The sequence below is a fragment of the Populus alba genome, chromosome 10 (assembly GCF_005239225.2).
Source record: "Populus alba chromosome 10, ASM523922v2, whole genome shotgun sequence".
Taxonomy (NCBI): domain Eukaryota; kingdom Viridiplantae; phylum Streptophyta; class Magnoliopsida; order Malpighiales; family Salicaceae; genus Populus; species Populus alba.
In genome coordinates this window covers 11,334,147-11,404,490 of record NC_133293.1, presented here as the reverse complement: position 1 = coordinate 11,404,490, position 70,344 = coordinate 11,334,147, and the positions used below count along the sequence as shown (strand labels likewise).

The 70,344-nt window shown below is 34.6% G+C and overlaps 6 protein-coding genes, 3 long non-coding RNA genes and 1 pseudogene across 12 annotated transcripts in view; 7 read left to right on the top strand and 3 right to left on the bottom strand.

Moving 5' to 3' along the window:
* Positions 1-688, top strand: part of LOC118046523 (uncharacterized) — a 7,012-nt gene extending 6,324 nt beyond the window's left edge. For both annotated transcript variants that reach the window (XM_035055463.2, XM_035055464.2), the window contains one exon: positions 151-688. In XM_035055463.2, the coding sequence (XP_034911354.1) occupies positions 151-207 (57 nt within the window). In that variant the 3' untranslated portion in view covers positions 208-688. The remainder of the gene's footprint in view (positions 1-150) is intronic.
* Positions 689-2,370: 1,682 nt separating this feature from the next.
* On the top strand, positions 2,371-7,302 carry LOC118046524 (uncharacterized). Of its 2 annotated transcripts, XR_004687181.2 has the most exons (6): positions 2,378-2,720; positions 2,810-2,857; positions 3,550-3,605; positions 3,696-3,797; positions 5,307-6,327; positions 6,728-7,302. It is a non-coding gene; the product is annotated as an uncharacterized lncRNA (long non-coding RNA). The 2 variants fall into 2 exon arrangements; XR_012170898.1 differs by lacking the exon at positions 6,728-7,302 and having other exon boundaries at positions 2,371-2,720; positions 3,696-5,209; positions 5,307-5,876.
* An 8,066-nt stretch (positions 7,303-15,368) lies between these two features.
* On the top strand, positions 15,369-17,942 carry LOC118046525 (gibberellin 2-beta-dioxygenase 6). Its single transcript, XM_035055466.2, has 3 exons — positions 15,369-16,072; positions 16,509-16,830; positions 17,178-17,942. Exons 1-3 carry the CDS (start codon positions 15,579-15,581, stop codon positions 17,406-17,408), a joined length of 1,047 nt encoding a protein of 348 aa, XP_034911357.1. The 5' UTR covers positions 15,369-15,578; the 3' UTR covers positions 17,409-17,942.
* A 1,209-nt stretch (positions 17,943-19,151) lies between these two features.
* On the bottom strand, positions 19,152-21,608 carry LOC118046526 (uncharacterized). Of its 2 annotated transcripts, none has more exons than XR_004687183.2 (3): positions 20,739-21,608; positions 20,071-20,647; positions 19,152-19,344 (listed from the first exon to the last, which is right to left on the bottom strand). It is a non-coding gene; the product is annotated as an uncharacterized lncRNA (long non-coding RNA). The 2 variants fall into 2 exon arrangements; XR_004687186.2 differs by having other exon boundaries at positions 20,743-21,608.
* Positions 21,609-25,085: 3,477 nt separating this feature from the next.
* Positions 25,086-28,418, top strand: LOC118046528 (ATP-dependent Clp protease adapter protein CLPS2, chloroplastic-like; annotated as a pseudogene).
* Positions 28,419-30,790: 2,372 nt separating this feature from the next.
* LOC118046529 (threonine--tRNA ligase, mitochondrial 1) lies at positions 30,791-40,087 on the top strand. Its single transcript, XM_035055467.2, has 20 exons — positions 30,791-31,174; positions 31,248-31,485; positions 31,580-31,639; positions 32,682-32,771; positions 33,530-33,604; positions 33,739-33,867; positions 33,962-34,051; positions 35,049-35,137; positions 35,222-35,318; positions 35,399-35,485; positions 35,822-35,906; positions 36,214-36,308; positions 36,637-36,669; positions 36,760-36,846; positions 37,495-37,587; positions 38,167-38,259; positions 38,355-38,576; positions 39,206-39,277; positions 39,509-39,580; positions 39,764-40,087. The coding sequence occupies exons 1-20, from the start codon at positions 30,927-30,929 to the stop codon at positions 39,857-39,859; spliced, it is 2,151 nt and encodes a 716-aa protein (XP_034911358.1). The 5' UTR covers positions 30,791-30,926; the 3' UTR covers positions 39,860-40,087.
* A 749-nt stretch (positions 40,088-40,836) lies between these two features.
* Positions 40,837-43,720, bottom strand: LOC118046530 (protein RICE SALT SENSITIVE 3). Its single transcript, XM_035055469.2, has 7 exons — positions 42,833-43,720; positions 42,671-42,721; positions 42,384-42,557; positions 42,128-42,233; positions 41,965-42,006; positions 41,798-41,854; positions 40,837-41,667 (listed from the first exon to the last, which is right to left on the bottom strand). The coding sequence occupies exons 1-7, from the start codon at positions 42,967-42,969 to the stop codon at positions 41,131-41,133; spliced, it is 1,104 nt and encodes a 367-aa protein (XP_034911360.1). The 5' UTR covers positions 42,970-43,720; the 3' UTR covers positions 40,837-41,130.
* An 11,140-nt stretch (positions 43,721-54,860) lies between these two features.
* Positions 54,861-56,546, top strand: LOC140956057 (uncharacterized). Its single transcript, XR_012171079.1, has 3 exons — positions 54,861-55,220; positions 55,308-55,370; positions 55,555-56,546. It is a non-coding gene; the product is annotated as an uncharacterized lncRNA (long non-coding RNA).
* A 5,412-nt stretch (positions 56,547-61,958) lies between these two features.
* On the top strand, positions 61,959-66,014 carry LOC118046531 (WAT1-related protein At1g70260). The gene is made up of 7 exons (XM_035055470.2): positions 61,959-62,317; positions 62,485-62,547; positions 64,395-64,511; positions 64,693-64,942; positions 65,071-65,229; positions 65,359-65,510; positions 65,607-66,014. The coding sequence occupies exons 1-7, from the start codon at positions 62,121-62,123 to the stop codon at positions 65,746-65,748; spliced, it is 1,080 nt and encodes a 359-aa protein (XP_034911361.1). The 5' UTR covers positions 61,959-62,120; the 3' UTR covers positions 65,749-66,014.
* Positions 66,015-68,260: 2,246 nt separating this feature from the next.
* LOC118046532 (MLP-like protein 423) lies at positions 68,261-69,167 on the bottom strand. The gene is made up of 2 exons (XM_035055471.2): positions 68,885-69,167; positions 68,261-68,752 (listed from the first exon to the last, which is right to left on the bottom strand). Exons 1-2 carry the CDS (start codon positions 69,069-69,071, stop codon positions 68,481-68,483), a joined length of 459 nt encoding a protein of 152 aa, XP_034911362.1. The 5' UTR covers positions 69,072-69,167; the 3' UTR covers positions 68,261-68,480.
* Positions 69,168-70,344: the final 1,177 nt, after the last annotated feature.

Below are 70,344 nucleotides of genomic sequence, written 5' to 3'. Positions count from 1 at the left end.
CAGTCTGGCCTGGAACATTTATCAGACATTAGACCTATGATTGTGCTTGTGCTTGTGCTGGTGCTGGTGAAATATCTTCGCTAGATAAGAAAGCTTTTGATCAGCTGTTTTTCTTAATTTTGGTTTGTTTTGTTTCCCTTGTATCTCTAGTCAATGATGTTTGGCTCGCCCTCTGGAATCCAACGGAAGCAGGAGCCAAGGTGCTGATGGAGAATTCTTGAGGTCGATTTGGATTTTATCTGGTCTGTGCAAGTACAGAAATTTTACTACTGTATATGTTAAGCAGCTGGTAGGAGGCCATTCTTCCTTTTGTGTACACACTACACAGTCATCACACTTATGGGTCCCCACAATGGAGAAATTTGTAGAGATCCCATTTTTGGAACCTGAAATGTTTACCTCACCAGATATGAAGCCCAGGCACCGGATAATAAGAAACACCAAGTGCCCGTTGCTCCTTGGCTCCAGGGAGAGAATCTCTAACCTGATCACTGTTTTTTAGATGAATTTTGAGTTAAAAGTTTCCTGTGTACAAATTCACGAGACAAGTGAACCTTGGAGTGGAATATCCGGTGCTTAAATTATAACTATAACTACTTTTTAGCATTTTATCTTGTTGCCACCCTTCATGTACCCTATTAGATCGATAAATGATGCTTGATCCCGTTGATCTTTCCTTTTTCTCTAACGAGATGCGGAGTAATTCTTCTCAATGCTATGTTTAATCCTTTCTATTTCTCAGTTATTCTGTTGACATTACTAGTGAAAACACCAGGAGAGCTGAAACAGGCCGGAGAATTTCCCAAGAAGGATAGCTCCGAGTAATTTTATGCTGTTCGGTGAGTAAGGGGAGTAATTAGTAAAGTTTTATTAATTAGTTTCTGAATTTACTTTTTAAAATTATCTTAAACCGATTTAGTATTATTTTATACATTGTGAAGCAATCCTCGGGAAGCTAGCTCAATGAGACTTGAGTAGTACTATCTAATAAAAGTCATCTTATCCTAGGTAAACTCCATTAAGGTCCTTCAACAATTGCTTAAAATAGTTAGCCCCGCAACTATTTTGATCTTGTTAGTATAGTCCCTCGTCATTTAATTTGTGCTGAGAGAATTACAGCGAGGGTTAGTTTGGTTGTTTTTATTTTTTTCATTTTATATATAATTTTAAAAATTACACTTCAAACAATCATAGCCATCTTTAGAATAGTAAGGAATTAATTGAAATGATTGGTCACAGTCATCCACTACAGCAAACTAGAGAGGATTTGGCAGAAATTGAAAACGGGAGGATTTGGTCGACTCAACTCTCTCCAAGTCAACTGATGGCTACACTCCAAACCACACCCAGTCCACACTCACTAAGAATTTGGTGGCGTTGAGAGTCCGTTTGACAGTGATGGGTTTAGAGATTTGACTAGAAATCCCCCCAAAAAAATTCCAAATTGATTTTCATTTGTTATTGTAATCTAATGGAGAGAAAGGGAGGAGCCCGGAAAAACAATTGTCTTGGAATCTGATAATTTTGTTTTTTTAATTTTTATTTATTTATTTATTAATATAGTTGTCTAGATTAGTTTTTACGTACCTCGATTAATCTTATAAACCCTAAAATTAATGACTATATAAGTTTCCAGTGATCTTAAAATTTATAAGATTTAAACTGGTGAGCTCTTAGAAATAAATCTAAAACTTCAATAATTGAATTATATCTCTTAAAGTTTATTTGAAATTTATTTTAAATTTTAAGATATAACATGAAAGCAAAATAAAAATGATCAAACTAAAAGCTGATGTAATTTTTCAAATAAAAAAAATAGGGAAGGGAGGGAAACAAAGATTTTTGAAAATTAGTTTTTATTTTTAAGTTTTTTTAACATTAACTTGGGGTTGGGTGGTGTTTTTTTCCAAAAAGTGTAAAATAAATATTATAAGAGAAAATATGAATATAAAGGAAAATTAACTTAATTTGTCTTTACAAATTTAATTGTTGTCATTTGTATCTAAATATAGGATATTTTTAATCTATTTTTTTTGAGATGTCTTCATCCAAATTGAAGAAAATATAAATGAATTTTATTTTATTTAAGAAGTAATTATTAATAATTATTTCACTAATCGAGAAAGACAGGTACAAACACAAAAGAAAAAAAATCATGTATTTTAACTAAATTTATATATATTATGTGTTTATACCTCTCTTATAAAAAGCAACTATTGGTATATATATTGAGTACTCTAATAACGATGGTAAAACCCAACTTAATTTATTAGAATAATAAACATGGTTTTTTTTTTAATATCAAATAATGATAAAAACAGAAACATCTGGCTTCAAGGACCCGTTTAAAGAAACCCATATACTTATTTGAAAAAAAATAAAATAAATTCGCATACTGAATTGAGAAAACCCTAAAGTCAATCCAGTACATGGATCAGGACATCAAGAAAATATTAGAACTGTCCCCCATTTTTAAATATAATCTCTTGCGGCTATAAATAAATGGTTTTAATCTCATAAATTTATTTATTTAAATATAAGGAATGAAAACATGGCATGCTGATCTTGGGTGAAAGACAATCAATAAATGCAATGAAAACCAACTTTATTAGTATTATTATCCTTAACAGCAGTAAGAAATATGGTGGAGAGACGGCGGGAGCTGACGTTTCACACTTCCCGCTGTTTAGTTGGAGGATCAGTTATCCATTTCTTCAAAGGTGATGAAGGTCTTTTCTTTTCTTTTGCAACAGTTTCACATTTTCTTTTCTTTCCCTTATTGATTTATTTTTTATCTTTTGGTGTGTAGCTCTCGCTGCAATAAACTGTGCAAGCGAAATTAAATGGTGGTCGAAAGGTGAGATTAAATGTCCTTTTGTTTTATTCATATCGTCTTCTCTTTTTTGTGTGTGGGTTTTCTTTCTTGCTTCGATTACCTTAATTAATTTCCACTGAATTGAATAAGTTGATGTTGGTCGGCAATTTATTGTTTAATAATGTTAACACCTACTCAATGAATTAGTTAATGTTGGCATTTTTTTGTTGAAGTTTAATTCCACTTCTCGTAGATTTTTTTGGATTCTGTAGTGGAGCTTGCAGGAAGAAAAACAAGAAAGGAAAGGAAAGGAAAGAAAAGAAAAGGAAGAAGATCTATAATTATAAGAAAAAAATTGAGAAATTCGAAGAATTGTCTTGGTTTAGGGAATGACTCAAGATTTCGGATTTTTCTTATGGAGTTTGTGTTTTATGGTTGCTAATTACTTAAGAAAAAATTACTAGAAACTTTGCTGTAAATCAATGTAAATGAAAAGCAATTATGTTATATTTGCTATATAATTCTAGAAATGTTGTTATGGAATTGCTAGCACATGGGGATTGAGAAATTCAACCTCTGGCATTTTTTTATCCAATGATTACCAATTACATAAAAAAGAAAGTCTTTACATCTGGTTTAATACGTGGTCTGAATTACAAATTCAGAAGGGTTGCATTGTTTTTACTGATAGTCATACAAAATCAGAAGGTTTATTGTATGTTTTTCTTGTGCAGATGACTTGTTGATTACTGGGAGTTATTCTTGAAGAAAGCAGTCCTGATGACTTCAGGTCTATTCCTGTGTTTTGTTGGTGACTAAATTAGTTGTTGAGTGTTGTCTGAAGGAGCTGAAACTGATGCCAGATGATATGCTTTTGTAGGATCATGTAACTGTCAGGGAATCTGTGGTGGATGTGCTGTCGGAAATAAGTAAATATTGTGATATCTATCTTATGGAAAGAACTCTTGATGATGAAAGTGGGGTAAGTAGTAAATCATGGTCATCTTGAAATCCATCTGGTATCATTTCATCAAATAACCAGTTGATGTATGCTGATTGTTGCATTAGCTTTGTGTTTTGCATTTCTATAGCAGAATCTGGAACTTATTAATTACATTGATTTCCTTGAAATCTAACATGGTTAAAATAGTTTCTAGTAGTGTCAATTGGAAATGCAGGAGTAACTGGCTAACTGCCTTTCGGACTTATATTACCCTAGCAGAGGAATGTGAAAGAGACTGCATCCTTTTCATTTTCTTTTTTATGAAGTTTTCAAACTTACATACTCTCTTCTGACCAAGGAGACTTGGAGAATGGAAAACTGCAAAAGTTCCAAGTTGGTCAATGGATTTCGTATATCTATTATCAAAATTATATATAACAATGCACTGTCAGTACAGACTATGAAAATCAAACTCCTTAATTATTGCTGTAATGGGCACAGAATAGAAGAACATTGACTATTGTAAGGGTTTAGCGATCTAGTGAGAATAATTGAAATTTTCATGTATTCATTCTCTATCCACCTTTTGGTTTAATTTTAGTTGCTGGTGGCCAAGGTTCATTCTCTGAAAATGGAATTGTTTAAGATATGAAACTGGATTTTGATTTTCTTCCAGGACATAAGTTGATAAATTGGCTATAAGATATTTCTCATTATTGTCCCTCTTTTATTTGTACTTATTTCCAACACCTTTATATTATCCTTGTTCTACCTTGTTGATAGTCTTTTACCTTCTATTGCCCTTCCTCGCTTTTAGTTTAAGTCCAATGCGCGACTTGCTGATTTGTGATGTTGATATAATGTATAACATTTGAGCTGCTTTTGCATGAATAATTGCATACCTTTGAACATCATATGCAAATCAGGAATGTTGTAACTTACATGAATGGTTAAAGATCAGGCAAATTATTTGGTTCTCCTTATAAATAACTCAAGGAAAAAGAAGCTGATTTGGAAAAGGCTTGGCCTGGACCGTGCTCATGTTTAAGCATGGATGGGCGCACTTTGGACCATGGTGTAGTTTGATTTCTCTTACCCTAGTACATACCAATTTCTTGCATCCTTCAAATCTAGAAACCCCTTCTCTTTGTTAACATGCAGAAAGTTTAGGACCTCTAAATTGAATTCTAAAAAGTTTTAAGTTTCAAAGTGTTTGTTATTTGAGTTTTAATCAAAAATACTGAAGCACCTCTCTTCGCTCATCAAAAACCTAAAATGTCTTTCTGACCTTACACCACCAAAAAAAGGATCAAAGGGCAGATTTCCAGTGGTAGCCTATGCCAAGTCAAACTAAGGTTGAAGCTGACCTGCTCTTTAGCCTGTTCAAGCTTGGTTATAGCTGTTGAGTTCAAACTGAACTGAACTCAAGCTTCTTTGGGCTGGTCCTGCATGTAATTTAACTGAACCATGTATGATTTATTAGTTTTTTTTATTTTTTCCAAAGTATGACTATATGAACCTGACTCGAAGTCTTTATTGTTTTTGCAGGTCCTATTTTATAGCATGGACAACACATATCTTCTTTTGTGCGTCAATTGGAGCCAGATTGGCATTTGGAAACAAATCTAGATATTCTTTTTCAGTTAGCTTTAAGTTTTTCATTGCATTAATCATTTCCAGGATACGAACTTGGCTTGTGCTTCCAGTTATGTGCTTTCTTATATTTTCTGATTTGTCTTTTTTTCATGTTGTAGAAACTTGCTGACATTGGCTTTACATTTCAGCCATTGGATCAGGTATTGCCTCAGGATCCAACATAATTACCTCAACAAGTATCGAATCCTACTTTCTGATGACTTTGCTTAGATTGTAGATCTTCAAATACTAACTCCTATGTAAGGAAAAAAAACATCGAGAAAAGAAGGGAAATGAATGAGAGATTGGAATATTTTTTTTTCAGTTTCCGGCTAGTTTGAATTCAGAGGTATGCACATCATCCATTAACGCTTAGTTGTTTGCTCCATTTTGCTCTTTTCTTCCCCAGATTTTATGGTGCATGTATGATTTAAACATTTCCTTCTCAATGAGTCTTATGATTGGACTCCTAGTTTTTGTTTTCATGGGTATGGATCTTAAAAGTATCTATTTATAGAGCCAACACTCATGTTTAGGGTTTAGTTTTTGAGACACAATGGATAGTGAATTTGTTCTATGTCGAAGGTGGAGAGGATCAACTTCAAGAAGTATGAGCTTGAGGCTCTATTTTCTTTGAAAGGTGGCAAGATGGAGTGGAGATTCCGAGAGTTGCTGCGAGGTGTTGGGAGTTGGGACTTCTTTTTTTTAGTCTCTTTCACTTTGGTTTTACCACGGAGGAGTTATGTCCAACAGTGGAGAAATTTTGTTATTTGCTCAATGTTCCTAATTCAAGTGAGGTTATTTGCCCACCTCCTCTGGACGACGTCAACGACTCAGCTGAGCTCTTTGGGTTAAACCGCCGGAAAGTTTTGGCTATGATACAAGGTTGTAAGATTAGGCCTGTGGGCCTAGTGAGAACAACCATGGATACCAGGTGTCTCGTGAGCACGCATTTATCCTTTTAATCTGTTTTCTATTGGCATGGTTTTCAAAGCTTGTCCGGGTTTTTTTTTTTTAAAAATCATTTTAAATTGTTGTTATTAAAAATGAATTTTAAATTTTTTTTAATGTATTTTCAAGTTTGAAAAGTAATATTTATCATACTTTCAAATGTCAAGTATTATTTTTTAATATTATAAATATCTATATAATAGCATTAAAAAAATAACTAAAAAAGTTCATTTAATTTATTATAAAATAAAAATTCACATTTATAAACACTTAAAAAAAAGTGTTTCTTTTCAGTTTTCAATATAAAATATACATCCTTTACTTTTTCATTTATTTACAAACTACACATTGTTTCTCTTTCTCTGTTCCCCCTCTAAATTTAGGTCGATTTCTCTTCAAGTTAGGTTGTATTTTTCTCCTCTCTTGCTTCGTCATTGGCGATTAATGGTGTTGCTTCAGTTGGGCTTGGTCCATAGGTGTGGTGGGCTCGGTTTTGGTGTTGCTAGTGAGTTTAATGGGGTTGTCTTGGTGGTACGTGGTGGTTACTGGACACTGGAAGTGGGTTTTGTGCTCGTGGCAATATTCCTGGTTTGAGCGTGGTTGCAGATGGGTTTGGTTGGGGCGTGGTTGGTGCTTCGGGTGGGCTGTGAGGTCAGTAGTGTTGGATCTGGCGGTGCCGTATAAGTCAGGTGAATCTCGAGAAAAGGAGAGGATATGAGGTTCAATGGTTGTTGTGGTAGTGTGGAGGAGAAGGTTGATTCGGTGATAATAGGTCATGGAGATGGTGGTGGTTGTGTTGTATGATGGATTATGAATACCGGGTTGTGGATGATTTTTTGTTCGGTATTGGTGGTGAGGATGAGGGAGGGGGTTGCTGACAGGTGATGGCGGACTAGTGATGGTGATGATGGTTGGTTTTGTTGGGTCAGTGGTGTGCTGGTGGTGGCGTAAAGAGTGGTGCGGTCGGGGAAGTTTTCAAATCGGAAATTAGAAGTTGAAAAATAGCAGTGGCACTAACCACTCAAACTTTTGGACTAGCCAACGTAATATATTCAGATTTTTTTTCTCTTCTAAAAGCCATTGCTCTCGAATTGATTATTGAAAAAAAATGCTACGTACTAGAACTTTTTAATTTACTAAATCCGTGCGCTCTACAAGTAGTATGTAAATATTTATCAATTATATCAACGGTAACATGCAAGGTATAATTTCTTAAAAGTGAGAGACATAAAACCGAAAGAAAAAAAAAATGATCGTGGGATTTGCATGAATTTCATGTAAAAAACTCAAAACCTTAATTTTAGAGCTTTTCAATCTTTTTTCATTAAATTATTCATAACTTCTATGCCAACAGCTCATTTAACGAAATATCTTTGATTGCTAATTAAGAACCACTGCGATCACAAAAAGCTAGAGTTACAGCCGCAGGACAGCCTCTAAACCAGACATAAAAACTCGTTTTCCTTTGCCTCATGCTTCAACATGTCTCCGGTGCATGCAGTGCACAGAGTTGGCAAGCCTCCACGGGATCTCCTGCCGGTAGGTGCAAAATGTGAGATTTGAACAGGTGTTACCGTATTCCAACTAAACTACAAGTTTTTTTTCTACTAATTATCTAAAATGTAAACAGGAATTGTGCTTTTCACCTTCCAAAGAACTCCATGCATCCCGATTAGACAAACAAATCACAGGCATATATGAAGCACAGGTTTTTTTTTTGGAGAATCTCCTTTTTAAGACCTTTTTTTTCCTTTCCAACCTTGAGCACATCAGTAGAGCTGCTTGCAATCACTTTTTGTCACACACAAGAAAACACAAATTGGAAATCATTAATTTGTAGCCTTTTCTTTTCGCGCACAAGAGTACTGAAATCATCATGTCAATCATAAATGATACGGCGTCGACTCTTTTGACCCCGAAAAGGTTCCTACGCTGCGTGGTGGGAGGCATGCATGCACAATAACAATGGGACATCAATTATTTTCAGAAATTCGCTTCTCGTGAAAAAGGAATAAATGCACGTCCGGAAGGTAGCAATCAGTGACAAAAAAACGAGGCTTTTTTTATACTAACATATGCTAAAAAGATATTTGACAAACTATTACAATTTTCATAATAATTTTTTTAAAAATAATAACACAGTTAATGAGTTGTGTTATTGAAAATGATGTAACCTATTTTTTTCTTAAATATATATAAAAGCTTCGTTGTTCGAGAAAGCGTAACCATTTACATTAATTTTTTGATACTATATTATTCCCAACAACATATAAATTAAAAAACTTTTTTAAAAAAAAATCAAAAGGTTATATTATTTCTAATAGCATAACTTTTTGAAAATATATAAAAAAATGAAGTAGTTAAGTTGTTTCGAATAACACAATCTTTATATTTAAGAAATAATAACTTGTGGTTACACTGTTTTGAGAATATATAGGTTGCATTGCCATGTTTTGAACAGTGCAAACCATAGATTGTGTTGTTTCTAGTAGTGCAATTAATCTTATACAGGTTGTACTCCTTCCAACAATGCAACTCAGGATCTATGCTGGTTTTTTCAAATGTTTTTGAGATTATGCCAACAATAATGTCATGCACATGATGGGCCACACTTACAGTTGCTCCTATGGCTTCGAGGGCTGCCATTCCTTGCCGATGCGCATGCATGGTTCAAGAGATCGTTTGGCATCTTCCCGCCGTAAACTTTGTTCCCCAATAATTTGTTCGAAAACAATCTAACCTCACAAACCATCCCCTCTCTACCTCCTTTCTCCCACTTTCTCTGCGAACCAACTTTGTCAAAGAAAAGTTGACAGGAGAAACTAGGCTTTGCCTTCTTGTTGGGAGGGGGGGAACGTATCCTGAGAGGGGTTTTCTTGATTCTGACACCCCCACTTGGGAAATCCTAATTCCACCCCTACGTCACAAGAGCTATATCTATAGTGACATTAAATTTAATATAGCATTTTGGGTTGACTTTGATCTCTGCTGTGAAATAGACTACATATATATTCCTTACTGAGAAAGCAACTTGTTTGGCTGATGTTAATTAGGAGATCGATAAAATTAATAAAGAAGGGTATAACTAATAAGCTTTGAGTTAGTGAATCTTAATAGGCTTAGTTTGTCTCAAATGATCGACGAATACACACACACACACACACACACACACACACACAACTAAGAAATTATATAACAAGAATTATTGGTTTCAAAACGGCCAGGAGCAAGCTCTCCAAACAGAAAAGGTTCACGTCCAATGTGTATATATTTTGCAATTTTATCGTATGAACTTTATATGCACATGCAAACAATATTTAAACGTGAGCATCATATTATAATGACCGAATGCTTCTGAATGCCACAAGCAGACAGCCCCTCACCCACTCGGTCAAACGAACGACCACCCATTTTGTTTAGTTAATTTTGATGCCTTGTCGAACAGTTTAGTCGAGTTCGAAACTGTGATGTTCTTATTTGATATGAAGTGGCATATTTATAGCACTTAATCACGAACAGGGAATGGTTTAATTATGGCGTAATCACAGTTAGGTTAGGACGAAAATGCTATTAGTCTAAAGTAATTGGATTGGCAGAGACACGGTACTGCGCCCGCGTCGTCAGGAAAAGAAAACATATATATATATATATGGTCGGCAGCACACCACGTCAAAACACAGTTAAAGTGTCCAAAATTCAAGTCTCGGGACTCTTCTGGGCGGCACGATGTCGATCACTTGTCACTTTTAACTTGGAAAAAATCGTACGTGTAGCTAATATTGCTGATTCTGGGCACCCAATAGCAGCTAGCTGCTGTAGTACTCGAGGGAAAACCGTAATATTTTCGTCCTAACCTAAATTTTAAAGAAAAAAAACATTAAAAGCAATAAAACTAAAATAAAATGACTAAAATTTTATTACTAATTTAAAAAATATTAGTTTGAATACAATTTATCTAGATGATAAAAGTTCTAGAGGGATGAGGATCTTCACTAGAACTAGGCTGGAGACAAGGTTGACCAAATAGACCATTGAGGTTTGACAACAACTTTTTATGCAATTGCTCAAGTCTGATCATTTTGGACTGAAGTTGAGTCATCTCAACATTAAATCGAGTCGTCTAAGCCTCAACTTGTTCTTATACAATCGCCTGGATGCTCGAAGATTGGGAGCTTAAACCTGATTATGTGGAATCAGCAGTCAATACACTATGGTTTGTCTGTATATCCTTGGTCGTAGTGTTTGAGATATCATAAATCTGATTTTTATTAGATCCACCGAACGATCCAGCCTTTAACAAAAAATCCAGATCGAGTTCTGGATGGTTCGAAGAATCGTTCTTATATCTCTCTAGCAATCGTGCGTTAAATCTTTCTTGAAAAAAAAAATTATCATCAAGTTTTTTAAAAAAATTATCTTAAAGAAAAACTCTTTAGTCATTAGTAAAAACATAAATTAGATATGTTCAAAGCATATCCATATAGGAAACACAAACTCTTAAGTCATTAGTAGAAAAGTAATTATGCATTCTTATTTGTGGTGAAGCTAGCTTTGAGCTTTATGACGTATGACCTATCATAAACTCTATATTCTTACAGTGAAAAAAAATATTTATCCATTATATCTTTCATGTTGTTCTTTGTGTTTTCTTTTACATCCATCATCGTGTTAAAAATATCTTTAAACATGTTCTTTTCAATATGTAAGGCGTCTAAATTATGGTGGAGGAGATTAGTCTTCTGATAAGGAAGCTTTCAAAAAATACTTTGTTTAACCTAGTTGTGGGTCACACTAAAACTAGAAAACTTGTGCTTAGAGAATTGAAAATCAAACATAGCGTCTCGTACTGTGAGACAACATCATATAATTATTCACCCAACGGTACCGGTAGTTCAACATTCCTTCAACTTTTTGTTCTTCATGTACTTGTGATCAGTTGGCAAGAATCTCCGGCGGCAATCAAAAAATTCATTTTACCACCATTTATTAAGGTGAAGGCTTTGTTATTTTTCACACAGTATGGATATATTAGTTTTTCATGCATGCTCCAACCAAAAACCATCACATACACAACAATTGATAGTCTACATTAAAATTGCCTTCATCTGAAATTTTTATTTCCTCGAGACACCATACGTCAAAATCCCGGAAGACTACAATTGCTTCGACTCATCAATCAATGATCAAAGACAAACATCTATATTCCTACTTGGATTATTAAAACCGAATATGACTGTAGATAAGAATATGAACTTTGGCCTCATACATATCCATAGTGTTAATTTGTAAGCTGTGAGTATCACCAATAATAAGAATATAGTGCAACAAATGGATTGAATTTGTTTATACATAACCCAACATATACGTTTCGTGGTTCCATTGAAAGTTGATGATGTGCCTTATTAAATTGTTTCTAAATTTCACCATTAAAAGGGTGCATCATGACTCCATCAACCGCTTCATATAAATGATGTCATGTTATATGCTCAATAGTTTTTGGAGACATGAATAAACTTTGCAGTTTAAGAGTGATTGGAAAGTATCTCATTTTTTTATGAGCGATAAGAGACTTTCCCTTGCCAGTTTTGGGTTTATACAAAGTATGCCTACAAGTTCTACACTCGGTTAAATCTATATTTTCTAAGTAGTATAATATATAGAAGTTTAAATATATGTCATTTTTTTGGTATTCCAGGCTAAAGGATTTCATCATGAATTTGGTAGCATAGAAATTCTTTTTCAGTCTAATCCCTTCAGGTAAAATTATTCTCGTCTATTTGATGATTTTATCGTAATCAGCCTAACTCGGCCTATGATTTGACTTGATGGTGAACATATGTACAATGACTGATAATTTACTATGATTTGTGCATCCATCTCATAATGATATCTCAAAATCTTTAAAAAGACCAAAAAAATGATTGTGTTTGCATTTGGTTCCTCAACTACGATTGAACATTTACTTATATCACCTTGATTCATTCTCATTATATTCATAACCATATTCCTATAACGATTACTATTATCATATATAACTTCATACACATTGCTAAAATTAGAAGTTAACATAACCATCTTTTCTATCATGATCTTTTAAGGAACATATGATTCTTCATGTGCAAACCAACACAAATATTTTTCCATGAAACTTTTTTTTATAGAAAATGCATCATGACAACATCAGGATCAATTTTTTTTATATATACTTTTTACATAGATATCTAATATTGCATCCACTAATATTTTTTTGGATTAAATTACATGTAATTAATAAAATTATCAATTCCATTACAATAATTCATCTTGCGCAACCTTCCGAGTGAAACCCAATACATCCAAGAATGATCATTTATTGCTTATATGAAACCTATATAGAAATATTGATAAAAACATGTATTAATTAGTAATGTGAACTAAACAAATTATTAGTGTCTACCTAATTAGCTATCATTGGTTTAGTTCAAACATATTCAATCTATTTTAATAGTACCCTTAAATCATTATTAATTTTTAATTTTCTTAAAAAATTCAAATTCCTTCAAATTTACCTAAATTTTCAACTTAACATAAAATTGACAAAATATGAAATGTATTCATTAAATAAGCCATTATTTATTTTATTATAAAACACTTAAGTTACAAAATCAAACTCAATTTCATCAAATGAGAAACAAATATAATTTTTTAAAATCTCAAAGAAACTTTAAACATGTACAAATCATACATTCATACAACAAATCTCTATAGGAAAAAAGCTATAAAACAAGTAAACACATAAACAAACTACATATATTACATCAAAATGCTAAAAAAAATAACATTTTAAAAATGAATTTCAACAAAAAAAAGATAGTTTTCCTTACTTGATATGGTGAATCTTCAAAAAAAAAAAAAAACTTAACCTGAACAAGAATGCTAACAGATTAAGTGTTAAAATGTCCGGATTTGTGAGCATAAGAGCTTGATTTGTGAAAAAATAAGAGGGTGTTGTGTGTGTTTTTTTTTTTTTTTTGCTGAAATAGAAATGAAGAATAAGAAGAAATGAAAGAGTGGGAAAGGGGGGTCATCTATCAAGTTATAATTCAAATATTATCAATGGATTCACCGACAAGTATTAGCGACGGGCATATTTTCTCGATAATTCCATCTATAATAATGATACATTATTTTTTTTATTCCTTAATTTTCAAATATTGTAATTTTCTCGGTAGTCACCAATAAAAAAAATTTTCATCAGTGACTGCCAAGGGAAATGGTGAGATAATATTTTATTGGTAAATATCATTGTAGTTTAATGATAGAATTGTTTTTGTCAATATTTTTATTTGTATTTAATAGTTTTTCGGTAGTGTAATTAAAAATCAGGTTAGAAATATTTTTTTAATTTTCAAATAATCAAATGTATATGTCTGGTCAACTCGGTAATTTCATAATGCAATGTTACAGCGATGATTTAAGATTATTGTTGCCTTTCCCCGGATTATATCCAAAGACACCGGGGGACATTATCATGACCCGGTGATCAGACATACCTAAAAAGACGTTTGAAGTTTAAGGAACATTGGTTGTTGTTTTTTAACCACTTTTGATTTTGTTGAAAAACGAGGTGGAAAGATTCTAATAATCATCTCTTTTAATTTGCAGATACCGCGACACTCCTCTGTTGCTTCTTGGAGTTTACTTAAGAAATAGAGACATGATGAGGCATGCATGCCACCATTTTTATATAAAAAAAGAAAATATTGAGATGCTCTTACAAGCTTTCAGCTATTAACATTACAGTTCATCTCTCAAAGTCCTGTTAAAGTGGATCATTCACGTCATAGCTATGGAATTTACTTGATCTAGAATTTGAACTCCTATGATTAAGGAGACTTTTGGTGATATTCTCTTATTAAGCTTTTCACCACTGACATTAAAGTTCATATCTCAATTCTATCCAAAATAGATCATCCATATCAAAACTAGGAGATAAACGAATATCTTATCATTCATATCAAAACCATGAGATTCTGAAGATTTAACTCCACATAATCTAATTTAAAATCTGAATCCAAGTGATGAAGGAGACCATAAACGAAAGATCACATAGAAATATTTTATATGGGGTGCAATAGAATAGTTTAGCAATAATGAGGGAGAGGACTGAGAGGAATATAGTATCTGCCAAAGGCTTTAAGGTTTAGCCAATTAGCAAAAGGAATTGTGAGTTTAGCAGCTATTCAATCAAATCAATATGGTCTTGATGCGATATCACTAGTTTTATCTGCTTGCTTTGCTCTTCTTCTTTTTTATTGTTTCGTGGGTGTATTTTGAAGGATATTGTCTGAGTTGATTTTTCGATTGCCATGCCTCATCTTAAAATAAGTGAGGAGAGGAGCATGGCTAGATAATTTTTTTGCTAGTTGAGTTGCTATGTCCATTCACGGCTCTGGTCCTATTTCAACTGTTAAACGGTAAACTGACGTGTGGGAGAAACTCATTAAGGACTTACTGTGCACGCACCATGCTCCATGAGCCACGAGCCAGGCGCGCAATCGCTAAATAGTTGAGGCATGAGCAATGCAAAAGACCTGCTCTCTCTTATACTTGCTTCGAATTCAAGGCCTGCTGCCTCTTCTACTTTGCGAATTGTTGGAGCAAAAATAAATAGCTAGATTTGAAAAGCTTGTTTTCTCCTTGGAAATGACTAATTGGGAATACTTTTCTACACACTTCTGAAGTTCCCTCTTTTACTAATGGACTTGAATTTATGAACAGTGCAACTGTTTGATTTGAAAAAAAAAAAAAAGAAGGTAAAATGTATGTGAAGGATTGTTTTTTTACTTTCGAAAAGTCCAAAGTAACTCCTTGTTGTCATTTGGAAAGGCAAAAACATGGAAAATCTTACAGGAAAGGCCCCTACCAATTAAGTAAAGCACTTTTCAACAAAGTCAAAAAAAAAAAACAGAAAAGAAGGAAAGAAGACAGGTTAGGTTTGGTTTCCATTCATTTTGTCACTTCCTAGTCCCTCGCTGTTAAGCTTTCTCATTTCCACCTTAGTTTTACTGTATCTTTGTTAAGACTCAGTCTCTCCCTCTCTTTGACAATTCCAGAGTGAAATCCTCTATTTGTGACAACTGTCACGATTTAGGAGCTCTCTCTTGTTCTCTTCTCTTTGTGTTCCTTGTCCTCGCCAATTCCTCCCCCTTGGACTCTCTATATAAGACGCACTTGCCACCTTCGAATCCCATCATGCACGATCTTACAAGCCAACCAATAACTATGATTGATTCAAGCCCACCTCTTCAACACCATTATGGAGAGCTTACACGCCTCCCACCCCAAATTCCTACACTTGAATGCAATGACCTCCCAAGTGGTGGTGCTGTCATGGAGGAATATTGCCAACTCCCATTGATAGACCTCAGCTGTCTAAATAGCACCAACGAAAGGGAACGGCTAGCTTGTGCTGAGGCTATATGCAGAGCTTCGTCGGAGTGGGGATTCTTCCAAGTAGTGAACCACGGTATAAGCCCCGAGCTAGTTCGGAATATGAGGAGGGAACAAGTGAAGTTGTTTCAGACACCTTTTGATAAGAAGGCTACTTGTGGGGTTTTGAACAACTCTTATAGATGGGGAACCCCAACAGCTACTTGTCCAAAGCAATTCTCTTGGTGTGAAGCTTTCCACATTCCTCTCTCGAGAGTTTCTGAGCAAGCTTGCTATGGGGAGTTTAGCTCTTTAAGGTACTACTCTATTTTCGCTATGTTCTAATTTGGTCTCTCCACCAGTTTGCCTCTAGAAATAAACTTCAACAGTACAGCTCTTGACTTGCAAAGCCTACGTCCTTGACTAGCTCTGTCATCTTTTTCTCATAGACAGTCACCAAAACTTTTACGGTTGGTTTCAATTCATTCTCAAGTCTAAAAGAGTTTCATGCGCTCTTTTCCCTACATGGTCAGGAAAAAAACTTCATTTTCCCAAGTGTACAACCCCAAGCACCATGTTCTAGTCCCCGTGTTCTGTTACCACCCACAACGTAACCAGGCAATTAAAATATAAAGTATCTTGATTAGCTTCAGAAGCCTTCCTAACAGTCATTGAAATCACCGTTTCTTCTAAGATGCCTATGTTATTATCTGGTAGCTCGTTTCTAAGTAACTTGATGGCTTGTATCAACAGGGAAGTGATGATGGAATTTGCAGCAGCAATGTCAAAGCTATCAAGGGTGCTGGCAGGGGTCCTAGCAGAAAATCTAGGCCACCCAAGAGGAGTGTTTGAAAACATTTGTCAAGAAATCAATTGCTTTCTTCGGTTGAATCGCTACCCAGCCTGCCCTATATCCTCAGAGATTTTTGGCTTAGTGCCCCACACTGATAGCGATTTTCTAACAATCCTTTCTCAAGATGAAGTTGGAGGGCTGCAACTTATGAAAGATTCCAAATGGGTTGCTGTAAATCCGAATCAAGATGCTCTTATAGTCAACATTGGAGATCTTTTCCAGGTAAAATTCAAATTCTATATTCAGTTCTCTTTAGCCTGCATTTCAAAGCTAAGATTAGACAAAGTGTCCCATGTAACTGATTAAAAAATGCCGAATTGCCTGCTTTTGTTCGTGGACGTGGACATGAAGACTCACAGCAACGATAATATTCTGATGATTGCTATTATAATTGTACATCAACCCAACCCTTGTGCTACCAGCCTAGTACATCGTATTTTGACATTTAATTTTTGTCCGACCTGCCTAAGCCAACCTAGTTAATGAATTTGAATTCCTAGAATACTATAAAGTCTGCATCTGATGTTGTATATGATTGTTAATTTGTCTACTGTAAATGCGAATATCAGGTATGGAGCAATGATGTCTACAAGAGCGTGGAGCATAAAGTCGTGGCTAATGGAAAAACGGAGAGATATTCAATCGCCTACTTTCTGTGCCCCTCTTTTGACTCATTGGTAGGCAGCTGCATGGAGCCTTCTATATACAGAAAATTCACTTTCGGAGAGTATAGGAGCCAAGTCCAAGAAGACGTCAAAAGAACGGGCCGTAAGATAGGCCTTCCAAGATTTCTACTTTAACACATATCGTCGATAAAAAAAGATGTTCAGCATTTAGGTATCAAAACACAACATTCGAAGCAGCTGAATAGAGAGGCAGGAAAGAACTAAACCAAGGCAGTTTGATAAAAAAGACCGAAGTCCACCAATTGTCACATATGTTCATATTGACTTGTCTTTGACTCAAACAAGAAAAGGAGAAATATATATATATATATATATGTATGTAACATGTATGTATATGTATTATGCATGTTGAAGTCGAGTCTGATTCCGCTAGTTTGTGCATGGATGTAGTTAAGCCCTTGAGTTTATACTTCAGTTTGTTAAGCAGAGGCTCAGACCCGAGTAGACCATTCCAGAAATAGTTCTATAAATGGTTCAAGATCTTGTAACCAAGTGGCCCATCAACGGCCCACTCTTATAAGTGATTTTATTGCTTGGATTGACGAGCCTCCCCTAGAGGTTTGCTCTCTCCTAGTTAAGATTGTACCAATTTGTAGTAGCTACCTTACGAATCTATATATATATGGCTGCATCTGTAGAATAGAAAAATATCGTGTTCCCTTTTCTTTTTCCTATGTTATATCCTTTTTCCTGTGTGCTCCAAGGCTTAGATTATGAAAGAAAATCTAGGAGTAGTGTTGTGGTAGTGGTAGAGCCGTAGAGGCTTGGACAACTGAAATTGAGATTTGAGTAGTGTTGTGGTAGTGGTAGAGCCGTAGAGGCTTGGACAACTGAAATTGAGATTTGCCAAGATCGCATATGCAATATGGAATATTTAGGCGTGAGGTTACCATTTCAAGTTAACAAACACCATCATTACAGTGGAAAATTGGGTCTGCAGGGGGGGGCAATTCAAGAAAGGGGAAAGCCGCCTCCAATGAATTTGACTAGAACACTTTCTAGTGGCAAACAACCATGTCTAAAGTGGAAATCACAAGTGTTTCAAACCACTATCTGAAAACATGAACCACATTCCCATATACAGCAGTAACAGCTGTGCTCGTGCTAGCATTGTCCTGACCATGCTTCCATATCGCACTTTCTTTCAGAGTGGGAAACTTTTACCTAAAAAATTAGTTTCAGGCTCTGCCAATCTAAAATTGAGCATCTTCATATGGCGTTTTCAAACGACCCTGATTTGCACCTGTTAACTAACAATAACGCTCTCTCAAAGCTTTTCATGTATGACTTATATAGAACGTCGTGGCTTTAACTTCACAAGAAGCCACTACACCCTTTCTCTCTCAGCAGCAGGCAAAAACCAATTCTCCATGCTTGTCCTTGAATCATGCCACCCGTTATTATTTACGTACTGCGAAGGCCTAAATTAATCATAGCCTTTTAGGTGTCAATGATCGAACTACAACTAGGTGCCGTTCACAACTTTTGTGATGAATAGAACCTCTGAAAACCCTGTCCCTGAGCTTTATCAACAACCAATCATTTAGAGTGCACTCAAATCCAAACTGCCTATAGCCCTCAAAAAAATCCTACAAATATGCTTCATCTCAGGAGCACCATCCCACTTTTACTCTTCTCAGACTCAGGCCATCACTTTGTTTCAAAGGTGCTGATTATAGCAGCAAAAAATTGTTGAATTATCCTTTTAGAGATTGTTTTCTAAAAGAAAAGGAGGCAGATCTGAATAGGATTAAGAGGCAAGCTTTGTTGTCTAACCTTAACGAGGGAAGAAGAAATCAATTCAGTACGGTGACCATCTAAAGAATAACCTACTCACAGGTTCATACCAGACTGCAGTGAAAATCAAGAAGTTGTTCTTGCACCAATAAAGAGTCAATCAAGCAGCATAAATAATCGCAAAAGAAAAGATCATGGCCAGTTACATTAATAGTATATTAATAATTTACCTCTAAAATCAGGCAATTCACCATCATCTGAGATCCCTTGTGCATGCACCATCTCTCACTGTTCCTCCAGGGCCCCAAATGCCCTAATAAAAGCTTCACTGATTAAAATATATAGTTTGTGATCTACATGTCAAGGTCCTAATGACATGGATAGAAGTGTGTGTGCGCATGAATGAGGTCCAGATAAGATTGCCACCAAAGTAAATGATCGTAGGCGAATCCTATACTAATCAACTTGACATACATGCATTATTTTTCAGCTATCTTGCCATGCAACAAGCCTGGAATTTAAGATTGCAAGCAATCCTGTGTTTTTCATGGAATCTCATATTCCCAGGAATGTTATTGTGATGAATATTTCTAGACAATCTTCATCCAATGTTCTTTTACAGGCTTGAGAAGGAATATTTGGATTACAAGATAGTAATACCATAGTTAATCAGAATCATATCACATCCTGACAGATCAAAAAACAGTATAAATTAGACAATAACTTCATTGAGCATTCAAAGGCTTTGGGATTCCTAAGATGGTGGCATAAATGCAAGTTACCGCTGCCAAATCATATTGGTATGTATGAACAAAGCTGTGGTCTAGCTGAAAAAAGAAGTTAATTCTACAGTTGAAGACAGAAAACTTCATAACAAGTCAATAACCAAGTACCAGCTCTAGTAGAAATACAATCCTTTTATAATGATAATTCACAAAATACAGACAGGACTGTTATACGCATTCTTCAGTAGTTTCTACCATTTTTCATGTAAACATTCAGACTACTGAATAAAAAAAATGCCAGCAGAAAAACAAACCTGGCGAAATATCATCTGTAGTGAAGAGGTGATGGAAGTTTCCAGAGATTGCTTGCTTGATGGAAACAATTTGAGAGTATCACAGTGGCATCTCAATATTTTGGCTTCCGTATAATTGATGGCTCCCCGTTAAGAAATTTGGATCTTTCAATCAGTCAAGCGGCAAGGTAACCTTGTCTTTGAGAATGCTCTTCTTCATCGGGGGCGCCATTCCTCCTCCAACATCATTCTGACTTTTCTTTTTCCGCTCATATGCAAAAAAATCCATATCCTTTGTTACAAATTCTGTCCTCTTCCATCATCTTCTTAAGCAAGGGACCCAAAAACAGATCCAACATGTCATGTGCAGTATCCCCTGTCCTACTTGTGGAAATGAGATTTTGTTCTCTTAATAAATTCAGAGTTGAACTATAAGAAGCAGTGTTTCACAGCTAGCTGATATATGTTCGTCGTCAGGAACAATGAGAGACTCTTCTAAATCATGCTTAGAGGAAGTTGCTGTTGTAAGTTGTCTTTGTAATTTACGTTCTCTACTTGATGTTTGCTTTTTCCTTGAATCCTCATCAACTTTGACATGCTGCATATAGATCATACCGTCTTGAGATCTTTTCACTCAAGAATATTAAAAATAAATAAAAACAGAAATTACTTTGTAAGAATCTTCGTACCTACCCTATGATCAATCACCAAACACACCGCTTAAGCCGAGAAAAGAGTTTTTCTTTAACGACAATTCTGTTTCTTAATTGTGATTAAATATGATGAAATGGCAATTCAAGTTCACAAGTCTCTGTTGGCATGAACAATCACGCTATCCATCATCAGAATGGCTTCCGTTTTAAATGAAATTCTTCAACAATTCTTTAATTTGTAAAACATGGCATGCCACATTGCATTACATCCATCTTGAGCAGTAAATGAATCACCTCACCTCTTCGGCAATGCTGACTAAATCTTCATTAGACAGCTCCTCCTCTGCCTTACCTTTTGCTTTTCGCTTTCTCTTAAACTGATTGCTCGTTTTCTTGTTTATGACACTGTCAGTATCATCATTCAACTCTTTATTATCTGTATCTTGATTTCCTTTCCTCCTCTTGACTTCAAATTTTGAATTCTTCGCCACAGTCTTCTTCTTCTTCTTCTTCTTCTTCTTCTTCTTCTTCTTCTTCAGGCTCGGCAGTGTCATCACTGTGCCTCTTCTTATTCTTCTTCTTCTTATAATTATCATTGTTAGCAATAACACAAACACTAAGCATCCAATAAGTAAACGCCGTGTACTTTCCTCAACCATTATCTGGTTCTTTAGCCCTGGAAAAAAAAACAAAGAGATTCCGATTTCAAAATATTACTTGATTGGTATCCTCGGATTCAAAGAAAATTCAAAGAGATTCAATCAGAAAAATCACATGCCAGTGATTTGATGTATTGCCCCAAAAAAGAAATGAGCTGTGGAGGGAAAATAATATTCCACCAAGGAAATCCCACGATCCAATCAAAATCTTGCCTCGGTTTCCTTCCGTTTTCTATTGTCAGTTGGATACTCGGATGTCTTTTGAAAAAGTTACGCTTTAACGATAGAGTTTGAAATGGGGGTAATTGTGGTATTTTATAGCGATTTTTACTAAAATATATTGAAATAATAATTTTTTTCTTTTAAAAAATTATTCTTTTATATCATTAATCATCTGTATTAAAATGTTTAAAAAATATTAAAAAATTAATTTTAAATAAAACAAAAAAATTTTAAAACACCTAGCTGAATTTGAAACTCATTAATATATATATATTTTATATTCCTAAAAACTAAGCTATTTTTTTTAATGTGAGATTTTAAACCTATTAGTATATATATATTATATGTTCATAATAAAAAAACAATGTTTTTTCAATGTGAAATTTAAAATCTATTAGTATATATATTCTATGTTTTCAAGAAAAAAAACTATTTTTTTTTAATGTGGGATAAAAAAAATTAGTTTAAATATTTTAACTTAAAAGCTCAATATAATATCTTTTTAATGTGGGATAAAAAAATTTTAAAAGTATTCTTTTAAACTTTATTATTTACAATATGTATAACCTATATTTACATAAAGTTTTTTTTTAAAAAAATTCATATAAAATATTAAAAATTTAATTTTTTTTTAAATTGCTAGGTTGATTTCGGTTGATCCGAGTTGACTTATGAAACTCAGGACCCCGCCTCTTAGCCAGATCAACTCCTGGGCCAGGTTTAATAACTATAGTCCAACTATGAAAACAAATTGGACATGTTTTTGTGGTTGCTTTTTTTTTTAAAGCAAACCATAATAATAAAAAATAAAAAAAAACATTTGATAAATTATAAAACATAATTTATTGTTTATGGAATCTAGTATAATTTGTGTTTAAAACGCAAGTTAACTGAAAGAAGATTCAAGGTGGAAAGTGAATTAATTCACTTTACATTCTTCACATAAATAATAGAGAACATCTTTGTTGTTCATGGCTGATCCGAGTTCGGCCTAAACCTATAAAAGAATCAAAAAATTATTAGAGAATAAAATATATAGAAAAAATTAAAATTTTAATGAAAAAAAAAAAGATGAAAAAAAGGATAGCTTATTCATTGTTCATAACCCCTTCGTTCCTTCGTTGTTAGCCAGGGTTTTACCCCTGTTCTTTTAATATAATAAATAATTTAAACACTATATTGAAGATTGGGGGCTTAAATTCATTTTTTTTACATCATTTAAAACAAATGTAAGTGGATAATAAATCAGTATATCTGGTTTTGAAAAACTGGTTAGATAGTTTTTTTAGTTTTAAAAACTATTTAACTAACCTTGTTCATTCAATTCATGTTCTGTTTTTTCATTTTTTAAATAGAAAAGGGAAAACCAAAGTAAATATACGAAACGATTAATGAAATAAAAAAAAATCCTCAGAGTAAAATAATATTAATTTAACCATGATTGAAATTAGTTAAAATTTTGATTAATTAATTTTTTAAACTAGAAGTATCATCTAATTTACTTAACTAAACTAAACGGGATAATTTATAATCTACTAACCAAATGCTTGGAATAGAGCATCTAAGTATAAACTCCTGATAGACACCACTACCAATGCAAGTACAGTAAGACAGTATAGATTGTAAGATTTTGTTTGTTTAATAGAAAATAGTTTTTTATAAATTATTTTTAAAATTTGTTTGTGTTTATTTAATCTTATGAAAATTAATCAATAAAAAAATTAATTTAATTTCTAGAAAAGTATTTTATTTTTATTTGAAAGCTGTGAAAATTTCAGAAATATCTTGATATTTGTTAATTATATCAAATTTAATATTCAATCTTTTGCTTGCTATATATTTTTTGTTATAAATATTTTTTTTATTCAATTTTATTATGTGTTTTGTTGATGATTTTGAATTTAATTTAATTTGATTTTTATATAAAATTTATTTTTTATTTTTTATTATTATTTGCTTTTCTCTTATCATTTCAATAATTAAAAATTTTTATATTTTATATTTAGTCCATATTTTTTTGATTGCTATTTATTTATATTTGAAATAATTTATGAAATATTTGTTATATTTATAATCTATTTAGCACAACTTTTTTATCCTGTTAAATTTGGTTTTTATTATTTTAATTTTTATTTATTTTATTTAAAATAATTTATGAAATTATTTTTTTTAAAATTTAATCCTCTAATTTTTTTTATCTATAAATTTTGGTCTTTATTCTTTTAATAAACTTTTTTAAAAAATTAAAAATTAAAAAGTTATTTTTCATAACTTAGATAAATATTAAAAAAAAATTAATTATTTTTTATAACACTATTAAATATTAAAAATTAATTTACTTTTTAATAATTCAACAATTCTCTAAAAAGAAACTATTCTTACGCCAACAAACAGGACTAGGTAAAAATATCCCTTTCTTGCGGACTGAAAATACAGCCTACAAACCTCTTTTTAACTCGGACATTTATCGGGACTGAACTTATATGGTGTGTGTGTGTGTGTGTGTGTGTCAATGCCTATGGGGCATGGGCGAGAGCTCCCAGAGGCAAGATTGTTGAGATAGCATCAGCACTTCTGATTTTTTTTTAAAAATATTATTATTTAAAATTATAATTATATTTATTTTTTAAAGTATTTTTTTATTAAAATAATACTTTTTATTTTTTAAAAAATTATTTTTAATATTAGCATATCAAAATGACATGAAAATACTAAAAATAATATTAATTTAAAATAAAAAATAAAAAAATTAAATTTTTTTAAAATACTTTTAAATATAAATAAATAAAATTAATCATTAAAAAAAAATATAAAACAATTTACACACATCTCAATATTACAAACCACAAAACCAAGTTAGTTGATGCTGACGATATGATCATCGTGTCCATTAAGCATGATCACATGCCAAAAATCTGTTTTAACGTCAAGAGATTTTAAATACGGTATCCGTCATATCTCAAGAACAGACAAAAGGGAAAGTCTAGAAATTCACAAAAGAGATGCGGCCCAAATTGAAATTTGAATTCTAGCTTCTCTTTCTCAACGGCCATTGTGGCGTGGGAATTCAAGGATAAAAAATTAAAACCAAGAGAAAAAATAAATAAATAAAACAGCAAGGCTGCAGAGTGCAGTCTGTTAAAACTTAAAAGTGATTTTATTTTAAAATGTTTATTTATTTAAAAATATATTAAAATATTTTTTTAGATATTTTAGAATTTTTTTTAAAGTAATTTAATATTTTTAAGTTAAACTCACTTTTAAAATATAATCAAACAAAATTACAAACAAAACGGTAGAGTTTAGGATTGTAATAATAGTTACTTTTTAATAAAAAGTTTTATTTAAAATTATATAAAAGTAATATATTTTTTATTTTTAAAAATTTATTTAAATTTAAACGCGATTTCCGCGGCATTCCTTGACAAGACAAAAAAGAAAGCAGCCACAATAATTCTTTAAGGAATAAAATATTGACGAGTAATAATTTGAGAAAGTGTGAGCCCGGACACGACAAAGCAACCGGGTAAATATCTTCTTAACAAATGACACCACACTGCTAGGAGTAGGCGGTAGACAAACAACCACCCAGAGTGTATTATAGCCATAGACGGAGCCCTAAAGCCAACTAGATCCCTCTGCTTCGTCTTCTTTCCTGAGACTCTATTATAGCTACAAGATTTCGCTATAGGAGCATACACAAAACTAGGAAAATGGCATTATTTACAGCAGCATCCACGACGCGGTTTTCCTCTACAAAGCAGCGGTCTGTCCACTTCAACAGCATTGACGGTCCAATCCCCACTCATAGCACGAGGGCAAATTTCCCACAAAAAAAGAGCAATTGCTATGTCTATGAATCTCACTGTTAAGGCTTCCTTCACCAAGGGTAGGTACTGGAGTCTTGGAACGCCCCACTTTTGATCAATCCCAGTTTGAACCTTCTTCTCAAGCTCTCGAAGGTCTCTCTCATTTTCTTTCTTTATTTTCCCATATTTTCTCTTAGCTTCTTTTTTGTCAAATGTAATTTAATCCAATACTCCATGACAATATAATGCATAAACGAAGTGATGCAAATCAGAACACTTCATATGACTCCAGGAAGTTGATGCAAATTAGGACACAGGACTTCATACGACTCCAGGATTAAAGCCTCCATCAACATAGGAGTCTGCAATTTTATTTCTTTCCTGTTATTACTTTTCTAGTTTATTAGTTTCCTAGTTGGATTTGGAATTTTATTCTGTTATTCTTTTCCTAGTTTATTATTGTCTCCTAGTTAAAACTGGAGACTGTATTAGTATTTAAAGAGGATGAACGTAATACAAAGGCGGTTAGTTCTTTGCCATCCTACGAGCTCTGCTTTGAGTCTTCATTGGAGTGATTCCAATACACAGAGAGATTCTGTGCTAATTCCTATTTGTTATATTCAACGTAAAGCTGCCCCAACAGACCGTTGGCACCACGAAGGAGATAGTGTTTCTTGACGAGATTCGGCGATTTTATTTTATTTTTGTGAGTGATGCACTTAGATTTTTCACAATAGTAGATTTTGCCAGTTTTTCGCCTTGAGCCCTTTGCTTACTCCCTCCTCATCCGATTGGTAAAGACACATTAAAAACATCTCTCCTTGTCTACATGATAATATTTTGATTTACTCCCCATCTTGCTAATACTGTTGCTTTGTGCCTTTTTTTTTCTCTCTTCTATTTTGGTTTAATTCAAGCATAATTTTGCTAGCATTCCTGTAATAGCTAGCATTCATGAAAGTGTTGGTGGATTATATTGCTAGTTTTTGGATTGTTTATTTTGTTTCTCTTTGTCGAAACAGGAGGGGATATCGGACGACTAAGGGATAAGAGAGGTGTTGGGAGTGGAGATAGCTATAGAGTCCTGCTAATTGATGATGCTCGTCATTCTGAAAGGTTAGGTATGTAGTTTAAGTCTCTTTCTCATTTTATGTATCCAAATAAAGATGGACTGGATACCCTTTAGAAGTATAGCGAGTTTAATTTATGATTTTTTTTCCTATGGATAATGTAAGTTTATGGATCCCACTCTACTGCGTGCCCAAAGGTTATTCAAATGCTTAATTGAACAAGTTAGGTAGATGCGAGCACAAACTTTTCATGCTCTCAACTTCTAAGACTGTTAATTTTGATCTCTGTGAAGGCACATATATAAAGCTGCTTGAGAGTTAAAATGCTAGAAATCAAAAGTCGGCACTTCATTGCAAATTGCTTTCTTCTTAGAATTGACCAAGTTGTAGGAAAAGTTGAAATGTTGTATTCCACATTCTCAACTTACTGCTACGAGTGTTCATTTTTGTGTAGTTGCAAAGGTATTACCTCAAGCTGTTCCATCAGTTACACCCGATGATGCTAGAAAACTATTTCACGAGTCACGAGTAGCGGTTGTTATAGTCACAGTTAAGGTATAATTCTTCCACTGCATCATATAAGTCATGTGCATATCTCGCTTCTTTGTAATTGGTTGAATGGTGGAATAAATGTCTACATGGTGATGCATAATAGTCATTTGGATAATAATACATTGTCAGGGTAAGCCTAAGGGTTGTCTAATCGAACAAACCTTGATATATCCTAATTATGTTTAGGAATCTTTTAATAACCAAATCTCCGGGCATCCTATCATGCTTTGAATGCAGGTCATTGTGATATTGTGATAGTATCTCACTTTAATATATGTGTGCGTGTGCTCTGGGTGTGTAAAATCCAGCATGCTGGCCTCCTACATAACATTCAGATATTAGCAACCTTGTTGCACAATATTGCCTTTGGCTGTCCTTAGTTTGTTTTATTATGAATAATAGGGTTCTTTTCATTTGGCATCGTACCATGTAAATCAACAACTGGTATTCAGAGGGACTGCTTTTGTTGCTAAACATACGGGTATAATTGTTGAGTTGCATGCCTATACTTGTTGACATGCTGGCCTCCTACATAACATGCATGATTGCTGAATTATATGCGTGTTCTCTTGTAGATATTTTCTAAAACCACTTTTTAAACAATACCATAACTTGATAACTGTTGTAGAAATCATAGGAGACCCCAAAGGAATGAGGAATTACCAGGATTGTGATTCAAAAGATGTTTATCCATGTACCAGCACTCACACACACACAGCATTTAATCTCCTTTTGTTTTGACAAATCTGTGTTGAAGAACTTCTGTTACATTTGCTTTTATAGTTAAACCACATATTACCATCCTAACAAGACGACAGAGTTAGCTGATGCACCTATGATGTGGAAATGTTATCTTGATGGCTGCTTTTAATATTAAAACGTAAAACATGTTTAGCACTAACCTTATGACTGCTGGTCCTACCTTTACTTGTTGGTGGATTTAGATAACCATGATTGGTGAGTTGCCTAGTTAAGCTATCTAAGATGAGTAGTAGCTGAAATCTTGAATTTGGTGTACAGGAACATGCTGAGTTTTACTCCCAGATGATGGTTCGCAGTGGATTACGATCAATCATTGAGCCAGAGTCGAATTCTGTGTAAAGTTGTCAGCTATAAACCAGTATATGCGAAGATGAAAGTTAAGGTCAAGGGAATTTTGTAAATTACATAGTTTTTCCTTTCCTCTTTCCAGAAAAAAGGAAGAAGAAAAATAGAAAGGCTTAAAAAAAAAAAGAGAAGAGGGAAGGAGATTCAGACACCAAGGATATGTACTAGTAGTTCAAAACTTGAACTACTAGTATGGTGACTTAAATATATACTGTCTTCAAAACATGAATCAATAGTTAAATCACGAGCATGGTGACTTATGTGATCAATGTCTCTTACCATTCTATTTTTCCTCCACCACTTTGTATGTTAGCCATTTAAGGTCTGGCATGGTGAACCTGAAAATAGGCCGCTCGTATTCAAGTAGGTTGCTCCCAACAGGCAGCAAGTTGGAGGTGCTTAAAATTTATTAGGACATACAGGCAAGCACTTAAAGATACTGTTGGATTCTCTGCTGGTGGTGGCATTTGCTTAATATCCTAGTAGAATGACAATGTTTTACTATCGGTAAACTTGATCTCTCTGTGTTTTGAACAAATTTTCAGTCGTTAAAGAGTATAGCCTCGTTACTGGCGAGGCAAGGAAAATGTTCCCGCCGCCGTTGCTTGCTAGTTTTCAATTGTAACTATTGGTAGACCTGTTAATTAGTGTTTTTATATTATTATTAATTTATGTTTATACGCCTGATCACGCACTTCAAGAAACTGAAAGAAACATTTTCACTTCGTGACTAGTTCTGCCACTCTGTTTCTTGAACCTTTACAGCCGAGGTTGAATCAGATTCTAGGACCCAATCATCTGAACTTAGAAGACACGTCATACGGCCTCACTGATGGCAAGGGATTCTTCGCACTACGTGTTGGAAATATGTCATTTTTATGATCTAATCATAATTAGTAAACGAGTAGAGGATGCAATTAAGTTCTAGCAAGCTAATTGATTATATTACCTTTCTAATAATGGTTGAACAATACAAAAAACCCAGTTACCTACGCAAAGATAAAACCAAGAAAAAACACAAATGACCCTCCCACCTCGCAATCTTCCACCGTGCCTTGCCGAGCACCACCACCACCACTTCTCCCACAACCCACGACCGCTTTTCTAGTCACTCCTTTCCAAGCTGTAGCTTCTGATGCTCCCAAGTACCAAGCGATATATTCAATCAAGTCTCATGTACTTATCGTCATTTACATCTTGTTGAGAATAGATTGGTTGGTCCTGTTCTTCAAAAACCTATTAATGGCCCGCTACTTGGTTGATATAATTGAAATGTAACATGTGCTTGTCATATGGGAGCATCTAGTCATTCCACTTGAAGTTGTTTTTAGTTTAGCCACAAGGCTCGAGATTGTTAAACGAAGGTGGTTTATTGTTGTCTAAACCACCAAATCGACAAGGTAAAAATTTTCATTCGAGTAAAAATTCATTGCCTGATCATTCTTTTTTATTTTCTCAATCGAATCAAACCGGCGTTGGAGAGGATGACTTATCAGAGTAGATATTCAATATTTTTAGCCTCCTGAACATCGGGTGCACTACTTCTCAGTTAAAGAAGCTGGAGTATTGAGCTTGGTTTGTTTTTGTGTTTTTGAAAAAAAAATATTTTTATTTTTATTTTTTTTTGTTTTAAATGAATTTTTTTTTGGTATTTTAAGATATTTTGACACGTCAATTTCAAAAATAATTTTTAAAAAAAAAAAAATATATTATTTTAATACATTTTTAAGTAAAAAACACTTTGAAAAAGCAAATGCAACTACATTCACAACCAGACTTATTAGGGTTATGATCCTTTTTCTTTTCTTTTCTTTTCATCGCTACTATTTAAGCAAGAGTGTTCTCACTTTTATTGGAGTGGATACTGTTTCAAGGAAATTTTTGGTATATTATTGAACTTGAAAATACAATTATTTTTAGACGAAAAATACTTTGAAAAGCAACTGCAACCACATTCCCAACCAGACTTATTAGGGTTATGATTTTTTTTCTTTTATTTTCTTTTCATCGCTACTAGTTAAGCATGATTGTTCTCGCTTTTATTGGATTGGATACTATTTCAAGGAAATTTTTGGTATATTATTAAACTTGAAAATACAATTATTTTTAAGTAAAAAATATTTTGAAAAACAACTGCAACCACATTTACGACCAGACTTTTATTAGGGTTATCATCTTTTTTCTTTTCTTTTCTTTTCTTTTCATTGCTACTAGTTAAGCATGGTTGTTCTCACTTTTATTAGAGTGGATACTGTTTCAAGAAAATTTTTGGTATATTATTAAACATGAAAATACAATTATTTTATTTTATTTACTTTTCAGCCAAGATAATTTTTTAATATATATGCTGTTTATGTTAAAAACCAAATATTTAATGATTGTCAAATAGTTTTTTTTTTTAAATATCAAAATAATATACCCATATCCTATTTGTTGAATTTCAGTTAGTTATTTATCTGAGTATCCATTATCTTGTATACTATATATTATTCATTATAAAATAAAAAACAAATACACTCAAACTGACAACGAAAAAACAAAATAGCCGTGTCTTGTCCTGCAAACGCGTGTTTATTATGTTTTGTTTAAACTTTATTCAAATAGAACGATAAAAAAGGGGCTTATTTAACGAGACCTGTAGGCGAAGCCCAAAACCGACTATAAGCCCCGAACAAAACCAAGCTGGAGTCGGAATCTCCGTTGGCGGGAACTTCACGGGCCTCTGCTTGATCCCCACGCTAGGTCCCATAACAGAAACGCCCTTGAAAACCCCCCTCTGTCCAAAACCGGAAACTCCCGCATGCTATGTGCGTATGTCCTCGGCTGCTCTCCCCTCTCCGCTGTTTCTTGCCCTCCTCATCTCTCCTTCTTGCCAAACCTCCTCGCAGTCTCCTCTCCTCATTCCCCTCCTCCACGACAATGGCTGCCTCCTACTCTCACCAAAAAGACGAAGGCTATCTCAATACAGTAATCCCCAAGCGCATCCAACTCTTTCAATCCATTCAGTCAGAACAACTCTCCCGCATCCAATCCCTCCCTCACGACTCCATCAAGTAAAGCCCTAATTTTTCTATTTTCTCGTATGCTTGAAAAAAATGGTATTCTGATTTTTCATTTTGGTTCTAGGATTACTTTGCCTGACGGGACAGTGAAGGAAGGAAAGAGATGGCAATCGTCTCCTATGGATATCGCGAAGGAGATTGGGAAGAGTGTGGCTGCGAATGCGTTAATTTCTCAAGTCAATGGAGTGTTGTGGGACATGAATAGGCCTTTAGAGGATGACTGTGAGCTCAAGATTTTTAATTTTGAAAGTGACGAAGGACGCGACACCTTTTGGCATTCAAGTGCTCACATTCTCGGCCAGGTATTTGAGCGAGCTTGATCAGCGGCAATGCATCGCCGTCTTTTTACTTGAATTTTAATAATATCGGGTTTAATCATGGTGCGGTGCGTTACAGGCACTTGAAATGGAGTATGGTTGCAAACTTTGCATTGGACCCTGTACCACAAGAGGAGAGGTAGGATGTATTCATATACTTTACAATTCAAGTGTTCCCCTATCTGTTTACCTCTTTGCTATGATCCCCGGTTCATTTGTACGTATCTCTGTAATGTCGTTTATGTTATAAATAATATATGTGAATACCAATTCTTACCATGTCACAACTCACTAAAATTGTCAAGATATCTGAGCACGAGTCTCACTATACCAGCAGTGTAGTTCACGGAACTAATTACCTTGATTTACTTGTTTATTCAACGTAAGAAATCCACTTTTTTCTTAGATTCAAAGGGTTTTTGTTGGGATTTATCCAAGTTTACAGCATATTTAGTCAGTTAAAATGATGAACTAGCAAGTGTTATATCTCGCGTAGACCTAAGGTGATTTAATTGGCAAGACTTAGTTCCAATGTTTAAGTCTCTGCAACTATGATCTTGATTTTCAGCTTCCAATTAATAATATATTTCTTTCCGAATATTTCCTCTCTTATATAGGTTTTACACGCTTACATCTATATTAAACACAAATACTCGTAAATCTAGCATAAAGTATAACGAAAAAATTGCCAGTCTTCACATTCGCCAAGGCACCATGATTGGGATCACAGTTTAAATTACCAGACAGAGGAAGCAATATCTAAGCCTATGTATCTGACGAGTATTATCTGAAGCCTTGCTTCTGTGATATTCCCACAAGCTATAGCATGGAGGATTGCATTAATGCATTTCTTTTTCAATGAAGCAGGACTTTTTTCTGGTTTTGTTTTAATGTCCTGTTGATGATTGCTCTTTAGTGGGGCTTTGTCTTTTAGGTGATCAGCTGGGACTGTAACATCTCTGTGACCAGTACATGTGTGAGCTCCAGCTCATTCACACAATTTTCTTTGTTATTTTGATGTTTTACAAAGAAAGCATCTGGATGGTTAAGTTAGTAACTCGATGTTCCTGCTTCAAGTGCTTAAAAATGTTGTGTTTTCATCATGCCTTTTGCTGCCATGACTGCATTTCTTCCTTAGGCCCTAGCTAAAATTTGATTTTGAAATTTATATGTTCTTGTAGGGATTCTATTATGATGCATACTATGGTGAATTGGGATTGAATGATAATCACTTCAAGCAGATAGATGCAGCTGCACTGAAAGCTGTTGCGGTATTGTTTCATTCCCTGATCTTAGAATTTGCCATCCTTAGAGTTATTATTGTAGCGTAGCGATGTTGGCTCTCTAGTATATAAAGGAAGGCTTTTAATAACTACTCTTGCTGGTTTTAGTAAGTTATATTGGTTCTTTTTGTAGATAATCATTAGTATGTTTTGTATTTTTGTTTATATAAAATGTGGTGTATAGATGTTTCTTGTTCGAAATATCTTCATGTGGAACTGGATACATATGACATGTGGAATGGCATGCAGTTAATTACTACTGGTGCAATAAATAAATATAATATAACTCATTGTAATGATAGAGGGGGTTTGCATTGATATGTTGGTTAGGCGTGTAGCTGATTTTTTTAGACAATCTTGAGTATGTTCTGCAATTTTGTTATTATAAAAAGTGGATTAACAAGGTAAATGTTTTAAAATGTTAAGTTGGTACTGATAGAGTGTAAGATATATAGCTGTTTTAATCTTTTTACATGAGAGCTGGATGCATATGACATGTGGAAGGCCATGCAGATAATTGCTACTTTTGCAATAAATAAATATAATGTAACTCATTTTAGTGACAGAGGGTGGGTTGGGTAGGATTGCATGACATGCAAACAATGCAAGATTTATAACATGTTTCTAATTTGTTCGATTCTTTTTGATGCATGGATATTGTAACCAATGTCTCCTTTTCATACATACTCATTGTTCTTAATGGTGCATTTCATTTATATTTACTGATTCAGTAACTTAAATTTCAGGAGAAGCAACCTTTTGAGCGCATTGAAGTATCACGGGAACATTCACTTGGGATGTTTTCGGACAATAATTTCAAGGCAAGTTTAAGTAGCAAATTTATCTGAGCAAGCAGAACGCTTCTTAGTTAATGTCTAAATGATTTTTCCGCTTCCAAAACAAACTAAACCACCTTTATCATTTTTATTTTTTTTTAAAATTCGGTTATGACCAGGTTGAAATCATCAAAGATCTGCCCCCTGACAAAACAATAACCGTATACAGATGTGGCCCGTTGGTAGATTTGTGTCGTGGGCCTCATATACCAAACACATCCTTTGTGAAAGCACTTGCATGTTTGAAGGTGATACTTAATTACATGTTTGATCATTATTTGATATACAATTGGTTCACTTTAGCAAATGCAATCTTTTTTACTTTTGAATTTGTTATTGCAGGCTTCATCGGCTTATTGGAGGGGTAATAGAGATCGTGAAAGTTTACAAAGAGTGTATGGAATTTCTTTTCCTGATAAAAAACGTTTGCAGGTACCTAATTTTCATCTCTCTTCCCTTTGAATTGCATTTCTGCTTCTCACTTGCAGAGGCTTTTGCAACATGTAGCTGTGTGCTGTAGCATGGTTGTGTTGGAATTTTTGACATTTACCCCTTACTATGAAGGCAGTCTAATGAGTATTAAAATTTAGTTGTAATGAGTATTAAAATTTAGTTGTTAAGACCTTTGTCTTGGTGGATGCTACAATTTTTCAAGAATGCTTTCAAATGGTTTATGATTTTGTGTGATATAATTAATTTCAGTTTTGGTGTCTAAATTAGGTTATGGGCTTGTATTATGATCCATCAAGTGTTAACTTTTTAATTCACGTGGTTGCAATATAGGTTGTGAAAAGTCCTGCTAAAGAAAAAAGAGGGAAAAGAAAAATCTTTGGTTTGTTATCTTTTTTTTTTATGAAAAAGATGTTTTATTGCATATACATTGACAAAATGTTTCACATAAACACCGAAACAGGTTGCTTTGTTATTATATGGTGTGCACTTATCCGTTTGTTGTAAAAGCAAAAGCAATATTGTGTTCATTGCAGCAGATTGCCTTTTAATTCTGGGCTTAAACAAACTATTATTAATCTATTTAAACCTATGAAACGAACAAGGACTTTGAATTTGAATGAAACTACTGTTTTGAAGCCTTGGATTTGTGTCTCTCAAGAAAAAATCAAAGACATCGAGCGGCTCTTTTTGGAGTCAATAGCACAGGTGTACTATTGAGTGAGGCTGGCTGCCATCTGATGAAACTGGAAAAGGTGCCACAGCATTGTGTATGTAAAGAAACTTGTAACAGTTTTGGGTGGCACAGATTCATTTACAATGTAAACACCTAGCTTATTTTCCTTATGAATCTTTAAGCAAAACCGTGTTCTCTTTGATCTGGAGAGATTCATTCAGTGATATGAAAATGAGAAACGTGGTTATATTATTTGGTTTTAGATGTTACCATTTGTTTTCTTAACATTATATTTTTGTACAGGAGTACAAGCATTTCTTGGAAGAAGCAAAGAAGTACGACCACAGGTTGTTGGGTACTAAACAGGAACTATTCTTTTGTCATCCACTTAGGTGCGAATGTGCCCTTGTATTTTGCCTATCTTCATAGATCGATGTATTCCATGATGCTGATTTTGCATCTTTGGTGTGTTTCAGTCCGGGAAGTTGGTTTTTTCTTCCTCATGGAACTCGGGTTTACAACAAACTAATGGAATTTATAAAAAATGAGTACAGAAGAAGAGGTTATGAAGAGGTAGAAGTCATAAATTTTTGTTTGGATCTCATAATATATAATGTCTAAAAGTGAATGCCTAAATTTATCAACTTTGGCAGGTTAAGTCTCCAAATATTTATAACATGAAACTTTGGGAGACATCTGGTCATGCTGCCAATTACAAGGAGAATATGTTTTTGCTTGAGGTGAGTCTTCTATATTTTACTGAATTCTGATTAAGAGGATAGTTAGATGATGATCAGCTGGTGCGAGTTATATGCAGTTTGAACATGATTAGTTGGCTGTTGCATTGGTAAGCACCACAGTGCTTCATAAAAAATTATAAAGAGAAATTCTTTACGGATTATGTTAATAGATTCTGAATGAATAGAACATTCTTGTTTGTCTTGAAATGTCAAATGATATTATGGAAGTGCAAGTAACCTTCAGGGGGTGTGCAAATTTCAAATGATTGGAACATTCTTTTTCTTTGTCTTGGAATTGAAGAAGAAAATGCTGTGATGGTACTTTGTCTGCTGCAGATTGAAAAGCAAGAGTTTGGACTGAAACCAATGAATTGCCCTGGGCACTGTTTGATGTTTCAACATAGAGTTCGTTCATATAGAGGTAAGTTTATTTCCTTCTGAATTTTATTCCACTGTTATCATTCTTGTGTGTCAGTGAGTGTTTAGCGGGGCTGGGGTGGGTTGTTTGCTCTCTTTTACCTTGAATTACTTTTAGCAGACTTGTTAAGTGTTTTTAGTGTTCTGATTTCATGGATGTGGAAACTATGTGCATTTTTTTTATGAGAATCAACTGCTGTTTGTTGGTCACTGCCTCTCTCTTCTCATTTTTCTTGCTGCTTGTGGAGAGCTCTAGTGATGTGAATATTTGAGTGGTCCATCATCTTAAATTGTCTGGCGTTGTTTTTCAGAACTTCCTCTTCGATTTGCTGATTTCGGGGTCTTGCATCGTAATGAAGCCAGCGGTGCACTCACTGGACTAACACGTGTTCGAAGATTTCAGCAGGTCTGCGCTTAGGAAAACTCCTCCATTTTATGTTTGTAACTTTTGTGGCTTAACTCTGTAATTTTGGTTAAATAATAGTAGTTATTAATTTAGGTTTCTGAGTTAATTTATATTCTTTTTAGAGCTGCATTGAACTCTTACCAAATTTGTGACTTTGAAATATCACAAGGTTTAAGAATTCATGAGTATTGGATGGGATTAGTCGTTCTTCGTAGCATTGGACTATAGTAATTTATTTATTTAGTTTCCAATCCATTGCCATAGTTTTATACATGGCTATCATAGTAGCTGCGCTTCTTTTCCTCATTTTTCTTGCATTTTGCTACAGGATGATGCTCACATATTCTGCAGGAAATCCCAGGTAATATAAGTTAAATTGAAACCTGACTAACATCATCTTAATTTCTTTTGTTGCCTAACCCTAACATAAATTGTGTGCTCTGCTTTTCAGATAAAAGCTGAAGTCAGAGGTGTCTTAGAATTCATTGATTATGCCTATGGAAAATTCGGATTCACTTATGAGCTGAAGCTATCTACTGTATGATCTTGAATCTTTTGCAAATCAATTGTCTTTTCTTTTATTACGCACTTTGTGCTGATGAAAAAGGGAAACAATCTTGTCAACTCAGATGAAAATTTTTTGCCTGATTTGAATGAACCCAAATTTGACAAATCTTAATATTCAAAAAAATATCCTTTTGACCTTACCTTGGTGGGTTTATAGACAAAATGAATTATTTCTTGACCAAGCTAAGTTTTATTCTGGCATTTTTTTTTTACACTGCAGTTTTCTAATATCCTTCGCTTTTAGAGATAGGTTTGGAACTGTAACTTAAAGGCTTAAAAGGTTGTTAGAGATGTTTTGGATTTCTTAGATTCTAGTGATTCAATCATTTCAAACTAACGCAGTTTTTCTGTCCTCCAGATTTTTTGGAAACAATTTTGTAAATTAAGTTGACCATTTACCATTTTCTTGAAGAAATGGATGATTTTACAGCGTCTTGATTCAGTCATTTCAAACTAATGCAGTTTTTCTGTTCTCCAGATTTTTTGGAAAGAATTTTGTAAATTAAGTTGACCATTTACCATTTTCTTGAAGAAATGGATGATTTTACAGTGTCTTGCTACCTAGAAAAAAAACAAACAAAAGGATTTTATTTTGTGCCTCCTGATGTCTCTATTGTAGAGGCCAGAGAAATACCTAGGAGCCTTGGAAACATGGGAGGAAGCTGAGAAAGATCTCGCGGAAGCATTGAATGAGTTTGGAAAGCCGTGGAAGGTACTGTTATTCTTTAGGCACTTCTGGTCTTTGCTTGAAATTCTTGGTTGCTTTTGGTATACATGCAGTTGAAATTCTTCTTCATGGCTGCTTGTAATGCCTCTAACATCTTCAATTTGCCAACTCTAGATTTTCTAGAGAGCTAACTTTTTATTCAGAAATTTCACCAAGTTTGCAGTTCATCTACTCATCACTGAAATCATGCAAAGAGGCAGTAGTTGTAAATAACAAAATTTGAAGCTTCTTTTTAGTTTTCCTTGCAGAGTGTAGAGTCTGTTACTGTACCCATTGCACCATAATTAACTGTGCCTAGGCTTCATCAATTGGATGAGAGGCGTTGAATCATATGAAAGCTAGGCCAATTTTCTGAAGTCTAGAAAAATATGATTAACAACAGAAAGTGGTTTGATTTCTAAAGGATTTGTGGTCTGTCTTACTTCATATTTCCATTTTTATCACTGTGAAAGTTCAGCCAATTGGATGTCTAGAAAATGACTGGTAACTTTTCTTATTACGCATTTCCTTTTCTCTTTTGTAATCTTTGTCTCCTGATGTGATATTTTGGTTCATGCCCTACAGTTTAATGAAGGTGATGGTGCATTTTATGGACCAAAGATAGATATCAGTGTATCTGATGCATTGAAGAGGAAATTTCAGTGTGCTACTTTGCAGGTTTAGATTGTTGGATTTTATTTTATTTTCTGCCTCTTGGGCTTTTTACAGTAATACAGGATTGTCATGTAATTAATGAATGCCTCTCTTTGCAGCTCGACTTCCAGCTTCCAGATCGTTTTAAGTTGGAATATTCAGCAGAGGATGAAGCCAAGAGTGAAACACCTGTTATGATACACAGAGCGATCCTAGGTTCTGTTGAGCGTATGTTTGCTATACTATTAGAGCATTACAAGGGGAAGTGGCCCTTCTGGCTTAGTCCTCGTCAAGCAATTGTCTGCCCTGTGTCTGAGAAATCTCAGTCTTATGCATTACAGGTTGGTTGGTTTGCTGCATGCTTTTCAACCCCTAGACAATGAACTTCTTATTAGTGTATCACATAAAATCTTCCTTGTCAACATTCTTGAATTCCACAATGCAATTTCATCTACATCTTGATTGGCGAAGCACTGCTCACAGGGTGATGGGGTTTCATTGACATGATATCCTTTATGGTCTAGTAATATGGTCAGCTTTCCCTTTGCTTCATGCGTTAAGTTGATGGCAAGTGTTTCTTTTGTTATATCAGTATATGGCTATATGCTATGTACATGATAAGATGGTCTAAATTTTTCTTATTTATTTATTTATTCTATTGCACTCTGCTTTTTTATTTTTTTCCGGGAGGGGGTGTTGAGGGGTTAGTTTGAGTTGCTTATTCTCAATATATTTCACTCGTGTCATGCAGCAATGGTTTTCAAGTGTATTACGTGTTTATGAAAGGGATTCACTAGCTCAATTCTTGCTGGAATAGTGGAATATTGTGTCCTTTTTAGTTTTGGATTATCTTGTTTTTATTGCGAAACAGATGCAGTGTGAAAGCTTTTTGGGTGTGTTATTTTTCATATTTTGACCTTATACCCAGCACTGAACACAAACCAATGCCTTTTCTTGTTACATTTTATAGGTGCAGGATCAGATTCATGAAGCTGGCTATTTTGTTGATGCGGACACAACTGACAGAAAGATCCAGAAAAAGGTGCTTTTACAACTCCCATCCTTGACATCAAATTAGCATCCTGCAAATTGATCCTGCATCTTTTTATTTTTGTTTCTCTTGTAAAATAAATAACATATGCTTTGTTATAAACGCCCTTCCTGGATTCCAGTGACTTATTCGGGCTCAGTCGTGGTCTTGTGATGCTAATTAGTTTGAAAATGGATGCTACACAATTGGGTTTGTTTAGTGATTTTTTTGCCCTTCGTTCAGGTACGAGAAGCTCAGTTGGCACAGTACAATTATATACTGGTTGTGGGTGAAGAGGAAGCCAAAACTGGCCAGGTAATACAGATGATCTATTAAATGAACTAATATATACATGACCTCTTTTTCCTTGGACCCACTGTGTCAAAAACTACAACAAAAATATTGTAGCAGTGAGGTCCAAAGAGTTCCATCTTTGGATAATTTCTCTTCTTTTCGGCAATGAAAAATACTACTGTTATTATCCTTTGTTGTTTGCAGGTGAGTGTGCGGGTGAGAGATAACGCAGACCATTCAGTGATGAGTATTGAGAGCCTTCTCAAACTCTTCAAGGATGCAGTTGCAGATTTCCGCTAGTCACGTGCATTGAGATGATTATTCAAAGCCATTAATTCTGGTGTTGTTGTACCATGATTTACATTTTGCTTGTGAGAAACAGCTACTTATTAGGTTGATATCCCCATCTAATGGAAAAGTTTAGAAAATATTTTAATGTGTATCGAGTGTGCACGCACATTGCTCAAATTATACGTTGCAAGTCGAGGAAAGGGAAAATGCCTCCAGGCTTTTGCCATCTTCTCACAATGACTCAGTTTCTATGCTCATAGCATTCATGTCCCTACCCCAGTTTCTGTGCTTGGAATCATTGTGTGTACTTCGCTGGTTTTGATAGGCTAACCTCGTCCATTGCAGCTCGATCGGTCAGCTAGTAGCATTTCGGACCTCGTCTCTAGTCTTTTTATTGGCGCTCTTTTTAGTTGCGGAGATTGATGAGCAAAGATATTAATCGATGCTTCTAAGCCAAACTTAAATTATTGAAAATTTAAATGGTTTTTTTTTTTTTTTTTTAATAAAGTGGTGCCATCATATATACATTGACTGGCTACAATTCTACATTTTATGGCCTCGCCCACAAAATCAATCTAAATTTGGTCCATTCCATAAAATTGATGCAAGCTTATTTATGAAAGAGAGAAAGAAAAAACTTAATAGAATTCATTATACACGAAAGAGAGAGGAGAAAACGAGCAAAAGGCCAAGGTTTAGTGAATTTGACGCTCATCAATTAAGTTTGTATGTGATGATTGAGTGGGGCTGTACTAGTATGCGTTTATGTTATTAATGTTTATTAATGATATACTAATCGTATTTTTGCAGCAGTCACTTTCCACATTCAACTTCTTATTAGTGTTCTGCTCGACAATGACAGCAAAGTTGTGTTCATTTTAATTACTTGTATAGCTTCCTTCTGATGTGTTGACCATGCTCTCCCCCTCCCTCCCTCCCTCTCTCTCTCTACTTGCAAATAACGTAACAGAGGTGAGCCAGCCACAGAACGAAACAAGAAGCACCTTCAATAACTCTAGATGTGGATAATTAAGCATATAGTTCGGTTATATGGTATACAACTCACTAGATATACTAGGAATCTAGCTAGGAAATCTAGGCCTACAATAGCCTCCTCCACCTTGAAGAATACCTAGCTAATGAAAAACTCACTATAAAGTAGAAACACCAATGAGACTGGAACTAAAAAGCTAGCTAGCTGACAACGTTAGATCTTAGAAACGATCAAATCCCTGATATGATGATATGATACCCCTAACAACCTAGTACTCCACTGCTTGTCACTCAAAATACCCACTAGTATTCCTGACATTAACATTCAAATCCTGGAATTGTTGAAACTGCTGCTTGCGATAATCTGCACCTGACAATGAACTGCTACTCTCACCTACATCGTGTTGATGATCAGCCCTAGTGTACTCTTCATCAATCTCCTCCTTGGCCACTTTCTCCATTCCCCTTTGGATAGATGATACATAGTGGGACTGTGAGTCACAGTAGCCTGCGGCTTGATGATGAGCTGCAGCTGGTTGTGGTGGTGGCACCACTGATGGGAGCTTGGAGAGTAGAGCTTCAAGGCTGCTCATAGATGGAGTTATCTTAAATGGTACCTGATTGAAGTGGTCATAAAACTCTGTTGGACTTTGGGGTGTAATGTTACTTCCTTGGTAGTGCCATGTGTCTGATGCCGGGCCATAACCATCCACCTTATAAGGGTGTGCAGAAGATGATGGGTGTGGCAAGAGCACACCAGGAATGCTTTCTATGTAGCTGAATTTCTTTCTCAGTAGAACTACATAGCTCAGGTCTTCAACTACCTTTAATGCCATTAAAATTATTAGAAAGATCAATAAATAAATACGAGTAGACAAACAAGTACTGTCCTTTATCATATAGGGTGTGTGATGGAGTGAGCAATGAAAGCTACTCGAGAGAGAGAGAGGAAACCTTGTGAACAGCTCCTAGTTGAACAACACCTTCTCTAACAGCAATCAGGGCTATGGTCTGCAAAAATATACAAATATTATTCAAACCAAAAGGTAGCTAGATCTATTTAAAATCCGTTTATTTTGTGGTTTTATAAATGATTCGTTATATTATATTAATTTGCGCACCTTTATACCAGACTGGAACTGGGCTTCCCATGTCCTAGGTTGCTGTCAAGGAGCATAAGAGAACAAATTTGCAAGAAAATTTAGCCTGAAATCACAGAAACTACTACTGCTACTACTGTTACCATCATTCAATTGATTAAGCATGGGCTAGAGATCTTCTTACCGAGTCTGCTGTGTTGTGCCATGCTGACAGGAAGTTGATTTCTTGATCATTTGGTTCCTTGTATATCCACTTATGACTGTGATCTGCAGCTACTTTTCCTATCAATCTGTCAATAATATAGGACTAGAACTAAATCAACTTGCAACCTTTCTTTTAAATATGTAGGTCCAAGTTGAAACCAAGCTATTAAAGGGACCTGGTTAATAAATTTCTACTATTTGGTCATGTGTAATTATCCTTCATTATTAGCACTTACCCTTCTCCGTAGTTGTAGATTTCATGGGACATCTTGAAAAAGAGCTCTGGTTGCAGTCCTTGATAGTGCTGAAACTCACAGTTACCATAAACTGATGAGCTTGGACAGTCCCCAGAGTTGATCTCAGCTGTTGATGCAGCAAAGTTGCAGAAACCATCTTCCCAAACCAATATCCTGACACACATATACAATATGTTCACAAGATCATGATCGTATAGCTTGAATGATCATTATGCATGAAAATTTAATTTTTGAACATATCCACGATCGAAACCAGAAGGAAATACCAGTTCCTTCTATTCCCTCTTGATCTGTCATAAGCTCCTTGACCATCCCATCTACATACAGAAAAATAAATATCAAAATACTAAGCAATAATATCAAGCTAGGCATTTTAATCGTCTATGAATGTTTTTTTTTTGGAAGGTTAATATATCTCTCCTCCTTACTTGGGTGGTGGGTAATTCCTAGGCAAGATCCTCCAAAACACAGCATAAACCCATTGAGAGTTCTCATGAACGCATAAGCTTCTCAGGGTGTGCTGAAGAAGATGAGTCACAGCTAATGGGCTTAGATGTTCATCCATGATGATCAAATCCCCACAATTATAGACTTGATGGAGTCTCTCTCTCTCTCTCTTCTTTTCCTTTATTTCCCTGCTCTATCTTGAGGAGGAGGCAAACCCAACATCCATCCTCCTTTATATAAGCCCACCAACAAGAAAATCTCACTTTCATAACTCCCTCTCTCCCTGCGATACTGTAATTAATCATGCTTTAAAATTTTACCAAAATGATTTCCTAAGGCCCACCCTTTTGCATTCCCGGTTCCCAACGGTGCTCTTTATCAATTTATGAATCAGCCCTCCATTCAAAACCAGCAACCTTTTCCACTCTACTTCACTAGGAGTACAGTTTTTTTTTTTTTTTATTCTCTACTCCCATCTCAATTATGATCCAGCAGGAAATATCAGCAAGACCTAACCTTATTATGATATCCTTGGTTCTTACACCACTAAATCATGATCAGTAGCTAGTTACTTTCATTTCTCTCACTACCAAGCACCCGTACCTTTCTCTTCAAACCCCAAAGTGACATTGTCTCTGTTTGTTTCCTTGCTTTCTACCTTTCTGACACAGTAAGGTATGGCTGTCACAACATTGAGGTAGAGGTTTATTAAGGCTCTTCTTCTTGCCTTTTCTTTTTACAAAAAAGAAAGAAAATTACTATTAATTCTTCACAACGGTTTGATTTGTGTGTAGTACCTTAGTGGATTTAAAAGTACGAGATGGTTTGTAATTTGTGTGGTTTTCAACTAGCCTAGCCACAATGTATGAATCTAGCGACAGGAGAGTGTTCGGGATAGAAATGTGGTGAGATCTGGTTGTTTTTTCAATGTATAATTTATTTAATGCATAAAAAGCTACCATAAAAACAAGTTTTTCTCTTTTTTTTTTTTTTTTTTTTTTTTGTGTGAGTCCCGAAAATAAAAAAGTAAATCACACCTCACTGTATATTATCTTAAACACACCCTAAATAGCTCGTAACTTCCCTAAACTTCAGTTAATTTATCTTTCAGCTAAAAAAACTAGAATTGACCTCTTGCAATTTTAGTTATGGAGGATTTCATCCATTTAAAAACCATCAACTACCCCTCTACTATCGGAATTTAGTAATAATATTAAATCCTAAAAAAAGCTTGTTCACATTAAACCTTGTACTTCTACTTCTTTATTGCTTTAAACCTAGAGCTACCATTCTTTTTTGCACATGAAAGCTTATGCATAAATTGATTTAAGTTGTTGATTTATCGACTTATTCTTGAACTCTTGGATAACTTTGACTTCTGAGGGGGGGGGGAAAGAATAAAAGACATTTTGAAGAAATACTAAAATTAATATCTATAAAATTCAAAAAAGAAAAGAAAAAATGTTTCAATTTCCATTTTTGGCTTTGTGGTTAATTCCCTTGTCTTTAATATTTAATCTTCTATAGTTTTGATTGATTTTAATGCATTTCTTTTAGAACCATTAAGAAACACTAGTTAATGTCTAGTTTTCTATAGTAATCCAAACATCGCTGTTATTGCAATATTGTGGTGTTTGCTGGCGCCTATGAAGAAGAGCGTGGCTGCTCGCTCTGATGGATGCCCGGGCTGCCTAAGTATATATTGTATAATATATAAAATTATTTCAAAAACCAGATTTTGAAATTCTTGACCCCACCATGGGAAGAGCGAGCTAGCTAGAAAGCACAATGTATAAGCACATGATTCTTAAATTCGTGGAGTACTGGTTTTTCTCTATGCATATGATCGATAGTGTAGACATATACATGGATGCAATGCAACTTGTGAATATGCCTGTCGGTACTTGCAGAGGGGCCATGGCGATAATATTTATGGTCTTGTGAAAATAAAGAACACGGCATCACGTGGCAATCGCATATACACTACTAAGGGGTAATTCTGAAGCACTACTGGGTACGTATTTGACATAACGCTGCTGCTGTATGTTATGATTGATCACTAAAGTAATTAACTTGATCATAGACAGACAAGATTTAAGGAGCATAGATTCCTAAAATCAAGCTTCTCGTGCGCTAGATCTCTCATTGTTCTATCAGCTGGAAAAGGAAATGGTTAATTCGCCCTGTGATGCTCTGTGTGCGAGCTAATTAATTAGCTGAGCACGGAGACAATAAAAGGAGGTTTCAGTGCTTTCGTTTCCTCTGCCTGACACCAAGAAGAAAGCTTGACAGGTCATTACCATCTCTTTTTGACCGACTGCTAACAAGAAAATGTCCTTTCACTCATTGCTTATATAATGTAATGTAATCTATCTATAATTCACTGTATAACTCAGAAATTAAATGCCAACCAACTCGCAATTTATTTTGTGATAGTGACAGACATAAATTTCTGTTTGGCTTCTTGTTTTGAAGGCAACCCTTTGTGGGCTATAAATGGGTTTTGACACCTAGATACCTGTGGTGGTCTGCAACTATGCGCGATGCATGAAACACAGCATGTACATGTACGGGCACTGTGAAAATTGTAGAGTGTAGAGGCAAACTCTGATGTGCTGACGTAAGCAAAAGGCGAGCCTGTTGGAGCTTCGAAGTAAATGACATGTATAATAGATAGGACTTATTTATTATTATTATTCTGATTAATGTTGTGGTGATGGTTCTTGCAAGCTGGGGCTAGGGTATAGCTAGAGCCAGTGGCCATGTATATATATATATATATATTTGGCTCTTTGTTCCTTTTCAATGACAGCTCCAAGAACTTCTCATGGACATGGAGTCGGAGAAGTTGGTGGTGTGGGAGGCAAAGAATGGCACAAGAGTCTTTATCAAGATACATAGCAGTTGTTGCTTGCCCCATCCTTTTCTCCCCATTAAGGTTGTGGATTCTCTGCTCTTCCCATCCTCTCCTATCCTATCTCCCTTGTTCCATATTATAATTAATAATCCTTCAATCTAAGAAAATTAAGACCAAGAGAATTAATTGTTTATGTGCAAGGAGAATGGATTATTATGATAAGGCAGCAATATTACTATAGCATCCAACAATATCTAATAGTGCATACCCATCAGCAGGCAACTCTCTCTCTCTCTCTCTGATTGAGGAATGGGAGAATTTGGAATGTTTGATATTATTTAGTATTTATCATCATGACACGAAAAACAGAGCAGGATTAGATTGCCTTTTTTGTCTTAAGGAAACAGAAACAGCAGCTATAAATTAATTAAAATGTCCATCTTTTGCTATAAATGGTTGGTCACAACTGATCCTTGGGTGATTTCCAAAGATCTAAACTTCAGTGTTCCTTGAAGCGATCAAATATCTTATCCATCTTCTAAATCAAACATTTTGTTTTCTACCTTTTCCACGGGCTTATAATTGGGAACCTGCATTTTCCAACGTGGGTATTTTGTACGTAGTTCCTCGGACATTCTAATTAAAATGTAGAATAATATTTGACGTCCACCTTGTTCTTAAGATAAACAAGGAGAAATAGATTTGTTATTATCAACCACGCTGTCTTTAATTCGAGCTTGTTAATGGCTGAAGATATATTACAACGTCTTCCGGTCGTGTTAGCTAAAACACAAGCCGATGATATGAAGCTGCAAATTAATGCAGTCATAAAAAGGCTTGATCAGCTACAAGATTTGGGAGAGGCTCGTGAAAACAAAGAAGACGTGAGGATTTGGAAGGGAAGTTAGCCATCAAGAGCCTAAATTGAGAGGATATCCTGGCTAGGAATCAATAAGAAATATTACGAAGAACATTGCAATACCAGCGTCAGGATTCATACTATTATTAATTTTACACAGCACACATCACCACTTATTAATTTTCTTTTCAACCATGGCCCAATGATCATAGGTTAAACAATGGAGTCGTGCACCTTTATTCTTAAAGCTCATCCCATGTGTCCTCATTCAAATAAATCTAAGAGATTAATTGCTAGGCTGTCCCCTCCGACACATTACTAAACCTTGCTTATATCTCAAAGCAATAAAATAAGTATAATCCCTCCCCTTCACGTATGTTTTTCTCTTTAGTTATGAAAAGATTTCTTTTGTTTGTTTTATTTTAAGAGCTAATACTCACCTCAGCTGTATTCCCTTTACCAATCATCATGTAATTTGGATCAAGAATCAATCAATTATAAAAGTCCAATATCATATAATAAGGAAAAATCAATGATATTAGCAATGGTACGGTAGGCTATAAAACGATTCCAACAGAAAAAGAATAAAAAAAAAAGAAGAAGGAAGAATTCGCAATGATACTCCAGAAACACTGGGCTGTTTTTAATAACAAAACTGCTTGCTATATAATTTTTGGCCATTAGACAGTTGTTAAAATAATTAAGATCAAATATAAAAAGGAAGCTGAAAATAGTATTTTATTCTTATTTATATAAATATTATTTAACAGCAGTAATATATATCTTTTTCAAAAGGAAAAGGAGAAAAAACAAGAAGGGTGCATTTTCAAAGTTCCTTGGATTATCTGCGTTTTTTTTCTTACAAGAGCAACGTTAAATAGTAGAAAAGGGCACAAGTTAGGCAGATAAAGTGGTTGGCAAGTTATGTAGGGGCTGGATACCACGTCGAGCCAGCCCTCACTAATTGTAACCAAGTGCACGTCGATGGATAAGAGAAGAAAATGATAGTTATATTGAATACATGTATATGATAACTAATGCCTTCCAGCTTGCCATGATGATCCACTGGATCGATCGAGACGTACACAGCTAAATTGTGAATAAATAAATGTATATTTATACACTAAAAGCATTGTGTATTTTGAGCGTTGTGATCTTTTCTCTCCTTTTATTTTAAACGATCACACTTTATTATAATTAAACTCCAATTTTTAATATAATTGGAGACGTACACAGCTAGGTTTGTGTTTTGTGTTATTAAAAAAAAAATTGAACTCCAATTTTTAATATAATTATTTGTTTAGTTTTTTCTTATGATAAAAGATTTAGATTTCAATATAGGAGAATAGTGGTAGGAGAAGAAAAAGATACATAAATTATAAGGGTATTTTGGATAGTAAAATAATCATAATCAGATCTTGTAATATTTCATACTTTTTTTCATTGTCTTAACAAGGTATATAAAGTGAAATCAACTATATAAACATATATTGAGATATAAAATATAATTTCTCAAAGTATAAAGAAAAAATAATACTACATTCAAAAGACATGATGTTTTAAATAATCCCTTTTTATTTACAAAATTTATTTACTTTTTATTTTTAAAACCATCTTTTTATATGTTAGGGTTTTTCTTTTCTTTTTAGTACAAATTAAGGAAGCTAATTTCATATAAGTAGTGACTTGGACTTATGGCTATAAGATGTCGTGTTTAGGCTTATGGTATATACGATGCAAAAGACTTTTATACATTTTTTTTAGAGGAGAAAGTGGGGAAAGAAAATACAAAAAAAGAAAGAAAGTAGGTGCTAGCAATGAGAAAAAGGAAACCCACTTGTTTGGAAGGAGTAAAAATGAGAAGAAAATATTCGACAACTACACAAAGGGAAAGCAAATTAGATGAATTTTACAAAAAAATAAAATAAAAAAGTTTCACAGTTTTCACCCTACCAAGTTTTAATTCAAATTAATCTTAAAATTGACTTTATCAAACCATAATGATTCAATTAAACTTTATTATTTTAGATGACTAGTTAAACCCGTATAAATCCCAACCAAATTAATTCCAATAATTTTTTAAAAAATAATTTATTCAAAACAAGATTGTTTTATTAAAAAAAAGTAAAATAATATTATTAATTTTGAGTTGATCTAATAAATCCAAGACTAAAACCAAGACCAGAATCGATAAATATGCTTTTCACCTATCATTCTCAATTCAAACCAAGCACGCTGGTACAGAAGGAAAGACGAGTGTCAGACAGTCGATTTAATGCTGAGGGGAGGGAAGTTCGGTCAAATGTTTCACAAAACTAAATTCTAGTTTTCCATAGAGAGAAAAACTCCAAGGCATCACATGGGGGCGTTCTGGCCATGATCTAGCCCTTATAAACCTGCTGTGTGTGTGTATATCTCTACCCCTCTCCAAGACCAAGAGACAAACAAGGTAAAGGAGAAGAAGACGCTATATATATATATATATATATATATATATATATATATAGAGAGAGAGAGAGAGAGAGAGAGCGCCCGCTGCAGTCATCTTGCCCCACCCAATCCACACATCCTTTTCTTTACAGTAAAACTATACCTTTGAAAAACATGAAAAATGACAATGCACCAAGGCTTTACATATCATTAGTGCAGGAAAAAAGGCCCCAAGAGGACGTACTTGTTGAATGCAAGTAACGAAAAGTTAGCATCAAATGTATTGAAGCTGCCTTTTCAATCCAAGGTGTTTTAATGGAGCTAGAGTGGACAAAAACTGTGCACACATTTCAATTATGTGCTCACCCCAAAAGGTCAGAGAAAGAGGCTTGATTTTACCACCGTTGGTCAAATAGAAAGTGATTGATCTACTTTGATGATCACCCACCAGGACATTGTCCACCTATTGGACGATCTTGATGAGGGTCCACTCTCCACCATCGCTGATATTGATCACAGGGCTTCCTCCCGCGCTTTCATTCTGTCATCTTTTCTTGCGAAAACGCGTGAAAACAAATAAACAATTAATGAAGAAACAAACCATTCAATGAATTGATGACGAGATACATTCATAAATAGTAAATTCCTTGTATGAATTAACTTCTCCACTTCTTTTGCTGGATCTCGATCGATTGTACAAATATTGACGTGTTAATATTAAGGACAGTAGAGTTATTGTGACTCGAATTTTACTTCAGTACTGGAGGGGTTTACTATATATATATATATATATATACAGTCTTCATGTGCAACATTTTCCTAACTTTATCTCTGTTAACATCGTTGGTTTTCTTTCTTGCTCCATTAGGTTATGTACAGCTGGCTGAATGCTCAATCTCTGTAGCCTTCATTTTGCTTTTCAAGGTTCTGAAGTTGATTGCCTTTTTTTTTTTTTCTTTTTTCTTTTGTATTTGTTGATCTATCATTTAGGACTCTGTGTGTGTGTGTGTGTGTGTGTGTGTTCCGGCCCCTTCACTAATTTATACCCTTCAAAAAAATAAAACAAATTAATTAGTTGCACTTCAAGAAAGTGATCTTGTTTTGCCATGTGATCAGCTTAATTAGTGATTTCCCTTTTGTTTTGGAAACTGTGGGATCAACTGTTTTTATGACTACGTAATCCAGAAGTCTTAGTTATTAGCATTGAAAAATGTTAAATATATATTTATTTATTTTTATCATAGCCAGCCTCCTTATTCCACACAGAAAATGTCTGCCGTTATTTTTTCATAATAAATTTCTAAATACTGCTCAATTAACCTATATATTTAGTCCATATGATGTCGACTCCTCACTTGGAGATTAATGTTGATATGTATGGTAGACACCTAAAAAAAATATTATTTTACATGAATTTTATCCTGAAAAATTATTTTTTGAGGAGAGAGACAAGTGATTAAGACTCTTATTTCTTACCCAATGTGAAATAGTGATATTATCGCGGCCTCTAAACGAGAGTTAGTTGTTGCACATGATTAATATCCCCACAAATAATATTAATGATTTATGTTCACACCTGTACATGGTATCCTTCAAAAAATATTGTTCCTTTGGAATTATATAGTGTGTTGTATTTTAAAAAGACAACTCTTAAAAAAAAATTAAATAAACCATCAAAATCCTCATCTCCAAGCCGAAATGGAATAATAGCATCATCAATCAATAAGCACCCGACCCGCAACTATATAACAATGACAGGAATCTAGAAATAAATCCCTAATAGAAAAGGACAAAAGATATAATCAATAGATTAGCATGCAAAATGAGTTCCTAGTTTGTCATAAAGTTGACAATTATACAGATTAGCATAATCATCGGAGGCTTAGTATCACACACACACACACGCATATATATATATATATATATATATATATATATATAGAGAGAGAGAGAGAGAGGTATATATAATTGCGCCACTTGGGTGGGGGAAGGGATTGAGCTTTTGATGATGTGAGCTCCTTTAGCAAACAGAGAAGTGAAAATGACATACAATCATAGAGAGATGGAATAGGCATCTAAGGCTCTGTGGTTGAGGACAGTATGATACTGAGATATGTGGGGTACACGTAAACAGGGACACAATTGATCATCAATCACCAGGAAACTGTCCTCCCCTCCCTTCCACATGAATGACCATTAAGGTCCTACTCTCTCTCCCCCCCTCTCCTCTCCTCTCTCTCTCTCTCTCTCTCTCTCTCTCTCCTCTCTGCACTCCGTTTGAGACTCCTCCAAGGGGCTAACTGGGCGCTGGCACCTTCATGCCTCCCTAACTACCAACCATATTATATGTCTCAAAATTCCTCGTTATCGATTGGTTCATTTCCACTCTAGCAAGCTTAAGATGTCCCCAACAACGTCACTTCAGTGTCAAAGGCCAACACCAGTACTTTCCTAAATATATTTTTTTCCATCTCTTTACAGAATGGATTCACATGGGGGCATGGCCATGGTGGTGTAATTTAGATGCTCCTTTTGTTCTCAGTCCTCACTGCTATTCAGTAATATATATATATATATATATATATATATATATATATATATTAATGTGGATGTCCGAGCTACCTTGTAAATACCTCGACTAATTCTACGAGCCCTAAAATTAACGATTATATAAGCTTCCAGTCAAGGGCGGAGCCAGGATTTTTTCCTGCCCTGGGCTTTTAAATAAATATATAAATTTTTTTAAGATTAATTATTAATTTATGTACATGAATTTTTAAAGTTAACATTAAAGTTTTAATTCAAATACACTATCTAAAATATTAAAAAATAAATTTGAAAGTATATAAAATTGAAGTGAAGATAAAAATAAACTTACTATTGAAATTGCATCATTTAATGTTTTCTGGAACATAATTCATTTATAATCGAATTCGAATCGATATTGGAACAACCCCCAATTGGAATAAAATAACAATTTCATGCTAACTAGAAAACAAAGTAAATAATTTTTTTCCCCTCTCTCAATGCCTCCTTTCTTCACTTGATTCTTTCTTAGATTAGTGCTTTATAAGTTGGATTTTGTAAATTTACAAGGTTATTCTCTCACTTTTTTTTTCTTGAATTTTTTTTATTTTTTTTCCTTATGTTTCTCTCTTTCTCTCTCGCCTTTTCTTTTCTTTCTTTTCTTATTTTGCTTCTGCCCAGTCTGCAGCATATAAAAGAAAGGAAGAGCTGATTTGTTTTATTTTTTAATGGCAAATAACCATTTTATCCTTAATGAGTAGTTTTGCTTTTATTTGACGGTCTTTTTTTTTTTATTAGCAATACTAAGATCCGTTCATCCTAAAATTTTAACCAGATTTTATTCAATATATTTTAAGATTCCTTGTAAAATTTCAGCTCAATCTGATGGTCATATTGAAAATTACATCCAATAACGTAAAATTGATCAAATTGTAATTTTCATCAAATTTCCGAATTTCTCAAAAAATTCTAAAATTTTAACCTGAGCTAAAACATCATATTAGAAGGCTCACATAAATTTTTTAATTTTTTTTGATAACTCAATTGAGAATTACAAATTTTTTTTACATAAAACTAGTTAAACAATATTGATAAAATCTTGACCTTGGCTATCGTCCACTCAAGCCTTTAGCATATCTCTGCTCTTGTCTCTAGTGACTCTGAAGCTTGTGAGACTCGAATTGGTGATTTCTGAAAAGCAAACTCAACTATCAATTTAGTCCCCAGACTATAAGCGGTTTCTAGATTTAGTCTTCCAACTACCAATTTTATCCATTGGATGATGGATGAAATATCCCTCTATTATGCATCTTAATTTCCTAGATCCACCGCTTCTCCTAAACTCATTGGAGATAACATGAAATAGTGCATGTGCTAGTCATTTGTTTTTCAATTAGTTCCAATTTTTTACGTGGAGGAGGAGGGGGAGGGGTTCGGCATCTCGAGCCTTGATCGGGTTTGGAAGTGGTGGTTACAGTGGACATCGCCGCCCCTTTTACGTGGAAGACATGGGACGTGCTTGCCTAATTAAGATTGGGGTTCGTACCTGCAGATGCTTCGTGTTATGAGGCTCCTAAAACAGTGGGCCACGGGCCCAGTTGATGTGGACCTCTCCTACGCTTTCCTTTGCAAATTTTATGTGCTGCTTTACTTTAGTGGATCGCTATGCAGTGGTAGGTAGGCAACAATCAATTCTTGGTTGCTTTTATTTTGTTTATAGGATTAGCTACGGCTTGGGACCATCCTCCTCCTCTACAGTGTATAAATCCAAGCATGTTGATATCCTCTACTTTCTTAAACATATTTATACGTTCCTGAATTATTTATAAATAAATAAATCTGAGTTATTATTATATTAAAATACTTGATTTTTAAAATAAGAGTAGTTTTATATAAGGTTAATTGATTCATCCAATCTTTATAATTTTTTTAAAACTCGTATTTCAAGATTGATTTGAATATTCTTGAGCCCATGGATTGATTTGAATCCATCCGAGCATGATGAATAGTAATCCAAACCTAATTAAACACAGCCCAGACCCAAAGCAACATGAACCCGAGATGATGTGACCCACCCACTCAGCCAACCCGGCTCGATTGCCTGGTCTACTCTTCCGGTCTTCACGAGGCTTCGCCGCTGATCAATGCATGCATTGCCGATTTGTACAAAGCTTGACAAGAACTCTTAGAAATAATAACCACTGAAAAACCCTCGACTTTTAAGACATAAAATCATTTACAAGCATAGTTCGTTTAACTTTTAAAATATAAAATTAGGAATACAAATCTGAATTATCTTTAATATTTAATAATTAGTAATTGGAAGGAGAATTAATTATTAGAAACAATAACCACTGAAAGCTTTTCAACGGATTTGTACGAGAATTGATTTTTTTATTACAATTTAGAAATTAAGTTTACCTAATATATAAACAATAATTTCTTAAAAAATAAAAATAAAATAAATAAACTCAATGAGGATAAAAAGATTTTTTTTTTTCTCGAGAGAGGCGTCGTGAATGGTTGATGGACAGTGTTAGGTTACCATGAAAAAAAAGAAAAAAAAAAAAAAAAAAAAAAAGAAGAAGAAGAGAATGGCCCCCCAGCACAAAAACTAACAATGAAACGACAGTGGGTTGATACGGGGGATCACCTTTTAGGCTAAGCTCAGGACTTTTCTTTCTCTCTGCTTTGTACTATCAGCCAATGGTTTACAACCAGTACTCTGTCCCTACTCATCGCTGCGTCTTCCAACGTTTTTTTTTTTTTTTTTTTTCCATGTTAAGTTTTTCATCGAAACTTTATTTATTTTATCGACAATATATTTGCTTAAAATTGCTTCCGGTGAATAGACTATTGCAGGAGTAAACCCTAGACAACATGGTATCCGTGAAAGGGATACGTGGAAGACTTGCTGGATCATGACATAATTTTTGCTCAAGTGAATTGATTTATATTCACATCAATTTATTCATAATTAATCTAGCTAAAATTTATTTCTTTAGTTAATTGAACAAAAATAATCTGTTTAGGAATCCAACATAAAATAAAGAATTTAGTCAAATATGGTCTATATAAATCTTGAAATTATTCGGATGTGCATTAAAAAGAGAGCTGGGGAATTTTACATGTTCAAGCTTAATCTTGCGTTGATCAAGCATTCATTCATATAAGAATTAATACAGTTTTAAAAGAGAAATCATAATATTTTCAAATGCATACTGAAACAATACAATTCCAGTGTTTCCATATCTACCAGCAATCTTGTTGTTGTCCACTGGTTAATATAGCCCATAAGATTCCCTGATACTGGGTTGGGCCTATGGAGATCATAACTTTTCAACCCAAGTTTCAACCTGGGCTGGGTCGTGATGGGACCACGAGCTCGGAAGAGGTGGCTGAATTTTCAATCGTCTGGTTTTGATTCGCCGCACTTCACACAGCGAGTGCCAGTGATGTGATATGCTCTGCTGTTCGTGTTGGTGAAGCAAGGCAGGGGGGAGAGGGAGAGCCAGCGCAAATGGGTTTTAAAGCAGCAGTTCCATTTGTGGGGATGACAATGGCAGAGTGTGCACAAGTTGGGATAATGACATTTAGCAAAGCAGCCATGTCAATTGGCATGTCCAATTTCGTCTCTCCATTACTCTAACGCCCTTGCTCCCCTCATTCTTCTCCCTTCTTCTTTCTTCCTTCACAGGTTCTCTTCTTTTCATTGCATTCCATGCACTATTATATTACATAAAAGTTTTGGTTCTCATATTCCTTACAAAAATTAGTTTGTCAGATCAGAGAGGCCTCCGCTCACCTTCCCTATTGTCTGTGTATTCTTCTTGCCTAGCCTATCTGTGTATGTTACTTCACTTTGTTTGTTTCGATGAATCTTTGTTGCTTTTTTGGGTTTTGATTGTGGCAATTTGCTATGTTTGTTTCGATGAATCTTCCCTAATTTGCTTTTGGCTCTTTGCTACACTTGGCACAGCCATGCTCAACCTTATTCCTGGTCTTACTTTCATACTTGCCGTTGCTTTCAGGTTATTCTCTCCTCTTGATCGTGTTAGAGCATCCACAACTCTGCTCTCTAAAGAGAGTCCTTAGCTATAATAACCAGCCAATGTGTTTTTCTTACTTTGCATTGTTACTGGTCAAGGGGCTCTCTATTTTGACAAAGTGAACAGTGCTCTAGCTACACACAGCGAGCACTGTAGCACTCCTTATTGTTGGGATACTGTGGCGGGGAAGAGTGAGGTTAATGGTTCTTCTGGGTTGTCTGCTGGGAATTCCCTATCCCCAGGGTCATGGCCCCTCTGTTCTCCAAACTCTTTAACTGTTTGCTCTCTGGCGCAGGTGTTGTCCCTGGGTGAAGGGGAAGAGCGATGGAAGTGCATTTGCATAAACCCAGGAAGAATGGCAAAGGGAGGAGGTGGCTCTTTTGCTGAGCTTAACTACCAATGGAGTCCTTACAAAGATGAATGCTTCAATTATAGGCATTAAATATTGGACCTAAACTCAATGAGGGATGTACCAAACTCGAATGTTCCTCGAAATGGTACAGAAACTGGAGCCCGAGATCAGAATCAAAGATCTAACACACCGAATGTTCAATTTATTGAAACAACAGTGGGTTCTGGAAACTAGTTTTGATAGAAGATTTCCGCTTGTTAGTAAAGTAATTGCATAGGTTGAGTGATTCAGAAGGATTATTCCTCTTGTTGTTGCATAGTGCCAATCATTCCTTTGTAACAATCAAACTGTGCATATTCATTCACTTCACTTCTCATTGTTCTATGCAGTTACAATTTGCAATTACAGAAGCTGCTAATGGGAGGTCTTTTTAAAATGAGAGTTCAGTTTATAGTATAATTTTGTCAAGATTTTCAACCAATTTCGCACTGCAATAGTCATCGAAGCAATCACACAAACACAGATGCTAGTAATCACTTGATCTCTTTCAAACAATTTCATTGATTAAATAAATGTTCTATCTTCTCCGAGCCCACCTATCAGTATAATCACAAATACTCAAATTACAGGGCATCATTATACATGGTAAACAAACAATTGCGAAAGCCAATTCAGACAATATAGCAACCTCCAAGGATTCTACCCAACTTTCTTTTGTGCTTGATGGCTTCTTTCTCTAATCCATGTTGCCCAACGAATTGAAACCCACAATACGCTAACCAATATTGCACTTCCAACGACAACCATCCAAGAAACCCAAGCCCAGGGAGGAATCAAACCGTGAGCTCCTCCATTCAGATAAAACACCCCCATCTTAAATAATAAAAATCCTTGACTCTTTATTTCGGAGAGCGTGGATGTGATAATAGTTTTTAGCTGGCTAGCTAAAATATAGATATCATGGATGTGGATGCTCTTACTCCCTGAATCGATTGCTAAGTAGCATTCGCGTTCTTTCTTGGCGAGGATGATATTATTTGGTGTTTCACGAAACAAATGGCATTTAAATATTTAATTCGGATGGAAATAAAAGTAAGGTCTATGCATGTTCATACTATGTTTAAGTTGCAAAAAAATAGACTCTAGAGTATCACAGCAGATTGGATGCTATACTTATGAGGTGATTACGAGGCTCCTACTGTTGATTTCATTCTTCCTCTCTTTTTTTTGGGTGTTTATAGCTAGAGCCTAGAGCTAGAAGATGAAAAATAACTATCGGATTATAGGGGGGCATGCAGCATCCAAAGATGTAAACTTCTGAATAGGTAAACTTGTAGCAGCCCAATTTGAAATTTCTCAGTTGTATGGAAAACCTATCAGGAAGATTGATGAGGTTATATTGGAATAATCAGTATTCTGTTTTGAGCCTCGAACACAATGCTGGGGATAGAATATATTCGTCGAACATTGAGAGAACTTTTGGAGAGTGTCTCGAGAGATCCTATTGACAAGCCTGTAGAAGGAATACTACTAGGAGAAATAACCATGTTGAAGGGCATGGAAGTTGGAGCAAGGATTTTTTAAGTCATCACCACTACGCTAACAAGTATCATGCACACCTTTCCAGTTACAATGGTGATGAAGGATATGTAAGAATATTACAGCTTCCAAGTTAACATAATCTGAGTTTTTCTCGGAGAATTGGTTCTCTTGATTTGTGTTCTCGTTGGTGGTTCTACATCACATAGGTTCTTTCATTTAGTTCCATGTATGCTGAGCAACATCCTCTTTCACTGAGCTCATAGAATAAGGAAAAGAAAGGTAATCTTGGGCAAGTCTCTGAATAATAAAAATTTTACCACAATGAAGTGCCAAAATCTTTGCTTGGTTCCCGCTTGTGTACGTATTATATATGAGAAGGAAATGCATTAACAATTGCCAAATATAATACTTTGAATATTTCAAATGCATGTGGCATGTATTCCCGCCTAGCTTACATAAAATAAAGAGATTATTTGTCACCAGAAGATAAAATCGATTGAATATTCTGGTTTTGAGATTTACTGTGCATAATCTACGTACTGAGATAGCTGGGATGGATTCCTAGGAGCGAATGGACGTGCACCCTGTCAGAGGGAGGAGGTTCCATCGTCTTTAATTCAAAGTTAGAATCTGGGCTCTTCTTTATTTATTTTTTGTATTCGGAGTTGAATGACATTCAATTGTTAAGATACTCTTAAATTTTCACAAGCTGTCATTTTATATTCCTGGTACAATAATAGAAGTTCTAGCCTTTTGAGTCCAAATTACATTAGGAGATCGCATCTGAGGGGCTCTTTCCAGGCAGATTCTTATCATTTTCCCTCAGATCCTATTCCTATCGGATGGTTAGAGATTCATTGTGATTTTTCATTATGCTGGCAATGGAAATGTCAACTTGAGTTGAGTTTTCCTTTCTTCTACATCCATTCCATCGTCCACCCACAAAAAAATCCCTAAGAATGAAACCTCATTAAAATTGACAGAAACCAGTCCTTGTACAGTCAATTTACTGTTTATGTTGGCAAAGAAACACTAGGTTGGTGCTTGTCATTTAATTCTCCACGATCTCCCTCGACACTGGAATAAAAAAAAAATTCCCTTTTTTTCCTGAATTTCTATTGCTGAAAGGAATAAGAAAAGGACAGAAAGTGCTATTCAATATTAGAGCTGAAATATTGCATTGAGACAGGTAGCAAAATAGTAGCAGCCTGGAGACGCTACTGGGAAATGGGATTGAAATGAATTTCCCATAACATGGGAATAAATCAATTTGACTGGTTGTTTCAGGATGAGAAACTTGAATGGAAAAGCTCTGGTACTCTAGCTAGCTAAATCCATGGGAACCATGGTGTCGATTGCAGGGGCATTCATTGTCAGTTATTACAAGGGTCCCCCACTTTTGATGGCACCCTCTCCTTCGAACCTGCATCTTCAGCTTCTCCCATAAAAATTGGAATATTGGAGGACTGCTGCATTGCAGTTGGTTGTTTTATGGCTTCTACATGGCTAATTTTACAGGCGATATTTATCAAAACTCTCAAAGGAAAATGAAAACCATTCGGTGATGTGGGGACAGGCAAAAAAAAGAGAAGGTGGGAGTGGATAATAGGGTAAGGAGCATTGAATCAGGTATCCTGAAGATCCCTTTCCTGCAAAGCCATCCTGAAGAAACATGCAAGTTTTGTACAGCAAACCAAAGAAAAGGTCTCTTTTTGCCAAATGAAACTGGTAACCTCAATTTCCTTCACCTAGAAATCATACCCATGTACAAATGCACACACAAGACAGTGGTTCATGTGCTCTACACACAAGCCTGCATGCCCATGCAAGGCACTCATTTTAAAAGCTGCCCTTGCTTAGTGTTGAAAATTGAGGGGTTCAGGGCTTCAGCACTTGGCACGGTTTATCCTCTATTCCCTTTCCATATTCGACCGTGTTGGTGTAGAGTCATTACCTATGTATCGGCCATGCCTTTAGCTAAGTTGGTTTAGTAAATGATAAAAAAAACTGTACCATATCACATATGCACCATTGTATTAGCATCAGGTTGCTTCAGATGAAACAGGATTCGGGATTGGATTGGAGTTGGTTGTGTTGGACCAGCCTATAATGTCCCTTGCATGATCCGGACATAACTGTCTTAAGGAGAAGTACTTGGTTTGTCCCCTGATTTCACTTCTATTCAAATACAAGGAATTTTTATTTTTTTTCTCTGTTACTCTCCCATAGAATGGGCCAAGTAAAAAAAAAATGTATCATGTTATCTGATGCCTCTGTCTGTGAAGAGGCAACTTCAATCCCTGGCTCTTATCCTTTTGAACAGTTGAAGGTGTGCTGATATTTCTCGATAGGAAAGATTTTCAATGCTTTGTCAATACGTCGGTATTATTTTCTATTGTTTTTCTTTATTTCTTTCTTTTTATAACGGGTTGCATAAAGTCATTGCTTGAAAGTTGTGTTTGATTCTGCATATGATAGCCTTTTCTTATCTGTCTTAAACAGGAGGAAGAAGTCTAAAGATAAAAAAAAACTGTACATGCATAAACATAGTGGTTTCTGGGAATGGAGAGATGGAAGGCACGCACGATGAAAGATATCAGCCTGTGGGTTGACCAATGTATCTAGACTCCGAGCCAATGGGCTCAGTTAGGTCAGCCCTCCTACAGTGGGACGCATGATTTAACACTGAGAAGAATAGAAGTGTCAGAACCCAACAGCTAGGCACAGGGTAAGCTCACTTTCTGGAAAGGGAAATGCAGCAATCCTGATGGAAACATCTGTTGAAAAATTCCACATTTCATTTGACTGTTGATTATTTAACCATGTAAAGTTATGCAACTTATGCCCTCATCTGTATGCGACCCTATCATGAGCACCAGTCCATTAAATATACTTGATGTCTCGGAGGCAGAATTTGCACGCGTGTTGAGCTGGGTTGGAATGGATGGACTTTTCTTTTTCTCCCCTGCAAATCACATTTCCTTTGACTTCAGTGTCTAAAAAACGATTGTCAATTTGAAGAGATGAATGTGATCGTGACCTGAGCCTGATACAAACCCATATAAAATGGTAAGAACATTCTGATTTCAAATTTTATATTAATAATTTCATTTCCAAGCGCTGAATTTTTCATGTTTGAAGGCACATTTTGCACTTGCTTTAGATTAATCAGCTAAAAGGGAAGACAGAGTGAAAAGTTGTTTATCGAAGCATTTGACATGGCAGATACATGTTACTTTAGTCCTTTTGGGGATGTTAGAGCCTGAAAGGGTCATGGTCGGCGCTTAGAATGTTTCAGCTCCATTTTCTCCTTGCTTTCATGGCGTTAGTTAAAAGAAGAAGAAAAATGAAGATAAGAAGCAGGTATCTGGTTGTCTAATTGATCACATCTCCAATTTCCCACTTTTATGCCTCCATAATTATAACGCCATAAATCCTGAAGAAATGTAATTAGAAATGTAGATTTGGAATCATTAACGATAAGCATTAAGAAAGAATGTTGTGTGAATCATTGAATTATTCAAAGTAGAAAAAATGGTATGCTAATTCCCCACTTCCAGCACCAAGAGCAATGAAATTGTGCACTTTCCATGACTAAAGCAACTAAGCGACTATTGTATGATTTCTCCTGACATTTCTCGAGCCCTGTTTTGTCCAATCTATGATATGCTGTCATGTTCCACTAGATACCTGCATTAATGGTGGAGTACAAGGCAACAAATCCAGCAGTTCAGCTAGCAGAACTGCAGGAGCAAGAAGGTTCCTTCTTAACTTCTCTATGGTCCCTGTTTTTTGACAATACGACATCCAGTTGTTAGCACAAAGACAAAACCAGTGCCCAGATTCATTTCTTCAGGATTCTACTGATGACTGAAGCTGATAATTAAGAATTAATCTGATGATGACTCCAAGAGTATAGTTAGAGGCATCGATACGGGGCCTGCAGTTCTTGCACCAGACCCATCAAATTCTTGACCAGTATGATACCAGCCAAAGCTGATTCTTCTACCCGTTTAATTTATTCACAACCAGGAGTTGGGCAGCACAAGGTATCTCCTCCTCTATAAAAAAACTGATAATTTAGGTTCTGGGTCGTTGTGGGTGGACCCATGGGGTTATAATACTCTTTTTGAGTGGGGCCAGTGGCAATGTCGACCACAAAGAGATGATCAACAACACTGTCTAGTCTTTGGGTTTTGGCCACTAACGAGTCACATAGATTGGCAGCAAATAGTAACTTAAACATGATGGCGTCAAAATTAATAGACCAAGGAGCGAATTAAGGGAAAATAAGTGCTAAAGTCTAAAGCTTTTTCTCCTAAAACACAATAATTTCGAAAAAAATATGAGCGCCATGTCAGCTTCCCTCCCTTTGTGTAGAGTTTTAGACACAACCGAGTAGCTTTTTCTCTAGCAAGTAGCTCAACAAGTTGTGAAGGGTTACCCTCTTTGATCACCCTCGCTCGCACACACACAGTATAAGTAGAGCTTGTTGTCACGGTCACATCATAAAGGAGAGAGAGGGAGAGTCACTCTTGATCACATCAGTTCTTCTTCCCCCCTCTCTTTGAGAAGCAAGTTGACGATCAAATACCAGAGAGAGGGAGAGCTTGCATCAGTTTCTCTCCACATAAAAGAATCTTGTTAGAGAGAGATGAGAGTGGGTTCTAAGTTAGGGGAAGGAGCACCATTTACAGTGATGGTGATAATGGAAGGTTGCACAATCGCACTGACCATTATGGCCAAAACAGTGATGTCTAGAGGGATGAGCCCTTTTGTATTTGTTGTCTATACCAACGCACTTGGCACTCTCATTCTCCTCCCTTATTCCTTCTTGTATCACAGGGAAAGGTCCACACACTCTCTGATCTATATATATATATATATATATATATATATATATATATATATATATTTCCCTCTGATTATCCTACGCTTCTTTGTTAACTGATATTTGTAACAGTGCTGTCCCTAGCTAGCTAGCTTCTGATCATACTCCATATTGTTGTTCATTGCAGAGCAGAACAACCACTCTTCACCTTGCCAGTTTTCTTGCGATTCTTCTTCCTGGGTTTGACAGGGTTTGTACTCTTGTATTTCTAACTCGATTATATATGTGTGTGTGTGTGTAGTCACAAGCCCACAACTGATCACAGACATGCACACATTAGCATGAACCAATGCATGCTTTTTTTTTCCCTTTCCATTTTTTTTTTAATTAAAAACAAGATCGAATTCATAGGGAACACCAGTTGGATCCTAGCTAAGTTGCCAACACGGTTGCCCTCCCTTTTCCTTGACACTACCTTCCACCCACCAGAGGATTAAAGATTGGAATGTAAAAATTTAGAAATTTGGTTGTGTTTAAAAAAAAAAAAAAAAAAAAAAAAACAGAGCAAGAAAGAAAGTTTCTTCTCTATTCTAAGAATATTTTTCAATGGAAAATTAACATGTAAGATGCTCGTTGTCAGAATCTTTTTGACGAGAGGACGTGGATGTTTTTTTTGTTCTTGATCAACAGTAATCGTTAGCGTTGGGAAAAGGGAGAGAACCACGAGCTTAATATCCATCCTGACCAAGATGAGGAGACAATTTGATTAATTTTAAATAAATAATAGGAATTGAACTCTTGATTTCTTCATAGATATTTTTCATTCAATATTAATTATGAAAAACATTTTTTCTTAAAACCATAAAATTTCTTGAAATTGAATACTAGAGTCTCTTTCACGGGTTTTTCTAAGATAATAGAAAAGAAAGGATATGCAACGCAACGATACTTGCAATTCACTTTGAAAGGGTGGATCTCCATGCAACGCAACGCAAAAAATGTTTTCCTTTAAAATTAGCACTAATATATTACCGTGGTTTTAATTAAAAAGTTTCTATTTTACAACGCATTTTCAAGAGTTTCTATTTTAGTGAAAATTAAAAAGTTCGGCACTAATAGGCAGTGGTTTTAATTAATCGGCCATTCCTCGAAATAGACAGTGGGATTAAAAAGCTGGGGCGGACAAAATAGGACCCAGCCGTGTTGGCACCATGGCAGGCCCACACGTGGGCCATCATAAAATAGGCCGAGCAGGTTGGTTTGGTTTACTGGGCCTAGCAATACCTGATATTTGCTTCTTCTTCTTCTTTTTTTTTTAAATTTTTTAAATTAATGATTTTTTTATAGTTTTTTTCCTTAATTGTTTTTAATATATATTTAAATTAATACTCCTTCTCTCTTTATTTTTTTTAGAGAGCCTTTGACTCTTTTTTTGTTATGTATTTAATTATGAAGAAATTTTTTTGATTCATTTATAATTTTTTTTTATCTTTTATATGGATAAATTTTATTTTTGAAAATAAAAAAAGTATTTTCAGATAATATTTTTAATATGCGCAATCTTGTATAATGTTTTTTTCCTTCTATTTTATTCAATAAATTTAATTTTTTTTTCTATTTCTATTATTATCTATTTGAATAAAAAATTATTTTAATAAATAAATTTAACAAACATAACCTAGTAAATATGTTATTTTTTGAAATTAAATCTCTTAATTCATACCTATCATTTGATTTTTTAAATTTTATTTTTAGGTATTGTTAATAGTTTTTTTATTTATTTATTAGCATATATGATTTCAATTTATTTGATTACATGTATTAATAATAAAAAATTATTTTAACTTAAACTTTTTAAACTATAAAAACGAGTTGAAAACAACTGTATATATAATATTTTTATAAAAAATAAAAATATATAACCTTCAGCAGACTAGTGGTGCTTCACCTCTCTCGCCTTATAAGATTAACTAGTAATAAAAAATAAGCCAAGGTCAGAATAAATATTTTCATTTGATTTTGCCATTAATTTATTATTTATGCACTATTAAACTTTTCTAAACTCATATATTGTTGACTTTTTTATGTGTTTTGTAGGATAGCTTTATCACAGAATCTTGCATTTGTGGGCCTAAGCTACAGTTCGCCGATAGTCGTTTGTGCAATGGGCCTTTTGATCCCTGCCTTTTCCTTTATTCTGTCTGTCGTCCTCAGGTTTTCCCTCGAAATTAAAATCTCTTTATTTTTTTTCCTGTTAAATCTTGTTCCTCTTTTCCCCCTAATTGATTAAACCTATGAGTTTCAAAGAAGAAGAAGAAAACATTTAAAGGGCTTCGGACCTAGCTCCCCAAGTGTCATCAACTCGTTTGATAATATTGCAATTGATTTCTGGCAGGAGGTCAAAGGTAGAATGGAGATGCTCAAGTTTCCAATTCAAAGTGATCGGCACCTTGGTGTCAATCATGGGCGCAATCTCGGTGGTCATTTACAAGGGCCCATTTATACGACCTTCATCTTCTTCCCTAAAACTGCAGCATTCCGAACACCAACTTCTCGTTTTCTACTCGTCACCAGACAATTGGATTCTTGGTTGCATGTTGCTTGCTGCATCTTTTTTTTGTGTTTCACTGTGGAACATTATCCAGGTACTTAGAAATTAAGAAATCTTTTGAACAAGCCATGTCGTTATACTTAATTTTCTTTTTTCTTTTTGGGTTTTCAGTTCTTAATAAATTATTCCTGATTTTTGTTTTTCTCCTCTCGTGGTGGTCAGGTGGGTACTATCAAACTCTATCCCCAAGTAATGAAAATAGCGTCTTTTTATAGCTTAGCTGGGACTATTCAATGTGCAATATTCTCTTTGATTGTAGAGAGAGACTTGAATGCTTGGAAATTGAGGCTTAATATGGAATTGCTTCTCATTGTTATCATGGTACGTAGTTTGTGGACAGTGATCATCAACTTGATCGAGTTCGCCATTAAAACACACACACACACACACTTAAAAGTATCATCGACTGCAATTTGTTCTTTACATGAAATGCTATGGTATGGAATGTAGGCAATCTTTGGGAGTGTCGTCCGCAGCAGTGTTCAAATCTCGTGCACGCGCATGAAGGGCCCTTTTTACGTGCCCTTGTTTCAACCATTTAGGATTTTTTGGGCTACCTTCTTCGGTGTCGGCTTCTTCGTAAATGGTCTCCATTATGGAAGGTAACTAAACAGGAAGAACACTCTCTATTTCTGATCTCCTAATCAACAGTGGCATATATAGGCTCTAATTAATCTTGACTTTATATGTGCATGCAGTGTTATAGGAGCCGTAATATCTGGAGTGGGTTACTATACAGTATCATGGGGTCAGATGAGAGGAGATGAAAAACAGGAGGAGAGTGTCAGGTCCTCCTCCGATGAGAAGAAGCCTCTCCTACAAGAAGACTCGGAGGTGTAGAGTATTAATCTTGTGGTGATCAATCCTTTTCACAAATTGAACCACAAATTGAACATCTTCGAAAAGCTGTATACTGTATACATATATATTGGGCATTTGATTGTATTTCTCTTTGCTACTAGTCCAGGTTGTAGATAGTTTTGTCAGGGCTGGTGCGAAGAATTAATGCTGCCATGTTGAGAAAGTGTACATTTTGTTTGATTAAAGATGTAAAATTAGGAACACGTTTGCTGCATAAATGTTTTATATTTGGAAGAATTCTTCTATGAGAATATCGAAGTTCTTATGTTGACTAGCTGGAAGACATTAACAAATTTATCTTACTGTAGAATTGTGATTGGCTTGGTACTGTTAAAAATTAAAAAAAAATGTTAAAGAGATGAAATGTTAAACATTTTTTATTTGAAAAAAACATTTACCAACCAAGGTTAGGGTTATTTGAAGGCATAAATGAATTTATCAAAATATTTAATTGGGTATTTAAAAAAAAAAAAAAATTTTATATAAAATAATCTTGCCTTGATTTAGGGAGTTGAGTGTTAACCCCTTTAATTTTTCCTTTTCTTTTCACGCAACTTAAACTAACTAGACTAAGAATTAAAGGACAAAAAAAAAGAGACAAAAATCTTGAAAATGATCAAACAAAAACCTTAGCCGCACTATTATTTTTCTAAATCAAATTCTTTTATCAATATCTACGTACCTCGGGTTTATAATAGCTTAAACAGGTTTGTTTTTAATTTTACCTCAACGAGAAAGGAAAAAAGAATCCTGATAGATAGAAAAATTAAAAACCAAAATCCAAAATTAAATTGAAAAAAATAAAACTAAAACTAAAAGGCATCTTCCAGGCTTAACTTAAAGCTGGTCTTACCATCAACTAATTGTATTTTTATTTTTATTTTTATTTTACCATGTTTTGGGTTATTTGAAGGGGTAAATGGGTTTATCAAGATATTTAGAGGTTCTTTTTAGTGATTTCGAGTCAAAATATATTTAAAAAATTAAAAAAATTTATATAAAATTTTTTGCCTTGATTTTTTTGACGATTCACAAGTCATCAAAAACCAGGGCTACGGATAATATATCATTTACATCATTTGACAAACAAAAAAAATTAAAGTCAAGAAAAAAAATAGTAGAAGGGAAGGTGTGCAGGCCTGTCCTTGTTTTTGGGCCGGGACTCTCGGATTCCTTTTTGAAAGTTATTTTTTTTAATTTTTGAAAATAATTTATTTTTAAAAAAATATTAGACACCAATAAAATTATTATTTTTTTATTATGGTGGAATAACTTTTTATTGCTTAACTTAAAAAAAAAAAAAAACATAGTTTTTCTTTCATAGTTTTTTTTTTTTATCAATTTTGCATCTCAACAATGAATTGGTTAAAACTTTATCTTTATATTTGTTTTTATTTTATTTTTTATGATAATTTCATTCTCATTATTTGGATCACAAGTTTTATTTGTTTAGCTAGATTTACTTGAGTTTCTTTTTATTTTCATTCTTTATATTTAATTTATTAAAATTGGAATTCACCGCAACCCATATTTTCATAATCTTTCGAACCCTGAAAATTTCCACCCTTTTATAAACCTATTGCCAAACATCAAATGTAACCCAAAAAATTCAAATAAAAATTTGAAGTTCAAATTCTGAGGTCTTTTTGTCCAAAACCTTCCACAACCCCAAAGGCAACAAGCTTCGATGAACAAAGGTGCTGGGATTACAATTGTCGGTGAGGGTGAAAATGGATATTTCCACTGTCGGCGGTGACTTTAAACTTTTTTTCCCTCTTGATCCTTTTCCGTCTTCGTTTCTTTTTTGTTCTTTTTATTTCTGTATAAATGCACAAATAGTTGAATAATTCAACTACACTGATTAAAAACAGAAGATTATATGTGTGTGTTTGTGACTGTACACAAAAAAGATAGACCTGCAGGCGACATATACAATGATGGTCCGAGTTGGTAGCACAAGTTGTATAGTAGCTAGCTTAATAATCAAGTTTTGAATTTAATTTTTAATAATTATAAGTTTGGATATTTTTAAAATAATAAAAATTTACATAATTATTAATTTCAAGACTCATAAAATTAATTAAAATATACACAAATTAATCTAAATATCTATCCTAATAAAATAAATAAATGTACATGCGCCATTTTAAGTTGGAGTAGATTATAAACATCTTTTATTTTTTTCTGAAAATATTATAAACATCTTGTCTAGCCAAATCAATCAGTTCTCGCGATTCATCAAAATACGTTATATATATATATATATATATATATATATATATATCTTTGGTAAACCCTGTTGCCTTCTTCTCGGCGTCTTTTCGTCTCTCTTTTACCTCTTCTTCCATTAAAAAAAAAATCGTGAAGGCGTGAGTGCTGCAAGTAACAAGTGAATAATTTTATCTATTTATTTATTCCAAATCCATTTAATATGGATAATTAATGGAGCAATTAACTCATCGTTCCATAGATAAAAAAACAGAAAACGGAATTAAGCACAACAGATATACATTGATAATAAGAACCTCCAGTTCACAGAAGTAATATGCAGTAGCTAAGGTGCGTAGCAGCATAATTGCGAATTAAGTAACTGATCTGATACGGATGAGAGACAAATTTGCAGAGTAAATAAGGCTCCGCATTATTTAGAAGACCATGAAATAAGAACACAAATAATTAACGAAGATGGCTAGCTAGCTGTTTGCAGTGCACTACTCCTTGAGAATTAGTTCATCCACCTCCAGGAAGTTCTTTACCACAAAATCCTTAATGACGTGTGGGACTTCAACATCGTCGCTTGCCTTTTCATACTCGCACATCCATTTCACCAAGCTTCCATCTCCCTTTGGAGTAACAACTATGGTTGCCTTGAAGCTCCTGTAGTACTTTAGAAGATCACCCTCGATCACACTGTAAGAGACCTCCTTCTTTGCTTCGTCTACAGTGTCAATCCTCTCTTTCGACACCTTCACAAGCGGAGAACCTGAGAAGCAAAAATGTATGACCAAAGCAGTACTGATCATCGGTATCTGAGCATAATTCCCAAAGTGATCGATGTACTAATTAATTAATTAGCTATATAATGCTAATTGTACGTGTGTGCGTGCTTTTTTACCTTCAGCATATGTGAAGAGGCGAATGGAACCAGCTGCCTTGCCATCGCCTTCCAGTATTTCAATGCTCTTGTATTGGTCAGGGAAGGCCTTTGGGAAGAGATTTGTGGAGTCTCTGATGTTATCCCAGAACTTTTTTGCAGCAGACTTGATCTCAACATCTACTTCAAGCTTTCCACCGGAAGCCATTGGCGTAATTAATGCAGGAAATTAATGTTTTTAAGTAGATTAAGAAATAAATGAGCTCTCTATAGTCTGAACTATATGTTAGAACCTGATATACATTCTTGTACATTTATATAGTAATGGTGAAGCTTTGGATATGGATGGGAGCCTTAAATTCACTAGGAACAGGTTCAACTGCCACGTTCTTAGCTGCTATCAATGTTATCATGTTGAACAATTCATCCATCACCGCCCCTTGCAAGAAATGGGCCCGATCACATAAATTTATTTTTTGTACCAGGCACAGAGCCAGTTGGCCGAGCAATTACTGCAGTCTGCATGCTGCAATTTAAAGTGAAACCAAGGTTTCTGTAAATTGATAAAAAGTGTGGTCTGGGTGTATCGTTTAAAACCAATTGCAATTGCGTTTATAGCCGAATCAAGTCGAATCACTGGACCTCTCAAGTCTGTTAAATCAGACTTAAATGTACAGTATGCTCAGATGTTATGCATCGCTGGGTTTTCTTTGTTGTTCTAGGAAGAATGTGCTCCATTGGTGTGCCAAACCTAATACAAATAAATAAATAAAAAGAAAGAAAAAAAGAAACGGAAGAAAAGGTAAGATATAAACATTAATGCAGGCACGCACGCATGCCCAGGTCAACTCAAGTTAATATAGTTATCCATCTAATACTAGGTCATGAAATTATAATAACTTTATATAAAGCAAATCAAAACAAATTACAAAATTTAATTTTTAATAAACTCAATATTGAATTATGAAACTGAAAAAAAAATTCAATTAAAAAAATAATCCAAAAAAATAACTTGAGTAAATCCAATTTAAGTTATTAAACTAATGACCTGAATTATGAGAATATGATAACCTAATAAAAAATAAATTATAAATTTAATTATCAATCAGAATTGATAACTCAAATCAATTAAGGTTAACCCATCAAAATTATAACTCGGGTCATGAGATGAGGATAACCTCATTAAAAATAAACAAAAAAAATCTCAAAATCTAATTATCAATCAACTCAATATTGTAAAATAAAATTAAAAAAAAAAATCAATTAGAAAAAGAAGAAATAACTCGAGTTAATCGAGTTAGCTCATCAAATTTGCAGTCCAGATCATGAATCTGAGATAACCTCATAAAAAGTGAATTAAAAAAATTATAAAGTTGAATCCTTAATAAATTTAATATTAAATAATAAAATTAAAATTAAAAAAAAAACATAAATTAGAAGAAAACAATTAGTATTATATTATATTATATGAGGAGGAGTAG

Coding starts and splice junctions, on each gene's coding strand:
- LOC118046525 (XM_035055466.2), top strand. CDS start 15,579: ATGCACGATCTTACAAGCCAACCAATAACTATGATTGATTCAAGCCCA. Junction 16,073..16,508: donor GGGGAGTTTAGCTCTTTAAG/GTACTACTCTAT, acceptor TTGTATCAACAG/GGAAGTGATGATGGAATTTG. Junction 16,831..17,177: donor ACATTGGAGATCTTTTCCAG/GTAAAATTCAAA, acceptor TGCGAATATCAG/GTATGGAGCAATGATGTCTA.
- LOC118046529 (XM_035055467.2), top strand. CDS start 30,927: ATGTGCGTATGTCCTCGGCTGCTCTCCCCTCTCCGCTGTTTCTTGCCC. Junction 33,605..33,738: donor TTTCGGACAATAATTTCAAG/GCAAGTTTAAGT, acceptor GGTTATGACCAG/GTTGAAATCATCAAAGATCT. Junction 35,319..35,398: donor GAAGAAGAGGTTATGAAGAG/GTAGAAGTCATA, acceptor CAACTTTGGCAG/GTTAAGTCTCCAAATATTTA.
- LOC118046530 (XM_035055469.2), bottom strand. CDS start 42,969: ATGGATGAACATCTAAGCCCATTAGCTGTGACTCATCTTCTTCAGCAC. Junction 42,234..42,383: donor ATCTACAACTACGGAGAAGG/GTAAGTGCTAAT, acceptor TATTATTGACAG/ATTGATAGGAAAAGTAGCTG. Junction 42,007..42,127: donor GGCACAACACAGCAGACTCG/GTAAGAAGATCT, acceptor GCTCCTTGACAG/CAACCTAGGACATGGGAAGC.
- LOC118046531 (XM_035055470.2), top strand. CDS start 62,121: ATGAGAGTGGGTTCTAAGTTAGGGGAAGGAGCACCATTTACAGTGATG. Junction 65,230..65,358: donor TGCTTCTCATTGTTATCATG/GTACGTAGTTTG, acceptor TATGGAATGTAG/GCAATCTTTGGGAGTGTCGT. Junction 65,511..65,606: donor AATGGTCTCCATTATGGAAG/GTAACTAAACAG, acceptor ATGTGCATGCAG/TGTTATAGGAGCCGTAATAT.
- LOC118046532 (XM_035055471.2), bottom strand. CDS start 69,071: ATGGCTTCCGGTGGAAAGCTTGAAGTAGATGTTGAGATCAAGTCTGCT. Junction 68,753..68,884: donor CCTCTTCACATATGCTGAAG/GTAAAAAAGCAC, acceptor TTTGCTTCTCAG/GTTCTCCGCTTGTGAAGGTG.